At 46.4% G+C, this 60,948-nt stretch overlaps 5 protein-coding genes and 1 pseudogene across 6 annotated transcripts; 2 read left to right on the top strand and 4 right to left on the bottom strand.

The window, feature by feature from the left end:
* The first annotated feature begins 25,025 nt into the window (after positions 1-25,025).
* LOC125553396 (uncharacterized) lies at positions 25,026-26,184 on the top strand. The gene has a single exon (XM_048717184.2). The coding sequence runs from the start codon at positions 25,561-25,563 to the stop codon at positions 26,014-26,016; it is 456 nt and encodes a 151-aa protein (XP_048573141.1). The 5' UTR covers positions 25,026-25,560; the 3' UTR covers positions 26,017-26,184.
* Positions 26,185-37,296: 11,112 nt separating this feature from the next.
* Positions 37,297-38,865, bottom strand: LOC125553395 (uncharacterized). Its single transcript, XM_048717183.2, has 2 exons — positions 38,031-38,865; positions 37,297-37,917 (listed from the first exon to the last, which is right to left on the bottom strand). Exons 1-2 carry the CDS (start codon positions 38,530-38,532, stop codon positions 37,502-37,504), a joined length of 918 nt encoding a protein of 305 aa, XP_048573140.1. The 5' UTR covers positions 38,533-38,865; the 3' UTR covers positions 37,297-37,501.
* Positions 38,866-42,870: 4,005 nt separating this feature from the next.
* Positions 42,871-43,510, top strand: LOC147974430 (uncharacterized). The gene is made up of 2 exons (XM_087519469.1): positions 42,871-43,125; positions 43,202-43,510. The coding sequence occupies exons 1-2, from the start codon at positions 42,871-42,873 to the stop codon at positions 43,508-43,510; spliced, it is 564 nt and encodes a 187-aa protein (XP_087375595.1).
* A 2,150-nt stretch (positions 43,511-45,660) lies between these two features.
* On the bottom strand, positions 45,661-47,164 carry LOC147974431 (uncharacterized). Its single transcript, XM_087519470.1, has 5 exons — positions 47,132-47,164; positions 46,849-47,054; positions 46,453-46,765; positions 46,266-46,364; positions 45,661-46,182 (listed from the first exon to the last, which is right to left on the bottom strand). Exons 1-5 carry the CDS (start codon positions 47,162-47,164, stop codon positions 45,661-45,663), a joined length of 1,173 nt encoding a protein of 390 aa, XP_087375596.1.
* A 5,074-nt stretch (positions 47,165-52,238) lies between these two features.
* LOC125553394 (uncharacterized) lies at positions 52,239-53,075 on the bottom strand. Its single transcript, XM_048717182.1, has one exon. It carries the CDS (start codon positions 53,036-53,038, stop codon positions 52,544-52,546), a length of 495 nt encoding a protein of 164 aa, XP_048573139.1. The 5' UTR covers positions 53,039-53,075; the 3' UTR covers positions 52,239-52,543.
* A 4,403-nt stretch (positions 53,076-57,478) lies between these two features.
* On the bottom strand, positions 57,479-60,393 carry LOC147974432 (uncharacterized; annotated as a pseudogene). Its single transcript, XR_015602238.1, has 6 exons — positions 59,745-60,393; positions 59,194-59,340; positions 58,747-59,095; positions 58,281-58,670; positions 57,852-58,191; positions 57,479-57,771 (listed from the first exon to the last, which is right to left on the bottom strand). The product of XR_015602238.1 is annotated as an uncharacterized LOC147974432 (transcript).
* Between the last annotated feature and the right edge of the window lie 555 nt (positions 60,394-60,948).

Consider the following 60,948-nt stretch of genomic DNA (forward strand, 5'->3'; position numbering starts at 1 on the left):
TCAAAACGCTTAATGGTACTTTCAGATGAGCACATACATTGACATGATCTTGAAGGTGTTCAAGATGGATCAGTCAAAGAAGGAGTTCTTGCCTGAGTTGTAAGGTATGAAGTTAAGACTTAAAGCTCAACCACGGCAAAAGAAAGAGGAAGGACGAAGGTCGTCCCCTATGCTTTTGTCATAGGCTCCATACGGTATGCCATGCTGAGTACCACACCTGATGTGTGCCTTGCCACATATTTGGCAAGAGGGTACAAAGGTGATCTAGGAGTAGATCACCAGATAACGGTCTGAATTATCCTTAGAGGAATAAGGATATGTTTCTCGGTTATGGAGGTGATAAAGAGTTCGACGTAAAGAGTTACGTCGATGCAAGCTTAACACCTATCCGGATAGCTCTGAGTAGAGATACCGGATACGTATAATGGAGCAACAATTTAGAATAGCTCCAAGTAGAACAGTTATTTGAAATGGCTCCAAATGTAGCGTAGTAGTTGCATCTACAAGATGACATAGAAATTTTCGAAGTACATACGGATATGAATGCTGCAGACCCGTTGACTGAAACCTCTCTCACAAGCATAACATGATCAAACCCAGAACTCTTGGGTGTTAGTCACATGGGGATGTGACCTTGAGTGTTAATCACATATCGATGTGAACTGGATTATTGACTCTAGTGCAAGTGGGAGACTGTTGGAAATATGCCCTAGAGGCAATAATAAATTGGTTATTATTATATTTCCTTGTTCATGATAATCGTTTATTATCCATGCTAGAATTGTATTGATAGGAAACTCAGATACATGTGTGGATACATAGACAACACCATGTCCCTAGTAAGCCTCTAGTTGACTAGCTCGTTGATCAATAGATGGTTATGGTTTCCTGACCATGGACATTGGATGTCGTTGATAACGCGATCACATCATTAGGAGAATGATGTGATGGACAAGACCCAATCCTAAGCCTAGCACAAGATCATGTAGTTCGTATGCTAAAGCTTTTCTAATGTCAAGTATCATTTCCTTAGACCATGAGATTGTGCAACTCCTGGATACCGTAGGAGTGCATTGGGTGTGCCAAATGTCACAACGTAACTGGGTGGCTATAAAGGTACACTACAGGTATCTCCAAAGTGTCTGTTGGGTTGGCACGAATCGAGACTGGGATTTGTCACTCCGTGTAAACGGAGAGGTATCTCTGGGCCCACTCGGTAGGACATCATCATAATGTGCACAATGTGATCAAGGAGTTGATCACGGGATGATGTATTATGGAACGAGTAAAGAGACTTGCCGGTAACGAGATTGAACAAGGTATCGGGATACCGACGATCGAATCTCGGGCAAGTATCATACCGCTAGACAAAGGGAATTGTATATGGGATTGATTAAGTCCTTGACATCGTGGTTCATCCGATGAGATCATCGTGGAGCATGTGGGAGCCAACATGGGTATCCAGATCCCGCTGTTGGTTATTGACCGGAGAGGTGTCTCGGTCATGTCTACATGTTTCCCGAACCCGTAGGGTCTACACACTTAAGGTTCGATGACGCTAGGGTTATATGGAAAGTATGTACGCGGTTACCGAATGTTGTTCGGAGTCCCGGATGAGATCCCGGACGTCACGAGGAGTTCCGGAATGGTCCGGAGGTAAAGATTGATATATAGGAAGTATGGTTTTGGCCACTGGAAGTGTTCCGGGCATCACCGGTAGTGTACCGGGACCACCGGAGGGGTACAGGGGTCCACCAGATGGGGCCACTGTTGGGTTTCGTAGTAATTTCAAAAAATTTCCTACGCTCACGCAAGATCATGTGATGCATAGCAACGAGGGGGAGAGTGTTGTCTACGTACCCAACGCAGACCGACTGCGGAAGCGATGACACGACGTAGAGGAAGTAGTCGTACGTCTTCACGATCCAACCGATCAAGCACCGAAAGTACGGCACCTCCGAGTTCGAGCACACGTTCAGCTCGATGACGATCCCCGGACTCCGATCCAGCAAAGTGTCGGGGAAGAGTTCCGTCAGCACGACGGCGTGGTGACGATCTTGATGTACTACAGCAGCAGGGCTTCGCCTAAACTCCGCTACAGTATTATTGAGGTATATGGTGGCAGGGGGCACCGCACACGGCTAAGGAATAGATCACGTGGATCAACTTGTGTGTATTTGGGGTGTCTCTACCTCAGTATATAAAGGAGCCAAGGGGGGAGGGGGCGCCGGCCAAGAGAGAGAGGCGCAGGAGGAGTCCTACTCCTTCCGGGAGTAGGACTCCCCTCCAATCCTATTCCAACTAGGATTCCCCAAGTGGGAAAGAGGGGGAAGGGTGGCCGGCCACCTCTCCTAGTCCTAATAGGACTAGGGGAAGGGGGGAGGCGCGCAGCCCTTGTGGGCAGCCCTTTCACCTTTCCACTAGGGCCCATGAAGGCCCATATGGCTCCCGGGGGGTTCCGGTAACCCTCCCGGTACTCCGGTAAAATCCCGATTTCACCCGGAACACTTCCGATGTCCAAACATAGGCTTCCAATATATAAATCTTTACGTCTCGACCATTTCGAGACTCCTCGTCATGTCCGTGATCACATCCGGGACTCCGAACAACCTTCGGTACATCAAAATGCATAAACTCATAATATAACTGTCATCGTAACCTTAAGCGTGCGGACCCTACGGGTTCGAGAACAATGTAGACATGACCGAGACATGTCTCCGGTCAATAACGAATAGCGGGACCTGGATGCCCATATTGGCTCCTACATATTCTACGAAGATCTTTATCGGTCAGACCGCATAACAACATACGTTGTTCCCTTTGTCATCGGTATGTTACTTGCCCGAGATTCGATCGTCGGTATCCAATACCTAGTTCAATCTCGTTACCGGCAAGTCTCTTTACTCGTTCCGTAATACATCATCTCGCAACTAACTCATTAGTTGCAATGCTTGCAAGGCTTATGTGATGTGCATTACCGAGAGGGCCCAGAGATACCTCTCCGACAATCGGAGTGACAAATCCTAATCTCGAAATACGCCAACCCAACATCTACCTTTGGAGACACCTGTAATGCTCCTTTATAATCACTCAGTTACGTTGTGACGTTTGGTAGCACCCAAAGTGTTCCTCAGGCAAACGGGAGTTGCATAATCTCATAGTCATAGGAACATGTATAAGTCATGAAGAAAGTAGTAGCAACATACTAAACGATCAGGTGCTAAGCTAATGGAATGGGTCATGTCAATCAGATCATTCAACTAATGATGTGACCTCGTTAATCAAATAACAACTCATTGTTCATGGTTAGGAAACATAACCATCTTTGATTAACGAGCTAGTCAAGTAGAGGCATACTAGTGACACTTTGTTTGTCTATGTATTCACACATGTATTATGTTTCCGGTTAATACAATTCTAGCATGAATAATAAACATTTATCATGATTATAAGGAAATAAATAATAACTTTATTATTGCCTCTAGGGCATATTTCCTTCAGTCTCCCACTTGCACTAGAGTCAATAATCTAGATTACACTGTAATGATTCTAACACCCATGGAGCTTTGGTGCTGATCATGTTTTGCTCGTGGAAGAGGCTTAGTCAACGGGTCTGCAACATTCAGATCCGTATGTATCTTGCAAATCTCTATGTCTCCCACCTGGACTAGATCCCGAATGGAGTTGAAGCGTCTCTTGATGTGTTTGGTCCTTTTGTGAAATCTGGATTCCTTTGCCAAGGCAATTGCACCAGTATTGTCACAAAAGATTTTCATTGGACCCGATGCATTAGGTATGACACCTAGATCGGATATGAACTCCTTCATCCAGACTCCTTCGTTCGCTGCTTCCGAAGCAGCTATGTACTCCGCTTCACATGTAGATCCCGCTACGATGCTTTGTTTAGAACTGCACCAACTGACAGCTCCACCGTTTAATGTAAACACGTATCCGGTTTGCGATTTAGAATCGTCCGGATCAGTGTCAAAGCTTGCATCAACGTAACCTTTTACGGTGAGCTCTTTGTGACCTCCATATACGAGAAACATATCCTTAGTCCTTTTCAGGTATCTAAGGATGTTCTTGACCGCTGTCCAGTGATCCACTCCTGGATTACTTTGGTACCTCCCTGCTAAACTTATAGCAAGGCACACATCAGGTCTAGTACACAGCATCGCATACATGATAGATCCTATGGCTGATGCATAGGGAACATCTTTCATATTCTCTCTATCTTCTGCAGTGGTCGGGCATTGAGTCTTACTCAACTTCACACCTTGTAACACAGGCAAGAACCCTTTCTTTGCTTGATCCATTTTGAACTTCTTCAAAATTTTGTCAAGGTATGTGCTTTGTGAAAGTCCAATTAAGCGTCTTGATCTATCTCTATAGATCTTAATGCCTAATATGTAAGCAGCTTCACCGAGGTCTTTCATTGAAAAACTTTTATTCAAGTATCCCTTTATGCTATCCAGAAATTCTATATCATTTCCAATCAGCAATATGTCATCCACATATAATATTAGAAATGCTATAGAGCTCCCACTCACTTTCTTGTAAATACAGGCTTCTCCGAATGTCTGTATAAAACCAAATGCTTTGATCACACTATCAAAATGTTTATTCCAACTCCGAGAGGCTTGCACCAGTCCATAAATGGATCGCTGGAGCTTGCACACTTTGTTAGCTCCCTTTGGATCGACAAAACCTTCCGGTTGCATCATATACAACTCTTCTTCCAGAAATCCATTCAGGAATGCAGTTTTGACATCCATCTGCCAAATTTCATAATCATAAAATGCGGCAATCGCTAACATGATTCGGACGGACTTAAGCATCGCTACGGGTGAGAAGGTCTCATCGTAGTCAATCCCTTGAACTTGTCGAAAACCTTTCGCAACAAGTCGAGCTTTGTAGACAGTAACATTACCATCAGCGTCAGTCTTCTTCTTAAAGATCCATTTATTTTCAATTGCTTGCCGATCATCGGGCAAGTCAACCAAAGTCCATACTTTGTTCTCATACATGGATCCCATCTCAGATTTCATGGCTTCAAGCCACTTTGCGGAATCTGGGCTCACCATCGCTTCTTCATAGTTCGTAGGTTCATCATGATCTAGTAGCATGACTTCCAGAACAGGATTACCGTACCACTCTGGTGCGGATCTTACTCTGGTTGATCTACGAGGTTCAGTAGTTTCTTGATCTGAAGTTTCATGATCATTATCACTGGCTTCCTCACTGACTGGTGTAGGTGTCACTGAAACAGTTTTCTGTGATGAACTACTTTCCAGTAAGGGAGCAGGTACAGTTACCTTGTCAAGTTCTACTTTCCTCCCACTCACTTCTTTCGAGAGAAACTCCTTCTCTAGAAAGGATCCATTCTTAGCAATGATTGTCTTGCCTTCGGATCTGTGATAGAAGGTGTACCCAACAGTTTCCTTTGGGTATCCTATGAAGACACATTTCTCCGATTTGGGTTCGAGCTTATCAGGTTGAAGCTTTTTCACATAAGCATCGCAGCCCCAAACTTTAAGAAACGACAACTTTGGTTTCTTGCCAAACCACAGTTCATAAGGCGTCGTCTCAACGGATTTTGATGGTGCCCTGTTTAACGTGAATGCGGCCGTCTCTAGAGCGTATCCCCAAAATGATAGCGGTAAATCAGTAAGAGACATCATAGATCGCACCATATCAAGTAAAGTACGATTACGACATTCGGACACACCATTACGCTGTGGTGTTCCGGGTGGCGTGAGTTGCGAAACTATTCCACAATTTTTCAAATGTACACCAAACTCGTAACTCAAATATTCTCCTCCACGATCAGATCGTAGAAACTTTATTTTCTTGTTACGATGATTTTCAACTTCACTCTGAAATTCTTTAAACTTTTCAAATGTTTCAGACTTATGTTTCATTAAGTAGATATACCCATATCTGCTTAAATCATCTGTGAAGGTGAGAAAATAACGATATCCGCCACGAGCCTCAATATTCATCGGACCACATACATCGGTATGTATGATTTCCAACAAATCTGTTGCTCTCTCCATAGTACCGGAGAACGGTGTTTTAGTCATCTTGCCCATGAGGCACGGTTCGCAAGTACCAAGTGATTCATAATCAAGTGGTTCCAAAAGTCCATCAGTATGGAGTTTCTTCATGCGCTTTACACCGATATGACCTAAACGACAGTGCCACAAATAAGTTGCACTTTCATTATCAACTCTGCATCTTTTGGTTTCAACATTATGAATATGTGTATTACTACTATCGAGATCCAATAAGAATAGACCACTCTTCAAGGGTGCATGACCATAAAAGATATTACTCATATAAATAGAACAACCATTATTCTCTGATTTAAATGAATAACCGTCTCGCATTAAACAAGATCCAGATATAATGTTCATGCTCAACGCTGGCACCAAATAACAATTATTTAGGTCTAATATTAATCCCGAAGGTAGATGTAGAGGTAGCGTGCCGACTGCGATCACATCGACTTTGGAACCGTTTCCCACGCGCATCGTCACCTCGTCCTTTGCCAGTGCCCGCTTATTCCGTAGTCCCTGTTTCGAGTTGCAAATATTAGCAACAGAACCAGTATCAAATACCCAGGTGCTACTGCGAGCTCTAGTAAGGTACACATCAATAACATGTATATCACATATACCTTTGTTCACCTTGCCATCCTTCTTATCCGCCAAATACTTGGGGCAGTTCCGCTTCCAGTGACCAGTCTACTTGCAGTAGAAGCACTCAGTTTCAGGCTTAGGTCCAGACTTGGGTTTCTTCTCTTGAGCAACAACTTGCTTGCCGTTCTTCTTGAAGTTCCCCTTCTTATTCCCTTTGCCCTTTTTCTTGAAACTAGTGGTTTTGTTAACCATCAACACTTGATGCTCCTTTTTGATTTCTACCTCCGCAGCTTTCAGCATCGCGAAGAGCTCGGGAATAGTCTTGTTCATCCCTTGCATATTATAGTTCATCACGAAGCTCTTGTAGCTTGGTGGCAGTGATTGGAGAATTCTGTCGATGACGCAATCATCCGGAAGATTAACTCCCAATTGAATCAAGTGATTATTATACCCAGACATTTTGAGTATATGCTCACTGACAGAACTGTTCTCCTCCATCTTGCAGCTATAGAACTTATTGGAGACTTCATATCTCTCAATTCGGGCATTTGCTTGAAATATTAACTTCAACTCCTGGAACATCTCATATGCTCCATGACGTTCAAAACGTCGTTGAAGTCCCGATTCTAAGGCGTAAAGCATGGCACACTGAACTATCGAGTAGTCATCAGCTTTGCTCTGCCAGACGTTCATAACATCTGGCGTTGCTCCAGCAGCAGGCCTGGCACCCAGCGGTGCTTCCAGGACGTAATTCTTCTGTGCAGCAATGAGGATAATCCTCAAGTTATGGACCCAGTCCGTGTAATTGCTACCATCATCTTTCAACTTTGCTTTCTCAAGGAACGCATTAAAATTCAACGGAACAACAGCATGAGCCATCTATCAACATAAACAAGCAAGATACTATCAGGTACTAAGTTCATGATAAATTTAAGTTCAATTAATCATATTACTTAAGAACTCCCACTTAGATAGACATCCCTCTAATCCTCTAAGTGATTACGTGATCCAAATCAACTAAACCATGACCGATCATCATGTGAGATGGAGTAGTTTTCAATGGTGAACATCGTTTATGTTGATCATATCTACTATATGATTCACGCTCGACCTTTCGGTCTCCGTGTTCCGAGGCCATATCTGCATATGCTAGGCTCGTCAAGTTTAACCTGAGTATTCTGCGTGTGCAAAAACTGGCTTGCACCCGTTGTAGATGGACGTAGAGCTTATCACACCCGATCATCACGTGGTGTCTGGGCACGACGAACTTTGGCAACGGTGCATACTCAGGGAGAACACTTCTTGATAATTTAGTGAGAGATCATCTTATAATGCTACCGTCAATCAAAGCAAGATAAGATGCATAAAAAAATAAACATCACATGCAATCAATATAAGTGATATGATATGGCCATCATCATCTTGTGCTTCTGATCTCCATCTCCGAAGCACCGTCATGATCACCATCGTCACCGGCGTGACACCTTGATCTCCATCGTAGCATCGTTGTCGTCTCGCCAATCTTATGCTTCCACGACTATCACTACCGTTTAGTAACAAAGTAAAGCATTACATCGCGATTGCATTGCATACAATAAAGCGACAACCATATGGCTCCTGCCAGTTGCCGATAACTCGGTTACAAAACATGATCATCTCATACAATAAAATTCAGCATCATGCCTTGACCATATCACATCACAACATGCCCTGCAAAAACAAGTTAGACGTCCTCTACTTTGTTGTTGCATGTTTTACGTGGCTGCTACGGGCTTAAGTAAGAACCAATCTCACCTACGCATCAAAACCACAACGATAGTTTGTCAAATAGACTCCGTTTTAACCTTCTCAAGGACCGGGCGTAGCCATACTTGGTTCAACTAAAGTTGGAGAGACAGTCGCCCGCAAGCCATCTATGTGCAAAGCACGTCGAGGGAACCGGTCTCGCGTAAGCGTACGCGTAAGGTTGGTCCGGGTCGTCTAGTCCAACAATACCGCCGAACCAAAGTATGACATGCTGGTAGGCAGTATGACTTGTATCGTCCACAACTCACTTGTGTTCTACTCGTGCATATAACATCAACATAAATAACCTAGGCTCGGATGCCACTGTTGGGTTTCGTAGTAATTTCAAAAAATTTCCTACGCTCACGCAAGATCATGTGATGCATAGCAACGAGGGGGAGAGTGTTGTCTACGTACCCAACGCAGACCGACTGCGGAAGCGATGACACGACGTAGAGGAAGTAGTCGTACGTCTTCACGATCCAACCGATCAAGCACCGAAACTACGGCACCTCCGAGTTCGAGCACACGTTCAGCTCGATGACGATCCCCGGACTCCGATCCAGCAAAGTGTCGGGGAAGAGTTCCGTCAGCACGACGGCGTGGTGACGATCTTGATGTACTACAGCAGCAGGGCTTCGCCTAAACTCCGCTACAGTATTATTGAGGTATATGGTGGCAGGGGGCACCGCACACGGCTAAGGAATAGATCACGTGGATCAACTTGTGTGTATTTGGGGTGTCTCTACCTCAGTATATAAAGGAGCCAAGGGGGGAGGGGGCGCCGGCCAAGAGAGAGAGGCGCAGGAGGAGTCCTACTCCTTCCGGGAGTAGGACTCCCCTCCAATCCTATTCCAACTAGGATTCCCCAAGTGGGAAAGAGGGGGAAGGGTGGCCGGCCACCTCTCCTAGTCCTAATAGGACTAGGGGAAGGGGGGAGGCGCGCAGCCCTTGTGGGCAGCCCTTTCACCTTTCCACTAGGGCCCATGAAGGCCCATATGGCTCCCGGGGGGTTCCGGTAACCCTCCCGGTACTCCGGTAAAATCCCGATTTCACCCGGAACACTTCCGATGTCCAAACATAGGCTTCCAATATATAAATCTTTACGCCTCGACCATTTCGAGACTCCTCGTCATGTCCGTGATCACATCCGGGACTCCAAACAACCTTCGGTACATCAAAATGCATAAACTCATAATATAACTGTCATCGTAACCTTAAGCGTGCGGACCCTACGGGTTCGAGAACAATGTAGACATGACCGAGACATGTCTCCGGTCAATAACCAATAGCGGGACCTGGATGCCCATATTGGCTCCTACATATTCTACGAAGATCTTTATCGGTCAGACCGCATAACAACATACGTTGTTCCCTTTGTCATCGGTATGTTACTTGCCCGAGATTCGATCGTCGGTATCCAATACCTAGTTCAATCTCGTTACCGGCAAGTCTCTTTACTCGTTCCGTAATACATCATCTCGCAACTAACTCATTAGTTGCAATGCTTGCAAGGCTTATGTGATGTGCATTACCGAGAGGGCCCAGAGATACCTCTCCGACAATCGGAGTGACAAATCCTAATCTCGAAATACACCAACCCAACATCTACCTTTGGAGACACCTGTAATGCTCCTTTATAATCACTCAGTTACGTTGTGACGTTTGGTAGCACCCAAAGTGTTCCTCAGGCAAACGGGAGTTGCATAATCTCATAGTCATAGGAACATGTATAAGTCATGAAGAAAGCAGTAGCAACATACTAAACGATCAGGTGCTAAGCTAATGGAATGGGTCATGTCAATCAGATCATTCAACTAATGATGTGACCTCGTTAATCAAATAACAACTCATTGTTCATGGTTAGGAAACATAACCATCTTTGATTAACGAGCTAGTCAAGTAGAGGCATACTAGTGACACTTTGTTTGTCTATGTATTCACACATGTATTATGTTTCCGGTTAATACAATTCTAGCATGAATAATAAACATTTATCATGATTATAAGGAAATAAATAATAACTTTATTATTGCCTCTAGGGCATATTTCCTTCAGCCACCAGCCCTGGAGGCCTACATGGGCCAATAGTGGGAAGGGACCAGCCCCTAGGTGGGCTGGGGCGCCTCCCACCAAGGCCCAAGGCGCCTCCAAGAGGGGAGGGGGGCAAACCCTAGAGCAGATGGGCCCTAAGGCCCACCCCAGGTGCGCCTCCCCCTCTCCCCCTTGTGGCCGCCACCCAGATGGGATCTGGGGGCTGCCGCCACCCCTAGGGAGGGAACCCTAGGTGGGGGCGCAGCCCCTCCCCTTCCCCTATATATACTTGAGGTATTGGAGGCTGCAAGACACACGAGATCCTCTCCCTCTTGGCGCAGCCCTACCTCTCTTCCTCCTCGTCTCTCGTAGTGCTTGGCGAAGCCCTGCTGGAGTCCCGCGCTCCTCCACCACCACCACGCCGTCGTGCTGCTTCTGGATGGAGTCTTCCCCAACCTCTCCTTCTCCCCTTGCTGGATCAAGGCGTAGGAGATGTCATCGGGATGTACGTGTGTTGAACACGGAGGTGCCGTCCGTTCAGCACTAGGATCATCGGTGATTTGGATCACGACGAGTACTGAAAGTGCAACTATCCCTAGGTGGTTTTGGTAATTCATAACAACATATAGCTCATTGAGCTAATGCTATTCCAAGATGATTATTTCAGGAAAGCTCAATGATTGGCATGGCATGGATGTGAAAGTGGAACCCTTAAAATGCTAAGGACAAAGGATTGGCTCAAGCTCAAAAGCTCAAGACTCTTCATTTTATATTTTAGTGATCCAAGATCACATTGAGTCTTTAGGAAAAGCCAATACTATTAAGGAGGGATGAGGTGTTGCTTAATGAGCCTCTTGCTTCATGTGCTTAGTGATATGCTCCAAAACCCTCAACTACTTTCCCATATCCACATATGACCTAAACCCTAAGCCAAACTCGGTCCTACCGATTCTTCCTATCCGGCGCCACCGAGTTTCACTTGTCATTAGCCACTGCCAAACCCTAGCAATTCGGTTCTACCGATAAGGATCTCGGTCTCACCGAGATGGGGTTGCAAACTCTCTGTTTCCCTTTCGTAACTTTTTGGTCCCACCGAAAGAGCAAATCGGTCCCACCGAGATTGCTGTAAACTCAGTGTTTCCCCTTTGTAACTTTTCGGTCTCACCGAGTTCCACTCGGTCTCACCGAAAGAGCAAATCGGTCCCACCGAGTTTGCCTGACCAACTCTCTGGTTAGCTAATTACCAAATTCGGTCTCACCGAGTTTGTGTAATCGGTCTCACCGAGATTACGTTATGCCCAAACCCTAACCGAATCGGTCCTACCGAGTTGCATGTCAGTCCCACCGAAATTCCTAACGGTCACTAGGTTTACTACTTCGGTCAGACCGAGTTTTCTGATTCGGTCCCACCGAGATTGGTAAATTGTGTAACGGTTGGATTTTGTGTGGAGGCTATATATACCCCTCCACCTCCTTCTCATTCGAAGAGAGAGCCATCAGAACACACACACCATTCCAACTCATATGTTCTGAGAGAGAACCACCTACTCATGTGTTGAGATCAAGACATTCCATTCCTACCATATGAATCTTGATCTCTAGCCTTCCCAAGTTGCTTTCCACTCAAATCTTCTTTCCACCAAATCCAAATCCTATGAGAGAGAGTTGAGTGTTGGGGAGACTATCATTTGAAGCACAAGAGTAAGGAGTTCATTACCTACACACCATTTGTTACTTCTTGGAGAGTGGTGTCTCCTAGATTGGCTAGGTGTCACTTGGGAGCCTCCGACAAGATTATGGAGTTGAACCAAGGAGTTTGTAAGGGCAAGGATATCGCCTACTTCGTGAAGATCTACCGCTAGTGAGGCAAGTCCTTCGTGGGCGATGGCCATGGTGGGATAGACAAGGTTGCTTCTTCGTGGACCCTTTGTGGGTGGTTGCTTCTTCGTGGACCCTTCGTGGGTGGAGCCCTCCGTGGACTCGCGCAACCATTATCCTTCGTGGGTGGAGCCCTCCGTGGACTCGCGCAACCGTTACCCTTCGTGGGTTGAAGTCTCCATCAACGTGGATGTAGGATAGCACCACCTATCCGAACCACGGGAAAAACATCCATGTCTCCAATTGCGTTTGAATTCTCCAAACCCTTCCCTTTACATTCTTGCAAGTTGCATGCTTTACTTTCCGCTGCCAATATACTCTTTGCATGCTTGCTTGAATTGTGTGATGATTGCTTGACTTGTCCTACAATAGCTAAAATCTGCCAAGAACTAAAATTGGGAAAAGGTTAAGTTTTTATTTGGTCAAGTAGTCTAATCACCCCCCTCTAGACATACTTTCGATCCTAGAAGTGGTATCAGAGCTTTGGTCTCCATTTGCTTGATCTCCATAGCTTTTGGTGGTCATAGCCTTGGTTTCACAACCTAGGAGAGTATGGCGTCTAGCGAGGGAAATTATCACCATAGAGGTCCTTACTTTGATGGTACTAATTTTGCTAGTTGGAAGCATAAAATGAAAATGCATATTCTTGGACATAACCCCGCTGTTTGGGCTATTGTGTGTGTTGGTTTGCAAGGTGACTTCTTTGACGGGAAAGAACCAAACCGTGAAGCTACCGCGGATGAGTTGAAGATGTTGCAATACAATGCTCAAGCTTGTGATATTCTCTTCAACGGACTGTGCCCCGAAGAATTCAACAAAATCAGCCGCCTTGAGAATGCAAAGGAAATTTGGGACACTTTGATTGATATGCACGAAGGTACCGACTCCGTCAAGGAATCCAAGTTGGATGTGCTTCAAAGCCAACTTGACAAGTTCAAGATGAAGGATGGTGAAGGTGTCGCTGAAACGTACTCTAGGCTTGCTCTCATCACAAATGAGATTGCCGGCTTAGGAAGTGAAGAGATGACCGATAGATTCATCATCAAGAAGATCCTAAGAGCCCTGGATGGAAAATATGATACTGTGTGCACATTGATCCAAATGATGCCCAATTACAAAGATCTCAAGCCAACGGAGGTGATTGGAAGAATTGTTGCTCATGAGATGTCACTTAAGGATAAAGAGGAACTTCACAACAAATCAAGTGGTGCCTATAAAGCCTCATGTGAAGCCCCTACATCATCAAGTGAGAGACAAGACTTCAATGAAGAATTGAGCTTAATGGTGAAGAACTTCAACAAGTTCTACAAGAGTAGAAGCAAAGATAGAAGCTCCAAGTCAAGGTCCTACAATGACAAAAGATCTTCTAGTAGAGAGCGAAACTGTTACAATTGTGGAAGACCCGGACACTATTCCAATGAGTGTACGGCTCCCTACAAGAGAAGAGAAGATTCTCCAAATAGAAGAAGCAAAGGATCACCACCAAAAGAGAGAAGGAGTAAAGATGATCGTTATGAACGAAGATACTCACGGAGAAGCAAGGATTCGGAAAGGAAGGAAAAATCATCAAGGAGCTACACAAGACGAAGACATCAAGCTCATTTTGGTGAATGGGTATCCGGCTCCGACTCCGACAGCCACTCCGAGAGAAGTTATCACTCCAACTCCGAAGATACTCAAGATGAAGGTGTTGCCGGTCTAGCACTTGTGTCAACCAACTCCTACGACATATTTGACTCACCAAATGAAGGAATTGGAAGATGCTTCATGGCCAAAGGTCCTAAGGTAACACACCCCGAGTATGTTGACTTCAATAGTGATGAAGATGATTTGTTAGGTGATGATTTGCTTGGTGACAACTCTAGTGATGAATACTATGATAAGACCAATTAATCATGCTAATCAAGATAAAACGAATGACAATGATAAGGAGAATATTGAGGCTCTAACTAAAGAACTAAAAACTCGAAAAGTTAGCTCATGACACTATCTTCGAAGATCATCGAGAACTTTTAAGAGCTCATGAGAAACTACACTTTGAAAAGCTCAATCTTGAGCAAGAGCATGAGTTCTTAAAGGCAATCAATGATGATCTCCGCAAGAAAAGTTCTTCTTACATTGCCAAGCGTTTACTCTTATCCACTTACATGCCTCAAGTCAAGTCTAACAAGAAAGATTCTTCCTCTAGTAGTAACAATGATCATGCTAAATCCAATATTGTTGCTTCTAGTAGTTCTCTTGATTCCACTAATGATTCTCTTAGCCAAGTTACACTTGAGCAAGAAAATAGCTTATTGAAGGGAATTATAGAGAAAGGAGTGTACAAAAGCCTTGCCAGGAGTAAGCAATTCGAGGAAATTGTGCGCAAGCAAGGAATGCACCGGAAGAATCAAGGTGTTGGTTTTGAACGAAAGTTCAATGCCAATGGAGTTGAGTGGGAAGAAGATCAATACCCCAAGACAAAGTTTGTCCCTCAATAAGAGAAGTATACTTCTTTCAAAGGGACACAAGCTCAAGATGATCTTCCACCACAAGACTACGAGCAAAAAGGCAAGGACAAGCTTCAAGAGGAAATTGATGCATTTGAAGAAGCTCCTAAGACCTTAGTCAAGTGGATTCCCAAGACTACTTCAAGTTCCACTTCATCAAGTACAACTACAACTCCAAGGATTCCCATCAAGATGATGTGGATCCAAAAGAAGAAGAACTAGAGAGTTCTTGAGGGTGACTCCGCCAACATACTTCACTCTTATCATTTTGGCAAGAACAAATGCAATCAACTTCCACATCTTGCACTAGTTCAAGGAGTCACAAATCCTCTTGTTGGTAAGACAAGGGACAAGGTAACCTAAAAGTTTTCATGGACATCATCTTTCGTGTGCATCACTCTATGTCTATGGATATCCTTGTTTGTTCCTTGTGGGACTAACCCATGTAGGTATTGAAAGTGCAATTCACTCAAATGGATAGCTCCAAGAGATCTACATCAACATTGAGCATCCACATCTTCAATATCTACATGAAGTCATCATCGACAAAACCCAAGGTTAGTTCATCCCTCTTAGGGGGGATATCACATCTAGGGGGAGCTTTACTCTAAGACTTGAGCTAAAGCAACTCTAAAGATGTGAACACAACAATGCTTTATGTAAAAGTGGTAACCCCACTTGAGCTTAAACGATGAGTATGACCTATGATCAAGTGTTCTCACTTGACTCCTAAGTCAATATACTCATATATAGATGACCGAGTCATCGCAAATTGCTTGATAAATGCTAGAATTGATTGTGCATGCCTTGCCACATATTTCATTTGCCATCTTATTGTGTGAGCATGCTGATTGCATATTTTACTCATTCGAGGACATCCACTTGTTGTTTTTGATTGTTCGACTTTATTTATTTTTGCCAAGTGGATGGACAAGAATGCCTAAGAACCTCCTCTAGATATCTATGCTTTTCTCGTCTCAAACTCTATTCATGCTGCATCACAAAATTTGATCAAGTCAGATTCGAACCACTCTATGTGAGGAGCGCTCGGAGGCCCCGATTCGTCATAGACTTAAACTTCCAAAACCTCTTTATGATTCTCGGTCTGACCGATACTCCACTTTCGGTCCTACCGAGATCATTAAGTTGATCTAGGTTTTCGATCTCGGTGCAACCGATTTGAACCTTTTGGTCACACCGAGTTTCAGTAACTGCACGCAGTTATGAATCTCGGTGCCACCGAGTTGTTCCACTCGGTCACACCGACAGGGTCGGGCTATATATAGTCACGGGCAAAATTTGGAAATTTCTCCGAACCCCTTCGCCCGCGCGATAGCCTGCTCTGCCCTTGAGGTCTCCGGATCATCTTCTCACCGCCAGCAGCCTCCAGTCGCTGGTCTCCATCGCCGTCAACGGGAATTCTGCCCCGCCGTTGCCGCCGTAGCAAGTCCCCGCCGAACTAGGGTATGGACTTGATCTTTGTGCTATTCCTCAATCTGATTCCTAGCACATTGTGATCATATTGTTTCTAGCCACGTTTGATAAACTTCTATCCAGTCAAAACGCTCATAGATTAGGTTTGATTCGAAAATTCTAGGTTTAGGTTTCCACCGAAACCATCTCGGACCCACCGAGTTGAAAAACTCGGTCCCACCGATTTGGCTTATGCCATTGCACAAGTGAGACTCGGTCTGACTGAGAATTACTTATCGGTGTGACCGATTTTTGAACTCAGTGAAACCCTAGCAGTCTCGGTGCCACCGAACTGTGACTCGGTCCTACCGAGTTCACTAGTTTAGGTTCCAAAACTGCTTCGGTATCACCGAGTTTGAAAATCGGTAGATCCGAGATGATTTCAGTGGGAAACTAAAACCAAGTTTTTGGATCATTCTTTTTGCAAAAATCTCTGCATTTTGTGATGCTCATCCACTCTATCTCCTCTATAATCTATTCACAGGGTCAGCAGTCAGTTTGCAGCATGTCAGACCAGAGTGATAGCCAGAATCTGTCAGAGCAGCAAGTGGTGATGAGTGAGGGCACTAGTCCCTCCAGTTCATCTGATGAAGGCAGCAGGAGCACTCCTAGCAATTTGCCAAAGGCTGCCACGAGACAAAGGAAGAAGAAAACTTCAGACTCTGAAGATGAGGACTATGTGGCAGAGGAAGAGGCCACTTCCAAGAGAATTGAACCAGCTCAAGGCACTAAGCCAGGTCTGAAAATCAAAAGGCCAGCAGGCAGGCAGCCCATGTCAAAGGCTAGAGCCTCAACTGAGAAGCCCACTTCCCAAGAGCCAGCTGCAGCTGAGGGCAAGAAAAGGAAGGAGAGGGTGAAGAAGACTGTGGCTAGGGTGCTTGGAAAAGCTTCCATCATGGAAGAGGAAGAGGAAGAAGAGGCAGCTGCACCAGCGCCCAAGGCACCCAAGCTAATGGGTGATGCCATAAGGTCAGGGGCTACTGCATCCAAGCCCAAGGAAGCACCTAAGGCTGCATCTAAGCCTAAGAGTGCACCAAAGAGAAATACAAGAAGCATCCCAGCCACTGAGAAGAACAAGGCCCCAGTGCCTGAGACTGTTGCAGAGGAAGAGGAAGAAAATGTCCTTCGGAAGCTCAAGCCCAAGATCCCAGACCACAACGATGCTCATCCTGTGGCTGAGGATATGAAACTCAGGAGAGACTCAAGGCTCGGGAAGTGGAGAGAAGCAGATCCATATGCTTCTAGGAGAAGGATTGCAGTGGATTACAAGTTTCATACCAAGGAGCAGCAGGATTTCTATGAGACAGTGCTACTTGACAAGAAGCCAATTGTATGTGACATGAGATGGGTCGACTGGACCTATATCAAGGACAATGAGGAGTACTACCCTGGAGTATTTGACAGCTTTAGTGCGTGTGGAGTTGCAGACTTTGTTGGGCAGAAGCTCACAAAGTGGAACGAGGAGCTAATCATGCAATTCTACTCCACGGCACACTTTTATCCGGATGGCAGGATCACATGGATGTCAGAGGGTACAAGGTACCACTCTACTGTTGAGGAATGGGCGAAGCTGGTCAATGCCCCAGAGGAGCAAGCAGATGACTTGGACATTTATGCCAAGAAAAAGATGGACCACAACTCCATGTGCAACATGTACAAGGAGATTCCGAATGAAGCACTTGACACGTTCAAGTTTGGCTCAGTGCATTATCTGCTATCAGGATTGCCTATGATCAACTGGATCCATAGGCACACCCTTCTGCCCAAGTCTGGAGATCACAAGATGATCAGAGGTCACGCGATCAATTTGCTTCATGTCTTTGACGTGCCTCAAAAATTCAAAGTCATGAGCCTCATAGTGGAAACAATCAAAAGGACTGCGGCAGATCAGAAGAAGAGCTGCGGATATGCCCCTCAGATTCAGGAGCTCATCAACTCCAAGATGGGCACGGGCGTATATTTGTTGGATAAGGAACACATGCCCATCCGTCCAGATTTCGAGGACAATGAAGTTGTCATGACTGAGAACGAGCCATCATCTGCTCAAGCATTTGCAAAGAAGGAGAAGGCGAGGAAGGAGAAAGCTGCCAAGATGTCTACTCAAGAGGAGGCATCTGAGTACTTCTTGAAGACCAAACAAGAGCAGCTTGGTTACTTGATTGCATCCACGCTGAGGATTGAGCAAAGTCTGGCCACCCTCACTAAGAATCAGCAGAGCCTAGAGAGGATCATAGAACAGAAGTTCTATGACTTGGATGTCAAAGTAACGGAAGTTCAGTCTGCCGTGGAGCAGCTCCAGGAGGACATGAATGAGAGGAGAGGTAGGACCATGACTCATGCCTTTTCTAGAGTGCCACGAGGTCCGAGGTCGTCTGCACTGCCAGTTGCTGACTCAAGAGCCACCACTTCAACACCAGCTACAGCCTCAGCTCCAGCACCTACTTCAGCTCCAACTCCAGCGACTACTTCAACATCTACAGAAGCCTTCGTCCTTGGAGTGATCCGGACTCCACCACCACCTGAAGATCAAGCCTGAGCGTCGATCTAGTGCTATGCATTTTCTAGGAACTTTTTGGTAACTTGTTGCCAAAGGGGGAGAAGATGTATAGATCATAGGCTTCGAGAGAGAGAGTGTTGCTTTTCTCTCTTGCTTTATTTGGTGGTTTTTTGAACTTGTCTGCTTTTGAGTGCTTGATACTACGTCATTATTTGTGAGACATTGATGATCATGTGTTTGATCATAAGCTACACTTAATGCTTGCTTAATGCCATTATCCTATCTATCTTGTGTGATCATTCATTATTCTTGGTGATGAGTGCATGTATTTCATTCTTATCATTTTGAGAGCTCCACCAAGATGTATGTGACATGGAAGAGTAACCCATGACTCTAACTCTTTGTGCATTTGCAGTCCAAAGCAAATTTTAAATATGCACAAATTTAGGGGGAGCTCTTACTTATCACATACTTCTCAAAGCGGCGATATATTTCATGCTTATTATCATTTGTCGAAGCTTTGATCTATATGTTGTCATCAATTACCAAAAAGGGGGAGATTGAAAGTGCAACTATCCCTAGGTGGTTTTGGTAATTCATAACAACATATAGCTCATTGAGCTAATGCTATTCCAAGATGATTATTTCAGGAAAGCTCAATGATTGGCATGGCATGGATGTGAAAGTGGAACCCTTAAAATGCTAAGGACAAAGGATTGGCTCAAGCTCAAAAGCTCAAGACTCTTCATTTTATATTTTAGTGATCCAAGATCACATTGAGTCTTTAGGAAAAGCCAATACTATTAAGGAGGGATGAGGTGTTGCTTAATGAGCCTCTTGCTTCATGTGCTTAGTGATATGCTCCAAAACCCTCAACTACTTTCCCATATCCACATATGACCTAAACCCTAAGCCAAACTCGGTCCTACCGATTCTTCCTATCCGGCGCCACCGAGTTTCACTTGTCATTAGCCACTGCCAAACCCTAGCAATTCGGTTCTACCGATAAGGATCTCGGTCTCACCGAGATGGGGTTGCAAACTCTCTGTTTCCCTTTCGTAACTTTTCGGTCCCACCGAAAGAGCGAATCGGTCCCACCGAGATTGCAATGTAAACTCAGTGTTTCCCCTTTGTAACTTTTCGGTCTCACCGAGTTCCACTCGGTCTCACCGAAAGAGCAAATCGGTCCCACCGAGTTTGCCTGACCAACTCTCTGGTTAGCTAATTACCAAATTCGGTCTCACCGAGTTTGTGTAATCGGTCTCACCGAGATTACGTTATGCCCAAACCCTAACCGAATCGGTCCTACCGAGTTGCATGTCAGTCCCACCGAAATTCCTAACGGTCACTAGGTTTACTACTTTGGTCAGACCGAGTTTTCTGATTCGGTCCCACCGAGATTGGTAAATTGTGTAACGGTTGGATTTTGTGTGGAGGCTATATATACCCCTCCACCTCCTTCTCATTCGAAGAGAGAGCCATCAGAACACACACACCATTCCAACTCATATGTTCTGAGAGAGAACCACCTACTCATGTGTTGAGATCAAGACATTCCATTCCTACCATATGAATCTTGATCTCTAGCCTTCCCAAGTTGCTTTCCACTCAAATCTTCTTTCCACCAAATCCAAATCCTATGAGAGAGAGTTGAGTGTTGGGGAGACTATCATTTGAAGCACAAGAGTAAGGAGTTCATTACCTACACACCATTTGTTACTTCTTGGAGAGTGGTGTCTCCTAGATTGGCTAGGTGTCACTTGGGAGCCTCCGACAAGATTGTGGAGTTGAACTAAGGAGTTTGTAAGGGCAAGGAGATCGCCTACTTCGTGAAGATCTACCGCTAGTGAGGCAAGTCCTTCGTGGGCGATGGCCATGGTGGGATAGACAAGGTTGCTTCTTCGTGGACCCTTTGTGGGTGGTTGCTTCTTCGTGGACCCTTCGTGGGTGGAGCCCTCCGTGGACTCGCGCAACCATTACCCTTCGTGGGTGGAGCCCTCCGTGGACTCGCGCAACCGTTACCCTTCGTGGGTTGAAGTCTCCATCAACGTGGATGTAGGATAGCACCACCTATCCGAACCACGGGAAAAACATCCGTGTCTCCAATTGCGTTTGAATTCTCCAAACCCTTCCCTTTACATTCTTGCAAGTTGCATGCTTTACTTTCCGCTGCCAATATACTCTTTGCATGCTTGCTTGAATTGTGTGATGATTGCTTGACTTGTCCTACAATAGCTAAAATCTGCCAAGAACTAAAATTGGGAAAAGGTTAAGTTTTTATTTGGTCAAGTAGTCTAATCACCCCCCTCTAGACATACTTTCGATCCTACAAGTACGACTCCATCAACCCCGTTCACTTGAACGCTTCCGCTTAGCGATCTACAAGGGTATGTAGATGCACTCTCCTTCCCCTCGTTGCTAGATTACTCCATAGATTGATCTTGGTGATGCGTAGAAAATTTTGAATTTCTGCTACGTTCCCCAACAGCTTGTCCTCGTCATGGGACTGCGTGATGGCCTCGTCCTCCAAGCCCGAGCCACCCGACAGAGGCATTTTGCCTCGCTTAGGAGCCTTTTCCTCCCAACCTTCGGAGGCGGCCCTTTTCTTTCCATGGGAGGAAGAGATGTTGACTTCCCCTTCACTTTTGTATTTGGACGATGGAATCTTGATTCCCCCAGACACAATCCTCCCACTCTCCGCCTTGCCCTCCTTCACAGGCATCTGGTATGGTGCCGGGGCCAGCATCCTTGTTAATACGGGATCCATTGAGTCTTCGGGAAGGGGGGCCGAGCACCTAATTTGTTCCGCTTTCTTTATCCAGCCCTGGAAGAAGATAGTTTGCTCAGTAACGTATACTTAACTACAAGGTGTTCGGAAGTCAAGTGCTTACCGGAGTATCCGGATGGTTGCAGTCGAAGCCGGCATCCTCCGTGGTGTCCGACCAATGTTTTCGTTTCCCGAAGAACAACTTCCACATCCCTTTGTGCGTAGTGCCGAAGAAGTGTTGGAGGGTTCGTGGTCCTTCCGAATTAAACTCCCACATGCGGCGAGGCCTACGCTGGCATGGTAGGGTTCGGCGGACTAGCATTACTTGAATCACGTCAACAAGATCGATGTCCTTCTCAAGGAGGGTTCGGATGCGGCTCTGTAGAGTCTGCACTTCATCGATTGATCCCCAATCCAGCCCCTTATTAATCCATGATGCAAGCTGTAACGGAGGGCCAGAACGGAAGGCAGGTATAGCTGCCCACTTGGTACCACGGGGTTCTGTGACATAAAACCACTCTCGCTGCCATTGGTTGGAAGTTTCAGTGAAAGAGCCTTTTGGCCAGAGAGTGTTGGTAAGCTTGGTTACTACAGCCCCGCCGCACTCCGCCTGTTCCCCGTTGACTACCTTCGGCTTCACACTAAAGTTCTTGAGCCATAAGCCGAAGTGTGGGGGGATTCCGAGGAAGGCCTCGCACGTGATGATAAACGCCGAGACGTGGAGGAAAGAATCTGGAGCTAGATCATGAAAATCTAGTCCGTAATAAAATATTAGCCCCCGGACGAAGGGGTGAAGAGCGAACCCTAGCCCTCGGAGGAAGTGAGAGACGAATACGGCCCTCTCACCGGATCTGGGGGTCGGAATAACCTGTCCTTGAGCAGGAAGCCTATGGGGGATCTCCGCGGTCAGGTATTTGGCCGCCCGAAGCTTTGCAATATCCTCCTCTGTAACAGAGGAAGCCACCCATCGGCCTTGAGGGCTGGGTCCGGACATGATGGGGAAGCCTGAAGCAATGAAGTCGAACCTTGGGTGCTAGAACTCGAGGTTGGAAAGGCAGAGGAGACGTTTGGCGTAACAATAGACGGCCCTTGGTTCCTTTATAAAGGCAGCGGGTGTCGAACGCCTCCTCCCGAGCCTAAAAACCTGCCTATTCCTAAGGAATGTTTCCAACAGAATGGTTGGGTTACCCCCGCTCGTATTGATGAGAATCCCGCAATAAGGGGACACGATCTCTGCTTCGACAGAACGTGCCAATAAAAACCACACCTCGAAACGTGGAACAGCGGGACCGGAAACGGTTTGAAATAATGACCGGCAAGCGTGATGTCACTTTACAGAAGTTGTCAGCAGATTGGACTCGTGAAATACTATACTTTCTACGGCTGTGGTACGTGTTGCAGGTCCGGACACGGTTGTTTCGTCCGAAGACTATCTTGGAGTATTCGGAAAAGGGAACCCGCCTTGCAATGCCGAAGAAAATCTGCATGCCACACACGTCGTCATTGAAGCCTGGTTCAGGGGCTACTGAGGGAGTCCTGGACTAAGGGGTCCTCAGGCGTCCCGCCTGTTGGACATAGGCCGGACTAATGGGCTGTGAAGATACAAGACCGAAGACTCTCTCCCGTGTCCGAATGGGATTCTCCTTGGCGTGGAAGGCAAGATTGGCGACCAAATATGAAGATTCCTTTCTCTGTAACCGACCTTGTACAACCCTAGTCCCCTCCGGTGTCTATATAAACCAGAGGGTTTAGTCCAGATGGATATATTCAATCATAACCATAGTCATACAGGCTAGACTTCTAGGGTTTAGCCATTACGATCTCATGGTAGATCAACTATTGTAATACTCATATTCATCAAGATCAATCAAGCAGGAAGTAGGGTATTACCTCCATAGAGAGGGCCCGAACCTGGGTAAACATTGTGTCCCCTGTCTCCTGTTACCATCGACCTTAGACGCATAGTTCGGGACTCCCTACCCGAGATCCGCCGGTTTTGACACCTACACCCGCCCCTTTCACTCGTCCTTACTCCACTGAGAGCTTGGGAGAGGTGAAGTCCTGCACAGGTGCCCGCCGGATGCGAATGACAGTGGGTTGGATTAGCGTAGTGTAGTCGATGAAATGATGAGCGAGTGGGCAACATCCCAAATCTCATTGATGAAGATAGTGTCATATTCCCCGATCTCAAGCGCCTTGTGTAAGGAGATATGGTGATGGACATGACTCGGGTCCACCTTGGCGAGAGCGAAAATACAAGCAAAGTCATGAGCTAGGTTTATGGAACCCTCGGGACGTGCCTCTTTGTGTTAGTCTTTGGCTTGGGCTCTTTGTGGAGAGAGGAAACCCGAACAAAGGATTAAGAACCTATTTGGATTTTAGGAATATGAAAACACACAAATGGGGAAGACGCATGATTTAAATGTCACGTATCGTGGAATCCCGCAAGAATTCTGCAGCAACCTCCTTTGGATGGTGCACTAAAAAATAAGACGAGATATAAACTCATGTTAAGATTCCTATAGCATAAGGGGCATAGGAATGAATTTCATAGCAATTTGATAACTCCAAACCCATGATCCAAAGGGTTTTCATAGAAAGGATTTCTTAGAGTTCTAATCATTCAGAGTTCCTATGAAAGTCGTATACAATTCAAAGAGACCTCCTAAGTGGGTATTAAAAATCTCTTATTAGGTTTCTCTTAACTATGCAATCATGAGGTAATCTACACTGACCCAACACACTTCACAAGTCATTGGACCTTATTGCATCGTTTGGAGTAGTACTAGTATTCAACCCAAACACGAGCCAAAATCGCACCATGTATCTGGTTTCGCATAGGCATGGCGTTAAGTGATTGATAGATGTTGAGAAGGACTAGAACCAAAAAGATATTGACATTAGCGTCAAGAACTTGAGACGCCCCTCCTAACAACAATACAACATTGACGTGTAGCACGGCTCGTCACTTTCACAAAAAGCCAGTTGGCCTGCCTCCGAGACTTCCCAACAGTATGCTACTTATTCTTGAAAAAATGCCACTACATTACAAAAGAAATGTCATTATCTTTCGTTCTTCCATGTATCCAAAACCCGGCTTGGACCCTACAAAACGCCGGGTCACATGCGCCGGGAGTCGCGATTAGAATAGCCATTGCTGGCGCTCTCCGAGCTAAAGGTCGGCCCGCCCGTGAGCCCATGACACGCATCACAACCCTTGATTTGTCTCGGCTCTCTCTCTGGCGGCTCCCAAGCCAACATTTTCTACATTTTCTACAGGTACGCATGCATGGCAGTCGTGGTCTGCGTCCTGACCCCTGCGCTGTAACCTAGCGCCGAGGTCGTGATGACCGGTAGCATTGTCATGCTAAGTGCGACGAGATCCGCGTGCTCGCTGACGAGCAAGCAGAGTAGAGTGCTGCGGTACGTCGCCGCCCAGATCAAGATCAGATAGCCAACCTCGCTGCAGGCAGAGTGCGAGGTCGATCAAATCTGCAACCGTATTGCCGGTACACGGTTAGCCGCCGGCGGATTTGCGTGCGTGCGCATGCAGTTCTGCTTTGGGCTCCATGCATGATCCTATCGTCGTCCCTCCCACATGCCGCAAAGGCGAAACCGAACGCAGAAAAGGACACGCCGGCCAACGGGCTGAGCTGCTGATCGGTACCCCGGCCGTCACATCGGCCGAGCAATCAAACCTTGCCGAACTAACCCTGTTTGCGCCGCTATATAACCTCCAGGGAACCCGTCACGTTCCTCGCCGGCCTATGTATGTAGTATAGCTACAGCTAGCACCACGTCGTACCCGCGTACCACCGAACCAAGAACCAGACCTCTCGACCCCACCGCGAGCATGCGCTTCGCGTGCACGGCGGCACCACTCTGCTACCACCTCGGCTCTTCTTCTTCCTCCTCAGACCACGCCGTCTCTTCGTCTTCTTCGTCTCAGGCAGATTCCACCGGGAGCTAGAGTGATTCACTGACCTCTGGCTGGAGATGGGTATAGGCATGGAGCCCAGAGGAGTCGCGGCGTGCGGGACGGTGGCCTTCTCCTGGGAGCAGGAGCCGGGGGTGTCCAAGGAGAGCCCGGCGGTCGAGGCGAGGAAGCCCTCCGGCGGAAGGAGTACTACGCATGACAGCGCCAAGGAGGCGGAGGCGCGGACGCACCAGCTGCGCGTGCCGCCTCCGCCGGGAGGTCCCGGAGCGCCGTCCCTGTCGCCGCCGGCGAGGAGCAGGTCCAGCAAACGCGGCGTCCGGCCGGAGGAGGACCCGTTCCTCGCGGCCTACGTCGCCTGCACGGCCAGCGGCAGGAAGACCGGCCGGGGCCACAACGAGGCCCAGAAGATGCTCGGGTGGGCCGGGCTTAGGTTTGCTCTTGGGCTCGGCCTCTCTTGCAAGACCTCTTGTGGTGTTGCAGAGGAGAGCGTCGTCAGACTGGCTAAAAAACCCTGAAATAGATGATCATTAGATTGACTCTCTCTGGTGTTTTTTGTACTATACGATTTTTTTGCCATTTTGTACTACTGCTGATGTCCTGTGGTGCAGATCATGTTTGTTAGTGGATGAGAAGTAAGTGGTACCAAACAAATCAGAATCCTGGGCTCTGGAGTTTTAAATTCACTCACATGTTTTTTAGAGTGGTATTAGGACCTTAATTCTAAGCTAAAAAGGCGAGGACCCATGAACATGTGACCAACTTTCTGGACTTTGGTGGCAAAACTTGTCTACGGATGCCACACACACACACACACGCACACACACACACAGTTGTGTAAATATGGACATCAGAATTCAGTCTTAACAACCCACCAAGAGGTGGCTTCTTGGCGGTACAACATACGTTAAATTTTGAAGAAATGAAGTTTGGTTGTATGAGCAATGAAAGTATTATTTGTAGCAACAATTTTAATTTTTGGAAATTAAATGAGCATTTCATTTGACGCACTTGAATGAATGCCTTATCTAACTCATACGGACGTTTTCTGTATATGACGGGGCACATATTTATTAAACTAGAATTTACATAATTTTTTTTAAACATAGAAGTCTTTATCCATTTGTGGTTTTACTAAATAAAACGACTTTTTTCATCAGTTTCAAGAAATATGCAATAGAATTTGAGACCGGCGTCCTAAAAATATCATACTAAAGCTACAAAAATAACTAGAACGGAAATATATTTATGAAGTTAGAACTTGCGTAAATATTTTGAACCATAGATGAAAATATTTTTCCATTCATGATTTTGAAAGGCAAATTCTAATAAAAATATTTTTTATTTAGCTCACCTACATCCATACCTTACCACATCTACAAAAAGAATTACTTCCTCCTTTCACAAATATAAGATGTTCTATCTTTTTTCTGATTCGGTTGTGTGTTTGTTCACTTATTTCAGCCTATATGTAGTTCATGTTAAAATATTTAGAAAATCTTATATTTTATGAACGGAGGGAGTGTAATGCAGTAGTTGGGTCGTTAAGTTGTATACGTTGAAGCATGTAAAGATCAGAAAACACACTGAACTACACAAACTAAAAGATTTAAGGGTCGGGCCTATACACAAGAGGGTGCGTGGTCCTTCGTTTAGTTTGCACCAAAAAAATGATTCAAGAGCTATATACCCGCGACAACTATATCTCGCTTAACGCAAGAATAGCTCTCGTCTCGCCAGAAACACTTATGTGGGCATACATTACTGGGGCCACACATGATTAGTGTTTTTTTTGCTCCACGCTAGTTCAGTCGGGGTTCGTTGTGGGGGCGCCTATACCTCGCCTGACGCGACTTCGATGGTAGGCTCGCCTGGAGTGAGTGCCATACTAAGTAAACTTAGGTGTGCGGGAGTCCACTTACTCATTTTCCCTCTTTTTTTGTATCTTTTTTGCTTTTTATCCTTTCTTACATTTGTTTATACTTCCAAATATTCTAAAAATATACAATATTATAAAAATAAACTTTACCTACATTTTTTAGAAATGTGAATCATGCATTTGAAAAATGTTAAATGTGTATAGAAAAAATGTTCCTGATGTTTACAAAAAATGAGTAATGTGTATGGAAAACAATAGACATCAAAATATATATATTTTAACTAAAAAAGTCAATAATCTGCTTCAAAAAATGAGTAATGTGTATGGAAAATAATGTTCCTGATATGTTTATTGAAAAAGTTAACATAAAAATATCTAAAAATGTTGATCGTGTAACGAAAACATGTTAATCATTTTTTTAAATGTTAACCGTCCATTAAAAATGTTCCTCGTGTACACCGAAAATTTAAATTGTCTATGGAAAAATTGTCGTTAAACACAAATATTTTAGAAAAATGTCATTTAAAAATGCCAAATGTGTACAATTTTTTCCCAATGTATAGGAAAAAAACTTTAACATATATTGAAATTTTTTAAGATGAAAATATAATTTTAAAGTTGTTGATTGTATATAAAATCTGTTAACCATCCATTTTTTTGCGGGAAAAAACAATGTTCCTGATGTGAACATAAAATGTGTAAATATGTATGAAAAATGTAGAGATGCATTGAAGAAATGGAGGAAAGAAACAAAAGAAACCAGGGTTAAAAATGTCGACGAAATTTCAGTGGAAAAGATAGGTAAAACATAAGAAAACCGAATAAAACAAGAAACCAGAAAAACCAGAAAAGAGTTAAAAAACAATGAAATACGGAACAATGCAAAAAACTGGAGAAGAAAGCTACATAGGAAAATAACTGGAAGAAAACCAGAAACTAAACCCAGTTGTTGTTGTTGTTGTTTTAAAGGGGGACAAACTAAACTCAGTTAATGAAACTCAGTGAACCCGAATGAAACAGAATGAAACACAGCGAATGAAAAAAAAAACAGATAAATTGTTATAATGCAGGATGAAGCTTCAGGCGAGACGGAAGGATCAATCGCCCTAAGCTAGATATAGCTCCCGTTGTTCATTTGGGTTAACTGTGTTCGTTTCTTTCAGTTTTAATCTTCGCATCTACTACATTACGTTTTTATTTTTCTTTGAGTTTTTCCTATTGCTTTTCACTGGTTTTCTCCCTTTTATTTGTTTCTTATGTTTTTCACTGGTTTACTTTTTATTTGTTTTTCTTTGTTTCTTTCTCGGTTTTTGCTGGGTGTTTTTGCTTTTCTTTCTTTGTTTGTTTCTTGGTTTTCATTGTTTTCTTTCGTTTTTCCTTCTTTCCTTCCATTATTTTGCATTGGTTCTCTTCGGTTTTCATTCATTTACTTGGTTTCTTTGTATTCTTTTTTGGTTTTTATTGGATTTTCCCTTTTTCCTTTGTTGATTTTTTATCGTTTTTATTCAACACATGTTAACTCTTTTCAGTACATATTTAATATTTCTCGTATACAATAGGAATAAATCTTATAGACATGTTTAGCATTTTTCAAAAAAGTTGAACATGTTTCGAATACCGAACATTTTTCAATACATGCAATATATCTTAAACATTTATTTAATGTATGATGTACAATTTTTTGTATACTATAGGAACATTTATTTATACACGATCAACATTTAATTTTTCATACGCACTCTATATTTTTAAGTATTGTTCGTATATATTATAAACATTTTCCAGTACACATTTAAGATTTTTTTAAATGTTTTTTCAAACATGTAATTCACTTTTTTTTAGTTATTGATTAACATACCGCAAGATCACGGCCCCCCAAAAAAAAACCCACCGTCATTGTTCACGTACCGCACGATCACCACCCATTCCTGCTCGCTGAAGCTTCCTTCCTCTCCTCTCAAGAAGAAGGCAGGAGAGCAGTGGCGGAGCGACACAAGATTGGTTGGGGGGGGGGGGGGGGGGGGGGCAAGAGAGAAAATGTCCAATTCTAAGGGGACAAAAGCTGTATTTTTTTCCAATCTGCACCTCCGTATAAAAAATTTCTTCACAAAATTTACCAAACCTGAGGGGCCATGGCACCTGCAGGGTTGCATGTAGCTCCGCCAGTGCAGGAGAGTAGTAATTCCAGAGGTTAACACTTAACAGACGCGACAAAGAAGACAGGATCGATCTAGCCATGGTCGCCAGACATGCTTAGGAAGTTAGACTAGCCAGAATGGGAGTAATTTCAGTTGTAACATCGAGTCCAATTCAGCAAATTTGTTTATGTGGCAATGAGTTAATGAGGAGAGAGATAGTTGTAGTAACTTAGCTAGTTACTGTAACATCACATGTCCCAATGCAATATGAGTCTATAACCTGATAAATGAAGCTTTGCATGTTACCACACTTATGTTACTACCCACTATGAAGATAGTAACATAGTCTAGGGATACGTGTATGTTACTAGTATATGTTACTCCCCATTGTGGCTAGTCTTATGGGAGTACTACTACGCGGCAGCTGCAGCACGTAGGGGGCATTAATCAACCGCAGATTTGTTTTTTGTTTATAGCGCGTGCAGCGCTCGGTGCTTTGTCGCTCCGGTGAGTGTCCGTCTGCATGCACGTGTAGGAAGAATGGTGGTGGACTAGTGGCCGGCCGGCCGGCCGGAGCGCACGGCACGACCACGACAGAGCGGGCGCTGCGACAGGGCATCCGAGGCAGAGTGCCGCCTGCCGGAAGGGAAAGGACTCTACCACTCCACAGTCTACGCTGCCTGCGGTCCAGCTATGTATTCGTTCGCATCTGCGGTCGATCGATCGTTGGATATCTCGCCGCAGACGGCAGCCAGTGGTTCTAATCTAATCAAATCTTAATCTTTGGAGCGGTTTCGGTTTCCAGCAGCACGTACCATCGGGCCCGGGAGCACTTAAACTTAGAGAAAGAACAAATGGCAAGCAAAGAACTAGGCTTTGCACTGCGAAATACAGTACTACTTGTGCACGCCATGAACAGCGCGAGGCAGCTAGGCTCGATTATGACCACGTCATGAACAGTGTTCTTCGTCGACCTCCGTCCACTGTCACCACAGTGCCACTCTAGCTAGCTAGTGCAGCAGTAGTAGCTTGCTGCGGCTGATCCGTGCTGTGTGCATAATTGCCAAGAATGGCGGAGTCGCCGCCGCAAACCACACTGGCAAGCTAGCACGGCGCGCACGACCTATGCCAATGCCGCCCAGCAGGGCAGGCCTGACCCGAGAGAGACGGACTGGAGTACCAGCTTGGACCGGAAACGGAATACCCGCGTGTGTGTCGCACGCTTCGTGCGACCCCAAAAGCGTTCCCGGCAGACGTGGACAGCGGCGGCACCAGTCTGTCGACGGCCCAATTAAGCAAGCTCCGCAACAACTCCCGGTGCAGGTGGCGACTGCCGGAGCACACGACGACGCTGTTGCGGCATGCATATGTACGCCTGCAGCCGCCACAGAGTCATTGCCACACGCCCGCAGCCAGCACCGACGTGTCGGCTCGCCTCTACGACGGCGCTGCCCACCCTGAAGCCGTTTGTAACCAGATACACTCCGGCCCTCTGTCAACCTCCTCCATGGCGGACAGCACGCTTCACAGGTGTTCCGTCATGTCATTAAGCTTATTTTCATACGGTATGTCATTTTTTTAGACTACGAAAAATGGCGAGCTACTCACTCTGCAGGATGAGTTGTTGTGCTGCGTGGTTGGGCATATCTGCGGATTTCGTAGGCACGACCAAAGGGGAGGCCTTCTGACAACAAGTAGATGAATTATTTCATGCACGAAAGCACATTACACCCCGCGACATGTACATCATTCAACAACGCGATGACATGTCGATATCGTATCGCCGGTACGCTATCTAGACCAGCGTCATCAAGTTTTGTAACATGGTTTGTCAGCTGGAGGCAAGGTGGCCGTTGCACGCGGCAAAGGACGAGGTTGTAATTTTTGCTTCCTTTTGCTTAATTTATTGATTGATTCGTTAACTCAATGTTGGCCTACACATTATGTAACCCGTAACGCTGCCGTGATCTACCACATGACAAAGGGGCAGTCATTTACATGCACACACTGTTGGATAAAGTTGAAAAGGGAGTATGTGTGGGAGGGCATAATCCGTAGATGAAAAATTAGTTGGACATCCGATTATTTTAGTCGAATTTGAGACATTGTTGTACTGGACATATTTTCTTATTCACACAAAAAAACTATGCTATTTTTTATCCAAATTTTGGGTTTACTTGAATTTTGTCTGGTTAATTCAAATGTTGTGCCAAACATATTTTTTAGAATTTGAGATATTGTTAAAAACTATGCGAACATTATTTTACTTGAATTTGAGACATTGTTGTACTGGACATTGTTTGTAACATTTTTTAACAATGTTACAAACATATTTTTTGACATGTGTGGACATTTTTAAATATCACAAAGATTTTTTAGTTGCTATGAACATTTTTTTAAAGTTGCGTGATCATATTTTTACCCTCCATGGACATTTTTTTAGGTGTGCGATTACCCTTTTTTGAAATTTAAGGATTTTTCGGAATATATGTATTTAGAACTGAGTGATCTTGTTTGGGTCGTTTAACTGTGGGAGAACACATTTGGGTGAGCGAGGACCATTGTCATCGGGTAGGCTCCATGTTAGTGTTAGATTTGAGAAATGTCTTGATCGAGTGCTTACCTCTCGCACTTAACGTATGGCAACCTGTGTTTGGCAGATAAGCATCTCAGATCTTGTGGGTAACATGAATAATCTCTGCAAAATGTAAGACTATTCGTGTAGGCGTGTCCATAGTTATGAGCACACCGGTAAGCCCACACTTTTTTAGATGTTTTTGGTTTTGCAAAATTGTTTTCGAACAAAATGGACACAATGTTCTGGAACGACACCATGCAGACAGTGCCGCATACACGATCACTTGTTACTTGGAACGGATTATGAATATCTTGGATTTGGAGTCTCACACACGTGGCTTTGATGTGTAAGACTTGACCGTAATGGTCCGCTTCGTGTAACATTATAGTATCATTTTATGTATGGATGTAATTTGTGATATCAGTTCGTTGCGTTTATTCAACATTGTCCTTGGATCACCATGGCCGCATAAATCGGTGGTTTCGGTCAGTCACACCGAGGTCGCCATAGACGATCACACACTTTCTCACATGACAACCAGGGGGGGTTTGTTTATTCCCTGGTTTTGTCAAGGGAAGTTATTTATGATAATAACTTGTTGCAGCCGTCCCTGCTCGCTGAAGCTTCATCCTCCTTCTTTCAAGAAGAGACACCACACGGGAGTCAAGGGGTTAACAGACAGATACTATAAATGAGACAGGATCGATCGATCGATCGAGCCATTTGAAGAGGAGGAGAAGGTGTCAGAATAAGCATAAGACACGCAATGGTCGTCGGATATTAGTAAGTCTTGAACTTATTGGACGCGGAAGCTGCAGCACGTAGGGGTCATTAATCAACCGCAGTTTATAGCGCGGCGCTCGGTGCTTTGTCGCTCCGGTGAGTGTCCGTCTGCATGCACGTGTAGTAGAAAGAAGGGGCACGACCACGACAAAGGGCATCCAAGGATGATATCGTCAAAGGGAGCAAACAAACTGCTGCCATGCACTGCCGGAAGGGAAAGGACTCTAGTACTACTACTAGTGTACGCTGCCTGCAGTCCAGCTGCGCATTCGTTCGCATCTGTGGACGATCGATCGTTGGATGTCTCGCCGCAGTTTTTTTTTGCGAAGACACTTAGAGCGTCTTCAATAGAAAATGAAAATTTAGAGATTGTAAAACAGAAAATGTAAAAATTTACATCTTTAAAAAGTGTCTTTTGCATCTTTAAAAATGACCAACTTTAACAGATGATGCAAAACGGAAAGCAACTTAAAAATTCACATATCCAGCATATTAAATTATCACATAATTCATCAAATCGGCCGGCTGCGGGTTGTGCAGTCGTTCGGTGACGGCGGCGGCGGCTCGACATAGAAGAAAGCGGGAGCTCGGCGTTGCTGGCGGCCGGCTTCGTGCTGCCGAAAGAAGGGTCGAGGCGGGGCGGCGTGGCGTGCCTCCTCTACCTCCGGCGGGGGGTCTTGGCTAGGAAGAAGCCTAGGACATCCACGACCTCGTTGTGGAAGGCATTACGGCAACCAGACCGCCAGAGAAGCTTTGATTCGAAGCGGCGGCCGAAAGGGAATCGACGGTTGCGGGCAGCGGCCCGACGAGGAAGGCGGCGAGGGGGACAGGGGGGGCGAAGTTGTGATGGGGCCGGCCGGCGGCGGCGACATTGATTTTTGGCAAAATCGGCCGGCGGCGGGGGAGGCGGGTAGGGCGAAGTCGCGGCGGGGCTGGCAAGCGGTGGCGACGTTGATTTTAGGCGAAATCGGCCTGCAGCGAAGTTGGGCGGCCAGCAGGCGGCCGCGTTGAAGGAAACAGAAGGCAATTGGGCGGCTGGCGCACGCCTGGCCTTTTTACATCTCGAGTCGGCGGAGATGTAAATTTGCAATGTGAGGTGTTGTATTCTACATCTCCAAAGGGCGAAGGTGTATTTCTTTTTCATCTACATCGACTGTTGGAGAGAAGCTTTGGAGGTTTGAAAACGTATAAGTTAGGTATTTTTACTTCTACATCTTTTATTGAAAATGCTATTAAACTCAAAGAAAGAACAAACGGCAAGCGAAGAACTTGGCTTTGCACCGCGAAATAGTAGTACTGCACGCCATGAACAGCGCGATGCATGTAAGCCAAAATTATGACAACGTCGTGAACAGTGCTCCTCGGCGACCTCCATCGAGTACCACCACGGTGCCTACTCTTGCTACTAGCTAGGACAGTACCGCACCCACAGCGGTTGCAGCTTGGGTCGGGTGGGTCAGCTCCCCATCAGCGTCGGGGCAACCGTGCAGCAACCTGCCATCACCGCCGCGCCACCACTGGCGCTGGCGCTGGAGCCCCGACCGTGACCCTGCTCGCTCACTCTCACGCTCGGGCGGCGGAGGCCGAAGTCGCCGCCCCGCCCGAGAAGCAACCGCTTCTTCGGCTGGCTCCTCGCCGGGACCGTACGGGGCGCAGCAACCACCGCCATGAATGCCGCCCGCTGCGTAAAGCTTTACCGGTCCATGCGTGCGTCCTCGCAAACACCACCGTGCTGAAAGCCTGAAACCCGATCGTCCGTTCGTGTCAACAGCTGAATTTAGTACTATCAACTGTGAACTGTACATCGCGGCTCGCGCCGTGTTTCAACCAAGCAGATCAGCTATACTTTGTTTCTTTCCTCAACCTGTACGTGCCGACTCAGTGATTCCTCGAACCGTACGCCGCCCGATCGACTTGAGCGAGCATGCTATTGCTATCAAGAGAGAGATGCCAGGGAGTAGTATTTCATGGAGCTCCAGAGAGAAGACAAGTTGACGAGGCGAAGGAGGATAGTAGTATCGCATCAGGCTAATAAATATTTCCGCGGCGCGCCCACGCTCGCTCGCCCGCATGTGTGCGTGTTGATGATGGCGAGACGTTCAATAAATGGGCTTTGTCCCCTTCTAACCGCCGTTTTGATTTGCTGCGATTTCAGGTAAGTACTACCGGTACAGCCGCCGGACCCTCCACACGATCAATCCAACCAGGACAGGATCATCATCCAACTTCTACACGCCAGTTCTGCTAAAACACATAGTTTTCCGTATGTAAAAAGCTTGCGTATCTTTTTCGTTTCATTGATAGGAATAAATGAGTACAAGCAAATATACAACACACACGCATGAATGCAAGATGGCGTGAACGCGATGCCGTGGCAACGGGTGCTTGGCCCGAACAAGCAAACGGCACACAACTAAACCAACGTGAAGTCTAACAACCACAAGTCCAGCACCGGGGACGTCGCAGGCACACAAGACGATGCCCTCAGAAAGGGAGACGGCGTCGTGGCGCCATTGTCGTTTGATCCAAAGAATCAGACCTAGGGTTTCCCCTGGTGCTCGAAGAGGGGCGCGGAGAGAATTGGATATACCTCCAAGGAGAGGGCGACACTCGCGAGTGTCACGCTACCAGCACCAGCAAGCCAAGTAGGGGTTTCTCCATGTGCTATGTATGAGAAATCCCAAAGCCACCGGACCAGAAACCTGGAGTTAGAAGTCAAACGTAGGTCAACCACCACCACCACCAGAAGGGGAGCCGCACCGGACGTGGCGAGGGGCGCGGCAACGAACTGGCTGGGGCTGCGAAGCCAGGAACTAGTGGAGACGCAGGTCCGGGCCGCTAGGGCCGAGTCTGTCATGATACTGGCAAGCCATATAGGTTGAAGGAGACACAACCTCCAGAGCGCCGGGGTCGGCGTCATGCTGGAAGAGACAACGACAACCCAAAGACATTGAAAAGCGCAAGTCGAGTGCCGTCGGGTCCGGAGTTACACCGGGAAGGGGTCCACTGCAAGGGCACAAGCGCTGTGGAATGCCAACTGGCACACCGTAAGGGGAAACCTCCGATAGGGATGCACCACCGGAGGCACACCAAGAAACCATCGTCTTGAAGTCATGGCCGCGTATTGGAGGAAATGAGCGTCGTCGCGATGCCACATGGTGTCCATGGACGAGCAAAGGAGCACACCACCCTCAACCCGGGGGTCGGGTGGGCCGGCAAGGAGTTGTAGCCAGACGAGACGCCCCACCGCCACCATACAGGGAGCTGACGCGAGCTTCACCATCCGCTCCTCTGATGGTGGCTGCGGTGGTGGTGGGCTTCGGTTCCCCCGCCGCCACCACAGAGGGGGTGCAGGGTAGCGAAAGCCAAGCTAAAATTATATATGAATTTCAGCTCTACTCCGTCCGTCCCATAATCTTACATTATGGGACGGAGGGAGTAGTATTTGTTTGTAGTAGTGTTGCATTTTATTTTATTTTTGCTCTGCCGTTGCCGTGACCTGATGCTGAGAGCCAAGGCTTTTAGCCTTTCTTGATTTCCTTTCCCCAAAGGAGAACCATCTCGCTAACAACATGTTCAAACTTTCATTGAGTGGTAGCAGTACTACTACCACTGCCACTTCTTTTCGATGATGATAAAAGTATAACGGTACTAGCCAGTCTACTGTCCCTATTACTCTGTTAGCAGCACTACCGTCCTTAACCTAGCAATTAACTAATCAACTGCTACTACAACCACAACATAGCATGGTATGATTCAAAGAAGGTGTCACTCTACTGCCTCTTTGACCCCCCTAACCAAAGCAATATGCAAGCACATGATCAGAAAGTGCACCCTAAACTAATCAGCCTTGTCCTTTTACCAGCTGCACAGAGCCTCCTTGCTTTGCCTTTGCTCTCCATCTGGAACTCCTCAATGCGCATGCTGCTCAGATTCCAAATGTGGATTGTGGTGCCGATTGATTAATTTTTGTGCACCACGGACGAATTGAATTGAATCCCACAACAGAGAGACAATGATGCCCATTTCTTCATTTGGCCACGCAGCTTTGATCTTCTGGCCTCCGGGCCACAGATTTGTCCACTCGATTTTAATGGTTTTGTCTGCTGGCCAATTTAGAACGGGAGCCAAGTGCCCCACTCTGGCAATGTGGCCATGCTCCAACCAAAACTACATATAGGTTGCAGCTTGGAAGCAAGCACAAAGTGTTTTGCATGAATACTGACAATCCTACGCATTGATTTGCTAGTCTTGTTAGATGCTGCCGGTGAGGTTGTTATTAACAAAGAAGAGAGCTTGCCTTTTTGCCACTCACTGTATGTGTACGGCTCAGCAGATCGTGACGGTTTTCGGTCGTTTTTTCGTTAATTAACTGGACAATTCTCTTATGTTTGATTGCTCCGTCTACCAAAACCATTGCACTACTTGAAGTAGCTTCTCTTTTAGCAGAATAAACAACATGGAACCCCAAGGAGCAGAGCAGACCAAGACTTTGGAGCTGGGGAACAAAGCAAAATGATCTTCACATCAAGCCTCACATTACACAGATCCTCTCTCCGGTAGCACTACCTCCCTAGTAGTAAAATTTTAACCACCCCACAAACCCTCTCAATTTGACTGTCTGGTCAACGAGATGTTGGTGAAAATGTAGAGTGTGAGGCGAGCATGTCACAGACGGTCTCCCTCCTGATCTCCTCGAAGATGAGGGTCTCAATCCTGGCGCCGATCTCCCTGACCTCCGGCAGGAGCCCCCTCCATTGCTGCCCGGACTCTGACAGGTCCAGCTCCACCATCCCGGGGATCTTGTAGATGTCCCCGGCGATCCTCTCCCACGACGAGATCTGCTCCTCGACGCACTTGCCGCCGCCGCCGCCGCCGCGGTTGCCGGCCGTCTCCTCGTCCTCTTCCTCCGTCGTTTCCATTGCAAGAGCCTTGCCGTCGTGGACGTTGTAGGTGAAGCACGGCGAGGTGGGGCCGTGGAAGTCTGAGGATGGAGCTGAGGGTGAGCTCCCGGAGGTTGATGGCTTCTCGTCCTCCTCCCCTGTTGTCCAAAGAACAGAGCAAAACAAACAAGAAAGACAAAATCAGCCTACTGGGATTTTAACACGAGACTGAGTCCATGGCGCGACGATTAATTGAGGCCGGAGAGCTTACAACGAGGATGCACCGGAGAGTCGTCGTCGGAGTGCAGCTCCAGGACGGAGACCGGGCTGAGCTGCCGCGACGAGTCGATCTCCATGTCCGTCTTCCACCTCGCTCCTCCCTGCCGCTCATACCCGTCGTCGTCGTCAAACTCCATGGCACAGGCATCGCATTCGCCGCTGTAGGCGGCGGACCGCCGCAGCCGGCGGAACTCGCGGTCGCCGACGCCGGTGAAGCACCCGCCGCCAAGATTTTCCCAGCGCAACACACTCCTCACGGCCTTGCCGCACAGCACCTTGCTTAGCGCGGACCTCGGGCCGCTAATGCCGCCGCTCCTCTTCTTGAAGCCGTGGTTGCAGAGCCTGAGCAGCCGCTGGCACGCGGCCACGGGGCAGCAAGACCCTCCTCCTCCCCCGCCACGGCCGCGCCGCGGCCTCCGAATCTTGGCGGCCTCGACGAGGAACGGCTCCTGCTGCTCCTGGAGCAGCTCCGACAGCCTCCTCCCGGCGGCCATTGCCGCTCCGGTCAGCTCCCGCCCCTTCTTGGACCCGCACACAACCACCGAAACAAAGAACCCGTGGCTCACTGACGGTCTGCTCAGTGCATTGCGAGGGGGTGGCTCTGTCCGTCCATTGAAGCGGAGGCGGAGGCGGTGATTGGGGGTTGGGGAGGGTCAGTGCGTGGGTTCTCTTGTACGCATGTGTGGGAGGTGAAGCCAAGATGGAGTGGAAGGAAGGGAAGGGATCATAGTATTCTCATATGCTGGGCCGGCTGGGGGATGGAGAAGGAGGCGCTGTGTCGTGCAGTGTGTCTGCTCTGCTCGATCGGGGTCCCCGGGAGGGACACGGTTGTTGGGTAGTGCAAAGGAGTGAGGGTGTGGGCGGTGGTCATGCGGCGGTGGACAAAATTACTGTTCTCATCTATAGAGCTAACTAAATCCTGATTTGACCTCGTTTCAAAATAAATTTCGTTTCTGACCTTTTTCGGTGACGCCAAGATCCCTGGCGTCTGGCCCCTGGCCCGCACTGCCCGCGTGCCCGTTGACCTGCTGACGTGGCAAAGGGGCCAGACGCCAGGGACCCTGGCGTCTGGCCCTGGTAACAGAATAACCCTTGGGGAAAGTGTGTGGGACCCACCCCACCCACTTTCCCCAATCCACAACCCGAGCTTGAAGAACACTTGGAGCTCTCACCCTCTCTCCTACCCCTCAAGCTCCCCCTCAAATCCTCTCCAAAAGGTACATCCCTTAGGTGGATCTTTCCATCACTTTGTTGCTCTTGTTAATCTCCCCCAAATCATCCAATTATTTTTTGTCAAATCTTGTTATTTTGGTTGCATTTTATACATGTTGGTGGAACCCTAGTTCATGTTTTCTCCCTTATGTTAGTGTGAATGGCTTGGTTAACTTTGATAATATAGTGCTATGCATGGTGTGTAGTAGGAATATATGCTTGTTGAGTAGAAAGATTGGGGGTTAGGGTTAGTTAGTGATTAGGGTTAACTTTGCTTAGTGTGTGTTAATTAGTGATACTTTTGTGGACATCGCCAATAATTTAGTCTTGATATGATTTGGATAGAATTAGATGTATTTGGATAAACACACCAATTCTCATTGAAGTCTTAAATCCATTCATGTTATTTTTAGATGGAGAGACTTGTTAATGTTCATTACATGGACAAGGAGGCATTCTTGAGTAACAATGCCGACACGGGTGAGGAACCATTGGTTTTTGATACAAGCCCTAGCTATGAGGATGTTGTTGCAAAAGTGAGACAAGTCTTAGAGTGGATGGACACCAATGTTGATGTTAAGTTAATAGGAAGGTATGATGTTGGAGTTGGAGCCAAATCTCGCTTGAAAAGTATGCCTATCACCTCGGATTTGCATTGGGATGTATACAAGGAAAAGGTATCCCAATCGGAAGACAAGTCACTTGAATTGTTTGCCACCAAGGTTGAATCTCCTCGGTTTACCATTGATTTGAACTGGCATGTCTCTTCCCCAATGGATGACATGAGCGAGAGGACAATGGTGCCACTTGTTGAGCATAGGGTTGTGGTTGATGCCCCCAATGTTTATCCCCCACCACGTCCCCGTGTACCATCTATCAAAGCAAATGAGGTTGAGTTGTATGCCCCCAATGCTTCTAGCCAACCACCAACTAGCCAAGCAAATGAAGTTGAGGTGATTGCTAGTGATGAAGTAATTCAAGAGGATGAAGATGTTTATGATGACGACGAAGAGCAAGAGGAAGGGTTTCATTGTAATGATGTTGGTGACCTGAATGCGTACATAGCGCAAAAGGACATGGATCGTGACTTGCCTTTTAGGCGTCAATATGCGTATGACTCGGATGACGAGGGTCCAGTTGAACAGTTGGACGAGGATGGATTCACAAAGGAGGAGAACCAAATCCACTTTGAGCTGACGGGCTTACAAAAAAGAACTCACTTGTTTAAAGATCTCAGCCTTGCCCATAAAGCTGTTGTTGACGGTGGAATGAGAATGACGGCGATTGAGCCAACACCATGCCCGGATCCAGGAGAACCAAGGGTGGAGAATGAGGACGAGAATGCTTATTTGAAGAAAGGATTGAAGTTTTTGAGCTTGCCTATGCTGAAGTTTTGGTTGGCTGACTATGCCATTCGAAACCATAGGCCAATTTATGTTGAGCACTCGGACATGAAGTTGCGTTACACCGTGGTGTGTGAGCAAAAGGAATGCACATGGAAGGTTCGTGCAAGAAAGCTTAAAGAAACCGAAGAATGGGTGTTGAAAAGTTGTGATACCACTCATAGATGCAAACCGCCATCGAAACGACTTAGAAAGACACACCGTCAACTCACATCTGAGTATCTCGGATACAAATGGATGAAAGACATAGCCTTTGATCCCACTGTGAAAGTGAGGTTTCTCATGCGGACGGTGAAAAAACAATTTGGTTATGAAGTCAAGTATGGGAAGGCATGGAAGGCAAAGGCAAATGCTATTAGGATGTTGTATGGTGGTTATGAAGAAGCATACAACCAGCTCCCAAGGTTGTTGGCCGCGATTGCACATAGGAACCCGGGCATGTTTCATGTGGTCGAGGATCACGAGGGAGTGTTCCACCGTGCCTTCTGGAGTTATGGACAATGTGTGGAGGCGTTTCAGCATTGTCGTCCGGTCTTGTCTATAGATGCCACGTTCTTGACCGGTAGATATAAGGGCACACTAATGGTAGCAATGGCGCACTCATCAAACGACAACGTGTTGTCGTGTGCATTTGCTTTGGTGCCTTCCGAGCACCAAGACAACTGGGAGTGGTTCATGGGTCATGTTAGTCACAACGTGATTGGGGCTAGGGAGGTATGCATCATATCGGACCGGCATCATGGCATACTCAAGGCAATGGACATTGTTATTCCAGGATTTCCAAAGCTTCACCACAGATGGTGCATGAGGCATTTCGTGGCCAACTTTTACCGGGCATGTAAGAGCAAGGAGCTCAGCAAAGACCTTACCCATGTATGTGTGGCCTTCACCACGCAAGGTTTCGATGCTCGGTACAACAAACTCTTTGCAGCGGTGAACGAAGGGGGAAAAGAGTTCTTAACTAGGAATTTAAGCGAGAAGCACAAGTGGGCACGTGCTCATGACGATGGTGGTTGGCGATATGGCGACATGACGAGCAATCTCGTAGAATGTTTCAACAATGTGTTGAAGGGTGCTCGTGCATTGCCGGTGACTGCAATAGTGGAGTACACCTTCTTCAAGCTTAATGAGTACTTTCAGAGGCATTCTGAAGAGACTGCAAAATGGATAGGTGAAAAAAAGGATTATCCGGAAAAGGTTGATGAATGGTTGCAGTTACAAGCAAGCAAGTCTTCACGGCAACAAGTTATCATATTCGATAGACTTGAAATGATCTATCAAATTGATGAGCCAGGTGGCACAACACGAGACGGTAGACAATATGGTGGTGCTGCATTTGAGGTGAAACTGAAGACTCAGTGGTGCCAGTGTGAGAGGCCTAGTAAGTATCATTGGCCATGCTCGCATTTGATAACGGCGGCGAAGGCGAGAAACATACATGTTAATGATGGAAAAACCGTGAGGATGCAAGAGTTCCATGTGGAAGCTACTAGGTTGACATGGGTGCCAAGATTTTACCCTTTCTTGGACCAATCACAGTGGCCTGAGTATTATGGCCCTCATATTAGGCCAGACCCTCTTCTAAAGGTGGAGACGAAGGGTAGAAGGAGAACTAAGAGGTTCAGGGGTGATATGGATGACCTGGCTGGATACACTGGCATGAAACAATTTGGTAGCGGTCATTTCATGGAGGCTCCTGACATTATCAACTGTGGGGTGTGCGGTGAAGGGGGACACAATGAGCGGACATGCAAGAATAAGAAAACCAAAAAAAGAAAAACAAGTCGTGGAGGCGGCACCGATGGTGAACAAGGTGGAAGAGGTGACGGTGGTGGTGGTCGAGGAAGCACAAGTGTCAGAGGTGGTAGTGGTGGTCGTAGAGGGAGCACAAGTGCTAGAGGTGCTAGTGTTCGTAGAGGGAGTACAAGTGCTAGAGGTGGTGGTCGAGCTAGCACAAGTGCTAGAGGTGGTGGTCGAGCAGGCACAAGTGCTAGAGGTGGTGGTGGTCGGAGAGGAAGCACAAGTGCTAGAGGTGGTGGTGGTCGTAGAGGAATGGTTGATAATGGATCGGCCTTCGGTTATTTGCTTAATCCAGATGGTTGATCTAATAATAATGGTATATTATTTGTTCATACAATTTCTAGCATTTATTCATTTACTGTATTTACGCATTTACTCTCTTTATGTCTTGTGCTAACAATTGTTCTTTTTGTAGGCATGGCTTCATCCGGTTCCAGGACGAGGCCGGCGTGCGCGGACCAAGAGGACATGCCAAAGACGTGGATGGAGGCCAGTTTGGACAAGGAGAAGGAGAAGGATGTGCCCACACCACCATGTTGGTGTGGTGATGTTTGCAAGCTGAAGGTGTCCACTGACCGCAACAAGTCATGGACAGAAGGTAGAAGGTTTTTCGTGTGTCCCAACTATGCATATGATCGTCGAAGGCCAACTAACGCATATGACATACCACCGGTATGTTAGGTGTACATAAAAAAAACATCAACAAGTTGTCACTCATATGTCTAACAAAATCATGGTTTATATGTAGTCCCCTCCTCCACTTTGCAAGTACTTCACTTGGATAGATCACGAGGTACCAAAAGATGTCCAAGAGGACCAACGTCGAGATTGGTTACGGAGGCAGCGCCTATTCGAGGAGTCCTATGCACGAGGATTGGAGCGGGAGCGTCGTGAGAAGGAGGCTCGTGAGCGCAAGAAGCGTGAACAAGAGAGGGCACGCAAAGAGAAGGAGGCTCGTCAAGAAGAGAGGGCAAGAAAACTTGCAAGGGCTCGCGATGCACGAGAGGAGGACGAGGCACGTGACAAGAAGGAAAAGTGGCCCCGTACTACTCAGTAGACAAATGAAAAGGCACCGGCGTCGATGATGAACTGTCGAGACTTTGTTTAATGTATGAACTTGTTATTCGAGACCTTGTGTGGTCATGAACTACTTATGTCATTCGAGACATTGTGTGTGAACTTGTTATTCGAGACCTTGTGTGGTCATGAACTACTTATGTGCAAACTATGCTTTGTTCATATTTTTGTTTGATTTCCAATGTTTAAAAATGTGTGCAACAAGTTTAAAAGAGAGCACTTTCCCTAGTTTGCAAATGTGCGCACCCAGACGCCAGGGTTCCTGGCGTCTGGGTCCCTATCCAGAGAGCATTTTCCCAGTTTGCAAATGTGCACAACCAGACGCCAGGGTCCCTGGCGTCTGGCTGTGCACTTATGCAAACAGGAAAAAAGCTTTCTGGATAGGGACCCAGACGCCAGGGACCCTGGCGTCTGGGTGTGCACACTTGCAAAATGCTCACTGGATCGGGCATCAGATAGATCAGACAGGTGTCTGTTTACCTGCGCGAGCAAAACGATCCAGATGCCAGGGACCCTGGCGTCTGGGTCCCTATCCAGAGAGCTTTTTTCCTGTTTGCATAAGTGCACACCCAGAGAGCTTTTTTCCTGTTTTGCTCACGCAGGTGAACAGACACCTGTCTGATCTGTCTGATGCCCGATCCAGAGAGCATTTTGCAAGTGTGCATAGCCAGACGCCAAAGACCCTGGCGTCTGGGTCCTTATCCTATCCAAAGAGCAAATATCGCGTGGATAAGATTCTTTGGGCCCACCTCTACCCCTCTCATCCATTCATCTCCACCCCACCTCTACCCCTGTCATTCCTTTCATCTCCACTCACTCTCACTCTCACCTCTAGCCCTCTCGTCCACTCACTCTCATCCAGTACCATAACCCCCCTCAAATCTCTCACAAATCGGTCCGGTTTCACCGTTGGATCTTCAGGATTTCGAAACTAGAAGGTAAATCGACTACACCCCCACTTATTGGTTGGTTTTAGGATCTCCAGTATCATAGTTTTGTGTAAACCCTAGTTTGTTTGTTTTCCTCGTGGTTTAATGTATCATAGGTTAGGTACTAAGAGATTTGTGTGTTGTAGATGGCTAATGGTACTCAGTGGGTGCTTAGCCCTGTTGTTCATGTCCAAGGCTTTTCTCCCTGTGTTGTGCAAGTTAGTGAAGTGGACCTCACTTTTGATTGGTTGAAGACTAAATTCATGTTGAAGCAAGGGTTGAAGGAAGAGGATTTTGTGTACTACGTCAGCAGGAAGCAGTCAGATGGCCCCGGAGAAAGAAAATTGGTTGACATAACTGATGATGACAAGATTCAAGAAATGCTGCAAGAATGGAAATGGAAAAGGGTTATTGACTTGCATTGCTACAGGAAACCGAGTTATATGTGATGTTCATGTCGTTTCAACTATCGTGGACCATCGTGGTCATGAACTACTTATGTCATTCGCGACTATTTGTGTAATTTGAGATTATGTGATGAACTTCTCATTCGAGACTATTTGTGTAATTTGAGATTATGTGATAACTATGCTTGTCATTTGCTATTATGTGAACACTAATGTTTGTCATTCGATACTATAGGTGTTTGCTAGAACAAAATATCTATGTCATTCCATACTATAGGTGTTTGGGTGCTAGAACAAAATATGAAAAAAATGAAAAAAGTACTACACCAGGTCCAGACGCCAAGGACCCTGGCGTCTGGGTGCCCTGTTTCTGCTGTCCAGGACTCTGCTTTTGCTTCCAGTCGACCCCCAGACGCCAGAGACTGTGGCGTCTGGTCCCCTGACTTGAAACCAGACGCCAAGGACCCTGGCGTCTGGGACCCTGTAGATTATTTTGAACTTGCTGTTTGACACAAGAAGATAGCACATATATATTCATATAATAGGTTCATACAACACAGAAGATAGCACATTTCACACAACTTTCACCATGACAAAATGTAAGCATACAAATGACAAGTTCATAGATTTTTCATCACAACAAATTCAAGCATACATAAGACACCAAGTGCATACATATGGTACCAAGTGCATACATAAGACACCAAATTCAAGACAACCTAAGAAGTTTTTAGCACGACACCAAGTTCATGCATACAAACGCCACCTAGTTCATGCACTTCCAAACAAGAAGCTCACTTCCTCCTTCCTCTCTTCACAATGGTTGCAAGTGTAGGCTCCTCCTCTTCGCTAGCCTCCTCCTCCTCCTTGTTGTATGCCTCCTCCTCCGCCTCAATGTTGGCCTTATATCTTTGCATTCCTGTTGGGATAAGCTGATGAGGATACTCCGGACTATGGAATTGTGTATTCCATGTCTTCTTTCTACCTTTCTTGCCTGGTGTCTTAGCTATGCCTTTGCCTTTCCTAGAGCAAGCATTGCCTTGTGTCGGTTGTGTAACCTGTGATGGTTGTGGAGCATCAACATCATACTCATGATCCTCTTGATGTGTTGCATCATACTCATGCTCCTCATCTTGTGTTGGCTCCTCTTGATGTGATGGCTCCTCTTCATGGACCTCCTCCTCCATGTCCTCATCGTTCTGGATATAACGCCGTCTATTAGCTCTGGCGCGGGTACCAGGTGCATACACGTCACTGGACTGAGCACCATGGCAAGAAAGCATTGCTGCCATCTTATGGAAGCGCTTCTTGAACTTCTGCAACAACACAAAATATGCTAGGATATGAGATACAAATAAATAATCCGCGAAAAGAAACTTTTATAATATATTGATCACACCTCCATCGTGCTCCTAAGAGTCCTCTCAGATAATACACCACCAGGTGGATGACTCAGTGCAACATTGGCATCGTTGACGCACAGAAGCAACGATCTGCCCTGCAATTCATGAACAAACCAAACTTATGTATTTGAAAAAAGACAACATGATGCATGCAAGTTTGTTAGAATAGGTCAAACAGACTACCATTTCATCATGCATCGGTGCATAGTCAACATGAGCCCCTCTGGTGTCTCTCACAGCCGTGTTGAAGGTATGATAACCTTCTGCAGTCTCCGGGTCTTCAGACACCAACTCCGACCACTCCTCGTGAGTCCATCCAGGCTTTAGCTTTAACCGATAACGATCCGCATACCACACTTGATACTTCTGATATGCTGACTGATTGTGAGGTCTATTCTCTGATTGCACTAGTGTGTCTCTTTGATTCCAAAATTCTATCCATGCACGGTGTTTGTTTGCCCAATCCGATATATCATGATTGTTCCTTCGATCGAACCTACAAATGATGCACGGAACAAAGCATTAGCAAACATTGACTTATTCAATACTCTACTACATACTCAAGGCATGCTTGCTCACCGATGCAGAGATAGCATTTCCTCCTTGCTCTCCTCAATTGGAATATCTTGTCTTCTTCCAAATTGTCTTGCCACACGGTCTACAAAGTGCCACTCGACTGCGAAGAAGCATATCATTGGGCACCTCTCCCGCCAAAGATGGCTATCACGCGTGCACATCTCATTAAGATCAAAGTCACGATCTTCCACATAAGGCAACCAATATACCTGCAAAACAAAGAGATACATTGTTAGCTACAAGTTTCATTCTTGACTAAATTTTATCTCATCGAACTTCTCAAAACCCGCTCAGCAGTCAAGGTGTCCAGCTCGTTCATATAGCACTTGTATCGCACATGCGAGCTTCCTGTGTAGACTGTCACTTGTTCCCAATAGTAAGCAAGCGTAGGGCGCCGATATGGATCATCATCATGCAACCCGTCATGATTACCCTATGGGTTTGCCATGAGGGGGTTCTTGAATTCGGGTCGTCCAACCGTGATCCGCTCCCACATCCACACGGATAGGCTCCAAACAAACCCAGACAATGAGGATGTATCTCCCTTCCTCCGACACGCCAAGTCAAGCTGCAATCAAACAAACATGTTAGATATGGAGGCGCATGACAAATGCAAGATAAATGGTTGCAAATATCTCTTACCTAACGATACAAATATGCTAGTGCGGCCGAACCCCAGCTATACTGGGTATCCCAGTTATTGAGTAGCTCCAAGAACATCCAGAGGGCTGAGTTCCCGGTTGCATCTGAGAAGACTACCTTGGTTAGTACATACCAAAGATAGGCCCGCGCGTACTGCTGCACAACCACGTCATTGGCATCCTGAGGGCACGGATTGGTGTTTCCTCTGACCATTTTTAGCCAAGAATGCCTCACTTTCGCGGTATCGGCCTTGCCTTCCTGAGGGCCCTCGGGCTGAACGGCAATTAAATCGGCAGTCCGTTCTCGCCAATTACCCACGCTGACACGACTAGTAACAGCTTGTCCGTTGATAGGAAGGCCACTTATCATAGCCATGTCCTGTAGGGTCATCGTCATCTCCCCACATGGAAGGTGGAACGAGTGAGTCTCCGGCCTCCAACGATCCACAAGTGCGGTCAGCGCCGCGTGGTTCACCGGCGGAGCGCGTCGCTTAAACTGCAACACGAATGGGAGAAGACCCAATCTCCGAATGTAAGCCTCATACCGCGGGTCGTAATCAAAGTCATCAGCGGAATGACCCCTCATGCGCATAGCAACTACTTGCTGCAAATAAAGTAATGTTTTAATAATCAATACAAGAACACAAATGAGAAACAACAAAAATTGACCTAGTCTTGCTTCTTACCTGTCCATTCTCAATGGCACGAGCACGATGCTCCTTATCCCACTCATCGATTAATCCGTCATACCAAGGACCATCATCATCCGCCATCCTACAAAACAAATCACAAACATCTATGAATACATGAACAATATCAAACAATTTCCTTCTCCAAGTTTATGCCATATGAAAACACCATTCTTCTCAAACATAACCACATCATTTCTTTCTTCTACACATGCACACATATCATCTAGAGTACCAAATTTCACCATCAAATAAATTTCATAATCATCATCCGCCATTCTATTGAACAAATCATGTCACACACAATAATCAAATTTCATCATCTCTTTTGCATAAAAAAATTTGCCATCTATATATTCAACTATATTGTCATACCACTTCACATTTTTATCTTCTTCATATGCACACATAATTATTCTCAAACATACCAACATCATCTCAATCAAATAAATTTGTCAAATAATATGGTGTCACATATGCAAATACATATCATCTAGAGTACCAAATTTCACCATATCTTTTGCAAATATAGTATGCCAACAATAGGATTATCTACACATACACACATCATCTATCAAACCAAATATAGTATGCCAAAGTCTATTTTACATACACAAATCATATATTCATCACCCCTCTTAATTCAAAAAAAATTCCTATGGACAATATATACACAAAACGGAATTGATTTTACCTACATGTTCAACTACACATCATCTACTGCCTACCTAATCATCTATCAACTACAAAAAATTTCCTAAAAAAAAGAAACCATCTACTCATCTAACATCACCTAGTGTTGAATAATGCATCCAACCAAAGAGGGGAAAACAAAAACAAATTGGAGGGAATGGGGGAGAATACCTCAAAGAAGCTTGGGGGGGGGGGTGTCAGATCTGTGAGTTTGAGGGGTTGATGGAGTAGATCAAGGGGGGTGGTGGTGGGAGGGAGAGAAGGGGCGACGAACTGCCCCCTGTTCGTCGAACCAGACGCCAGAGAAGATGAGATTGGGATGGGTGGGCTGGCCCCGCGGCGTTATCCACTTACCGGGGCCAGACGCCACGGTCCCTGGCGTCTGGCCCCTTTGCCACGACAGCAGGTCAACGTGGCGTCTGCTTCGTAACCCAGACGCCATGGACCTTGGCGTCACCGAAAAAGATCAAAAACGAAATCATTTTTGGAACGAGGTTAAATAAAAATTTTCTTTGCACAATGGGTTAGAACAGTAATTTTGTCCTGCGGCAGTCCGAGGCGGCCATGGAGGGACAAGGCGGCAGCGCACATCACAGGCGTGCGTGTTTTGCCCTCATGCTCCCCAAGGAGAAGATTCAAAGCCGAGCCAGCGCGTGCACTGCTTCCCAGTTTACACTCTTTCACCCAGCCTTCCCTCAAGTTTACACTCTTGATCTGAGGTTTACACCCCCAAACCTCTCGTCAGTGAACAGGAACCGGCGCAAGGGCTGCTCCCACCACTACCACGGTACCGCCTTCTCTCCCGCCCAGCTGGTTGCACAGCACAGGGCTCCATCTCCATGGCCGCTCCACCAATAGCTCGCGAATGATGGCACTGCTGGGCGCCGGCCCTACGACCCTCTGGTTAACTTTTGTGGTACACAGACCGAAGCCATGGCCATGAAGCCTGTGAGTCCTCCTCCTCATTGGGGAGCCGGGGGCCCTTTCTGTTGCGGCCACTACAAATTTATTACCAGTAGGCAGGGCAGGGCAGGCAGCTGAAAGTTCCAAGGAGTGATGGACGCACAGCTCAACGCGACAGGATCAAACACGGCAGCGGCTGATGCTTGCACCAGTCGCCCTTGTGCTAGTCCTAGTATCATTTTTCAAAGAGGTAATAGCACCCGAGATACCCTAACTTGCACAGAACGTGATGATTTAGTTTCAAACTTGGAAGACCGGTCAAGCCACCTGGCTGCCACTTGCCAAGCTGTGATAGGCCGGGGACTAAATCATCACATCTAGTGCAAGTTGGGGTATGATGGAGTCAAGTTTTACAAGTTTGGGACTAAATCATCACATTTCATGCAAGTTAAGGTATTTGGGTGCTATTACCTCTTTTTTAAAAACCTGCAACTCTTCAACAGTGACCGCCTGACATTCCATTTATGTGGAAATTTTGAAAATCCGAGCATGTCTGAGCAGGTTGCCGCAGCGTTGTCGCCGGCGGTCAATCGTTGACCAGCATCAGTTGCCGGTTAACCTAATTATCTGATGATGACTGGTGCAGGTAGAGTCACGGTTCAATCTGAAGCGTAGGCCTACTATGCAAGCGTGAGGGCCGTAGTACGTGCTGGGTGAGGGGGGATGCTACTGTACATCTCTCCCAAGATGGTAGTGATCTGATGGTTGACAACGCGAACAGCCTCTGAGTTGACCGGAGCGGGGCCGATCGGCTGCTCGCCGCCGTACCGACCCCGGCGCGTGGCCGGCCGGAGAAGACCTAGCTAGCTACCAGCTACACTAGCTGGGGCAGTTTCTTTTCTCCCATTGCCGCCCCCATCATTTCGACCTCGCCATGCCCGCCCGTGCGCGGCACATCTCGGCGCTGAAACCGAGAGAGATCAGACCCGACGACCATGTTGCGTGCCTGCTTGCAGTTGCACCAGCTTGTGAAACGTGATTGTCTGCGCTGCGCACCAGGCGGAGCTGCATTTTGCTCCCGCTGCCGCGCTTGGCACACGAGGCGCGGCGCAGGGCGTGGTGCCAAACTGCCAGGGTGACACAGAGCAACTTACCACACACAGACGCACAGTACGCACCACACCAGAGGAGGGAAGATTGAATTCTTGGACAAGGTGTTGTTGGAGCAGTGAATTTTTTGCAGGCAGGCTCGCAGTGAGTTCTTGAGAGCCTGTGCCTCTCTCCGTTTTCTTCCGAGGGAAATGAGAAGCTGTGGCTGAAAGGATCCAAAGTTTTTTGGGGGTTGAAAGGATCCCCAACGCGGTGTGCAGGTTGGGCCAATAGCCCAGAAAGATAGTCTGAACTGGACAGTTGGGCCAATAGCCCGGAATATATTATACTGAGCTGGTCAGTTGGGCCAATCCCACCGATAGTAAGCATAAGTTTTTCGAACGCGGTATATATCTCTTCCCTAATAATAAAGCACGGGTTAAGTCTCTCTGGTTCACCGTCATCTTTTTTTTTTCACGTCCTCTCTCTTTGGCCCGTTCCTCCTATGAGGTGGTACTATTCCCCGAGAGCTCCTAACGGTCGAGCTTTTCGCTGGAAGCTCGCGTACGTAATCGGGCGGACATATCATCTCCGGATTGACAAAGTCGCTACAGACGACTTCGTAGTCGACAGGAACATCTACTCCACTAAACGCACATCGCCAAATGACCGAAATAAATTCAGTAAAATGCCGTCACCAATACAAAGTCTAGTACTTGAACTCTGTTGGGTTAGTTCCATCATCACAAAGAAGATAACTAGTGTAAGTTGGACGTGGCTGCCAGCTAAAAACGACGCACCGGGCCGAGATTACGTTTTCCTTTCCTTGCGACGAGTTGAGATTAAGGTATGTAACGCAAAGCATAATCAGATGCGATCACCCGAAAAGGATCGTTACCGAATCTAAACCACGAATTCGGAGACGTGAAGCGCCCCGCTCTCCGCTTTTGACGTGGCGAGCGCGACCGGATACCCGCACAAAATACAAATCTAATCCCACCCGAAAACGATATTAACGCCCAAAGCAGACAGCTTTTGCTTAGCCAGGGGCCGCGCATTACATTACACTACTCTCTGCTGAACTAACCTGGAAAGCAAAGCAGAGAGCATCTGGCCTGCCTGCCCACCACTAATTAAACAAGGACGTAGTACTACGTACGCTGCCAATCATGGGACTCGATCGACAGATTGTCGATCGCCTCCACTAATAGAGATTAATGGCCAAGATTCATCTCACCATAATCAATTTAGACCACTATTTATGCGTTGTTGTTGAGGGCGAGATATACCAGTGCTCATGTCAGAACCACTGAATGGTGCTACGTGAACCACTGAAGAGAAAATATGGAGCCAGCAGGACAGAGGGAACCAGTCGACGGACACAAGGTTTAGACTTTGGTTTAGTAATAACATTACATTCCAACGTTTTTTTTATGCCTTCATTGGTCACGAATTAGTCGTGCCATTGTGTCCCGTTCTTTTACTTGGTGACTGATATATCTACCCAATCACAAGACTTCAGGACCGAAAGCTTTTTTCTTTGACACTCACTTCAGGACTGATAAAAGCTAGCTACCTATCCCACGGTCGTGCCTTCTCCTTACCATTGGCCAACCACAACCAGCTGAGAACGTACGTAGACCCTACCCGTGCACCAGCACGTACGTGCATGATGCATGCACGTCAGCTCCACGCGATCAGCGAGGCAGCGGCCTGCTCGAACGTCCCGACCCCGAGACCGGCGGCCGCGGCGTACAGCTGGTTGAGGGCGAGCGCGCGATGAGCCGCCACCTCAAGACGTCGGCTCAGGGCGGCCGCCTCGGCGCGGAGCTCGTCGTTGGCGTGGAGGACGATGGCGACGCGGCTACGCGCGGCGTGCACGCGCGCCGCGAGCTCCCGGCGGCCGCCCCGCAGGCTTGCGGCGAGGGCACGGAGGTCGTCGAGGTGGCGCTGCTTGCGTGCGCGCGACCGGCGCGCCGACTCCCGGTTGGAGATCTTCCGCCTGAGCCTCCGGTCGTCCATGTCGTCCGCCGTGTCGACGCCGACCGCAGCGGCGTCCGTCATCGGCGGCGAGGCCGCTGCCGCCGCATCTTCGATCGGAATTTGCTCCGTGTTCGTTCCGAACCCGTCATTCTGTGGCGCGAAGGTTTGGAGGGAGGCCGAACCTGAGAACGGCATGATAAGGTTATAATGGTAATTGAGTGATTTAGGAAGGAGGAGGAGGAAAAGGGAGGGAAGAAATGAAGAGCCGTGGTATTTATAGAGGGTTTAAGAGGGGCATTTCTGGAATTTTTTGAATCATTTGTGGGACCATTTTGTAGTAGTGGTTGCTGAGCTGTCTACTTTAGGTATTGTGTATTTTAATTAAGCATAATTCAATATTGCTCAGGCATATGCTAAAAGCCTATAGACCGTCCAAGTTCATTAGTGTACATCGTATGCAAAAAGTTGCAGATAATCTTTTGAATTGTCAGCTACAATTTTTTACGGGTAAAGAGGGTTTCGTTCATCAAATAGCATCGTTACAATCTTTGGCAATAATCTGTCATAGTTCCTCTTTGCCGCTAGATCCTGGCCAACACATAGTTCAGCCCTAGGTATGTCCAAAGTGAGCTCGCCCTTCACAAGGTAGCTCGGTTCTCCTACTTCCGTTGCGAGTTTGCGACCTTCGGACAACATTTATCTCTTTTAAAAATATTGTTGCATTATTCCATAGTTATTATTTAGACAATTGTGCCCTAATTTTATTATTACATTGTCTCCAAATGATAAGGTGGATCATATGGTTGTGCGGTAACTTTGTACTGGACTTGGCGGACAACTCATGCCGTAAGAGGAATCGAGGAATCGTTGTAGTGCAACTAGACACATCTGTTCCGCAAACCTAAGTAAATTTGATGCAGTCCGGCATAATTTGGTACATCTTGAATACAACAAGGTACTTTTGCAAGCAATATCTGATAACTTCTTAATATTATTTTTAGAAACATCTCTTATTGCATTTTATGAGTTTATGAGCTTATTATTGTAGTAAATGCAATAAGAGATGTTTCTGAAGAAAAAGAATGATAGTTGGCTATAAGCTAAGGTCTAAGAGCATGCTCGGTTTGATTTGTTTTTTGCGCCGGGTTGATTTGAAAATTGGCATGCCAATATTTGGAATCTTTTCAAATATTGAATAGTGATTGGTTGATTATTTTTCTTACCGACCTCATATATTCACCAACTTTTGGCCAATCTTGGCATCACCAATTTTTGGCTTGCAACACGTTAGCTAGCAAAGCAAGCATACACTAAAACCAAATGTGTTTTCCGAATGCCAAGGCAATACATGCATAGTCGGCTGAGGTCAATAAAATTATGTGTTAGAGGCTTCTTATCTCGAGAACTTATAAGGGCTTGTATGATGGTTATAAGAGGGTTTTTGTTATGCATCCAAGTCACCTAGAAAAATGAAAAACATGTTATACAATAAATTATACTATATGACAATTAAGAAATTAATGTATGAATGCTCCTAACATAATGAGATGATTAAAGAAGGCATCTGGAGAAACTAACATGACTATTTCACTACAAGACATACCATCTCTCAGTTAAGAGAACTCTCTTCCAACTGAACACACTATCTAGATAATACCATTGTACGTGCTCTAGTCGTGCATAGTCCACACTGTAACGCTGGTCGACAAGGCTCATATGAGACAAAGAAGGGGTTCATGGGGCTGGCACCACGTTGTTGAAGTTTCTGCGTGATTTTGATTGAACGCGACCCAAAGCCGCAAAGACTGAGCTTAATCACGAAGGAATGACAGAGATATTTACGCCCTGCCTAGATCTAATGATTTCGGTCGACCTATATGCTAAAGCAGATCCGGCCAGGGGGATCCTGTTAAATTAAACGACCAATACTTTGTCTGAGTCCATGGGTGTAGGGCACGGCTAGTAACTGTCTGTCCGTTCGGGTGCACTCATGGTACGCTTGATCAAACGATGTGACCGGTAGTCGGCCGGGCCGGACGCCGTGCTGCTGCCGACCTGCATTGCCATCCATGGCTCCATGCTACGTACTACGGAGGAAGAAGAAGAAAAGAGCACGAGGGCGGCGACATGGGCCATGCAACCCTAGCTTGGACGTCGGACGTCGGCGTCGGGCCGGTAGAGTGACCAATAGAATTGCAATTGCAAAATATACGTCAGGCCATTAGTGACCAAGTTGTTGTTGCAGATAATACATGTTTATTTTTTGTGTGAAAGTGGCGTACGAACTAACCAGGCCTCCAGTAGCACCCAGGAAATAGGAAAGGGACTGTCTATATTCAAACCCGTTTCAAGTGCAAGTAGCATCTCATTGGGTCTGTTGCTACCTAGAATCGACGGCTTTAGTGCAAACAAATGATGTTCCAGTGAAGGTCTTAAGGATGCAAATGGTGTGCACCACTGTCCAACAGACAGCATGACCCCTCGCACTCCACACTGTCTCAAAGCCTCACAGCCACAAGAGAAGCCACAAGATGAAAATTACGGATCGACCCAGTGGTAGTCGCCGCAGTGTCACCAATCATTCGGGATTTAGAGCCAGCCAGGGACGGAGTAGGGCAAGAAGAGGAAGAATAACTTTTTTTGCTTTGGGCCGGCATCGATAGCATCCACATGTTGGTCGATCGATCTGCAGGGCAGGCAGCCGCAGCAAGTACCTATCAACCTCTGGTCTCAGTCTCACTAAAGCTTCCTATGTAGCTCCTTTTGGGTAAAGCAGTATACCAATATGCATGCCCATTCCATTCCAACGATGACTGCAGCTTAGCTAGTGGGCAGCACGAGAGATCAGGCACCGATCTAAAAATCAAAAGAGATCAGATGAGTGTCAAAACCTGCGATGAGTGTCGCTGGCCAGCACAGGTTGGTGAAATGTATATCTTCCTCTTTTCTTTCTTTATTTATCAAGTCTCCAAATACTAGTGGTGGGTAGCAAAGGAGATGTGCCTCGCCTCTTCCAATGTGAAGGTGCTTACTAGATGAGGTGCTAAGTGTATTAAATAGCTTAGCAACTCAACTTCCCAATGTATACTAGGTGTTTTTTAGCTGGTTGTTGCTAAGGCTAGTCATAGTGGGAATAATTTAGCTAGTAACATAGCGTATTTTGAGAAAATTCTGCTTATGTGGCAAGTAATTAATGAGAGGTGGTAACATAATACTTCCTCCGTTTGTTTTTATAAGACGTTTCAGACAGCTTGCTTTGTATTGTTTTGAACAGTGTCTGAATGTCTAAAACGTCTTATAAAAATGAACAGAGGTAACATAACGCTTTCCGAGACAAGATGAGTCTACGAGCTAATAAATGAAGCCATCTATGATACTACTAGTACTCCCTCCGTCCCAGTTCGCAAGGCAAAATCCCAAAAACTATTTGTCCCAAAATCTTCCACCCTCTAGGCACATTTGTATTCAATTTGGCACTAGTAGTCCATCAATGTTTGCATGCAAAAGCTGATCCACTCCTCTTTCACCGTGGGAAACCACTCCACTAAATCTGCATGCACCACAACACTTACTCCTGTTCCCACGCTGCATGCACCACAATTCTAATGCGTGTTGGAGTACTTCCTCTCATCTTCCTCTTCCACAATGCAGTGTGAAACGGTTACTGTTTTGCATGCCGAAACTTGTATAAAATGGCAACGCATGTTCCTCCTCTTCCCACACATTCAGTTCATTGCCTCATCTCCCCTCAACTATCATGGACGTGGAGGGCATGGAGGAGATCTGTGCCGAGGTGGGGGAGGTAGATGGCGAGGTGGAGGAGGCAGATGGCGAGGTGGAAGTCACACAAGGCGAGGTGGAAGAACTTGAGGATGAATTTGAGAGGATTTACACAACCATTCAAGATCTTTTTCAGAAAGTAGATCGTGGAACGAATGTCGGAGCTGGTGATTCAAGGTTCTCGGCTAGGGCAAGGTACATTGGCAACACCAATCTTGCGATTGGACGGAGGACTACGTTGGAATCTTCATGTGATGGATGCTTGTTCCCGGCAATGTGCCGTAACTGTGGTGTTCGAGGTGATTCTTCGATATTCCGTTGTCTAGCTTGCTCCTTGCCGGTGCCAATGGACGTGGTACCTTGTGATGTGTGTGGAAATCCACTTCTCTGTGACGACTACTGGTGCAAGGACTGCGCGACGATTGTCGGAGTAGGTGAAGATGGTGTGTGTTCCCGTTGCGGTCGCAACACAACTGCAGTTGCCGAAGATGAGAATGCATTTGTGGCTGACACCGAGATGAATTAGGGTTTATGTTGAGGAAGAAATAGCCATGTCTCTTGATGTGTGAAGATGGTGTGTGTTTTATGAATCATGATCTTGTTGCAGTGGAATTTATTTTCGAATTATGAATCCTGATGTGAATCATGGAATGAATATTGCAGTTGTTATTTGTGATCTATATATTGTGAGGATATTGCAATGGTTATTTCCGTTTATATTGTGAGTATGGAGTACTGAAAATACTTGTCTCACGTACTCATCTAAAATGACCACAACATTTGTACACCATGCTTTGAGAATGTGCAGTCATGGGCGGGCATTGTATAGTGAGCACGACCAATTCTTGTGATCACATGAGTTTTGTTGCTGCGATTAAACAACAAAGTGCAATTGTTCCAGTGATAAACTAAAACACTCGTTCCTCCTAAGGTGAGTTCAAATACTCAATGGCAGCGTCAACATAATCTTTATCAACCGTCAGACGGACTGACAGTAGACCTAGCCTCTCTAATGTTTTTTTCTTCATGTGAGGTGTATCATAGTGCATCGACCCCTTGTGCTTAATAATTTCCCTCATACAAGCTTGATGGCTTAACCAGATTCTATTAAGCTTATGATGTGGGTACTGAGCAAGGCTTTCATTAACCTATGGAACAATTGAAAAAAATGAAGTTAGGTCGCTGTGCACAAACATTAAGAAGTTGCATAGCTAAAATGGAGTGCTACCTTCTGAACAATCTCTGCAAGGGTTTTGGGCATTTTCCTATGGAACATAGATTGAATGGAGGCAAACCACCCAAGATCAAGTATGTTACAGTCAGGTGAATTTGGTGGTTGATTTACAATTCTGATATCCCAACCTCCCTTTGCCGCTTCCATTGCAAAAATGGGATCATTTACTAAAACATGAGTTCTTGCATTGTCTTGCTGAATGTACACGGTGTTCCATCTATCACTCTCAGGCCATTTTTTCTTTATAGCAGGCAGTACATACTGCACAATGTACTCCCTACTTTTGTTCCTGTCCACCGAAGATGAAGGCTTGAGCTCCCATTCTCCTCTCCCTCTACATTGAAAGAAAAAAATATGTTACTTTAGCAAACGAATTTCACACTTGATGTAGATCATGCTTAAAAAAACATCATGGTAGTTTACCTGTTAGCACTCTTCTTTTGAGCTTGCACCCAATCAACAAAAGCCCACACACCTATTTTTCCATCAAACACACAATTTCCTTGAGAATCATACCTTGGCCTTGCCATAGCCGACAAGAACATGATCTGCTCGATGTGGTTTTTATGTTTGCATTCTCTTTTTGGTGCTTCCTCTCTATGACTCAAGTACATTTTCTGTGTCTTCCTTGTGCGGTAGAAGATCTTCTCATCCAAATGAACCTTGTAAAAACTAGCTTTAAAAGTGGGATTGTCCTCCAATGAACTTGGCTCCAAATTCTCAAGGCAATACGCCACACGTGCCTTCTTGTTGGCTTCAGTTAATGAAGGTTTCAGTTCATTTGAAACTCGTCTCATTACCTTCTCCTTCAACCTAGACAGAAACAAGAAAAGTTGATCATGATTTCGGTCATCATCGAAATGTAAGAACTAATGCTTTTTTTTCATACCTACGGTGAACTGTGCTTTTGGACATGTTAAGTCCAGCAGCAACTTGTCGAATTGTGGTCCTCTCACCAGGTGGAATGGCTTCTAATGCCTCAATATCCAAACTCATTTTCTTCCTTCCCGTTTTTAACTTCAAATTGTTCTTGATAGAGTTAACGCCACCTCCTGTCTTCGTTTCATTCCAAATCCTACTCACGCACCTCCGTGAACAATTTGCATCACGTACAATAGAATCCAAAATCCCATTCTTTAACCTTCCACGCTCTCCATTTCGAGCAAGCAGCATAGCGTAAATATTACGCTTGTCTTCGACAGTGTACTGTTCTCTATTATTCTTGTTAGCCAAAGCATCTGCACACATGAAAACAAATCATAAGCACAAACCAAATATGCTGCTACTAAACAAAACTGAAAACAAATCATGGTTGAGTTGTAGATGAAAAACCTACTCAAATCAATCTCTTTTGCAGAAGGTGCTTCTACATGTTCTGGCCGTGGAGGATACTCATCAGCGTTCTCAAAATTTGGATTATATCCAGCGCCACGCCAGCCGCCTTCTCTGCCGTTAGTAGATGCAGCAAACTCAATGGTACGGTCTACATAGCAAAAACAAGAAATTCAGAATCCATATAGCTGATCTTATGTACGGCCAAACAAGAAGAAAAAAAATACGGTCACGGAACAAATTATTCCTAACGAAACATAGCGTCTCTCATGCTGTGGCTGACGAAGGCCTTTTATTCTTCACTTCACACAATCGATGGAGAGCTAAGATCTACGTACGTACATTACACGGCTCACAGATCCTGACTCCCCAAACTGAAAGATAGTTCAGAACGAAACAACATAGAAAGAACTAAAACAACAGCAAAACAGTAAACAGCTACAAGGAAGGAGATCAGCGGAGGCAAACATCCTACAGCAGCGACTCGCAGGCAGTTTCCTGATGCAATCGTCGAACGAGACAGCATATCCTGATCAGGCAAGAAGGACTACGTACCTCTCGTGCAGAATACGGACGAATTTGGTCCGACGCAGATGGAGCCGTTCATGATGTTCAAGCCGACGTAGGAGGACGTCCTTCCGGCGGCGCTTGCACTGCCGCTCCCGCCCGGCAAGGTGGCCCAGTTCGACGAGCCTGCCTGATTTGGAGAAGGAGATCGAGGTGGGAGCGACAGACCGACGCGGCGTCTCCCTCCGACGCTGGGGCTGGACACCGGTGTAGAGGCAGCCGTTCCAATGGAGAACGACGGCAGTGGTCCTCGACCTGCAAGACCGAGTGGAGGAAGGCCGCCACCATGACGAGTACGAAGTGGAGGAAGGCCGCCGCCATCGCTGGAACGAGGAAGGAAGGCAGCGCGAGTCAGGCCTTGGAGGCCAAGAAGCGGCGGACGACGATGTCCCTCGTCTCCCCCGTCCGACGCCATGAAATCGAGGAGGAGAGGAGATGAGATTGGCGCTAGACTGGGCTGTTCGTCTACGTAAGTCCATGGCTATATAAAGAAATCTGGGCGCTGCTTTCGTTTGAGTTTGGAACGAAATCCTTGCGTGCGGAATCAAATCTCTGGTTTAGGAAAGAAATCTGGGCGCGCTAGCAAAATTTAAGGGGAAAATATCGCGCCGAAGGAGGAAGGAGCGCGCGAGGCGGAAACAGCATGCGGGGCAGAGGAAAATATCGCGCCAAATCAATTAAAGACTAGAAAATAAAGTTATTTTCACTTTCCAAATTAATTGCAGCACCGATGGTTAACGTTTTTACGTGGAAAATCAGAGTCAATGAAAATTCACCTTGGGCCAAGATATTTGAAAACTTTGCCTTGCGAACTGGGACGGAGGGAGTATGTTACTTTGCATTATGAAGGTAGTAATTTAGACTAGTGCCATATGCATGACACTAGTCTAAGTTACTCCCCACTATGACCAGCCTAAGCACACTTTATTTAATGATTTAGCACCTAAACTCTTTCATGCATTGGCCAATTTCTCTTATTTATGTGGTTTGCCTAGGTTCACGTGCTTGGCATTGATGGTTCTTTCTGAGGTCACTAAAGTGCTCTCTCTCTTTTTTAATTATTGTACCATGTCATGTTTTTACTTATGTGGCATGCTTAATACCTGTCCACGGTGAAGCACTGAGAAGGGCTTAACAGACAGCCCTAGCTAGGTAGCACATGAAAGCCTCGCACAAAACTAATGTTCCCAGC

The sequence above is a fragment of the Triticum urartu genome, chromosome 4A (genome assembly GCF_056163025.1).
Source record: "Triticum urartu cultivar PI428250 chromosome 4A, HENAU_Tu73, whole genome shotgun sequence".
In the NCBI taxonomy this organism is placed as follows: domain Eukaryota; kingdom Viridiplantae; phylum Streptophyta; class Magnoliopsida; order Poales; family Poaceae; genus Triticum; species Triticum urartu.

Coding starts and splice junctions, on each gene's coding strand:
- LOC125553394 (XM_048717182.1), bottom strand. CDS start 53,038: ATGCCGTTCTCAGGTTCGGCCTCCCTCCAAACCTTCGCGCCACAGAAT.
- LOC147974430 (XM_087519469.1), top strand. CDS start 42,871: ATGGCTTCATCCGGTTCCAGGACGAGGCCGGCGTGCGCGGACCAAGAG. Junction 43,126..43,201: donor ACGCATATGACATACCACCG/GTATGTTAGGTG, acceptor GTTTATATGTAG/TCCCCTCCTCCACTTTGCAA.
- LOC147974431 (XM_087519470.1), bottom strand. CDS start 47,164: ATGAACGAGCTGGACACCTTGACTGCTGAGCGG. Junction 46,766..46,848: donor GAAATGCTATCTCTGCATCG/GTGAGCAAGCAT, acceptor CATCATTTGTAG/GTTCGATCGAAGGAACAATC. Junction 46,365..46,452: donor CACCGATGCATGATGAAATG/GTAGTCTGTTTG, acceptor CATGAATTGCAG/GGCAGATCGTTGCTTCTGTG.
- LOC125553395 (XM_048717183.2), bottom strand. CDS start 38,532: ATGGCCGCCGGGAGGAGGCTGTCGGAGCTGCTCCAGGAGCAGCAGGAG. Junction 37,918..38,030: donor CTCTCCGGTGCATCCTCGTT/GTAAGCTCTCCG, acceptor TTTGGACAACAG/GGGAGGAGGACGAGAAGCCA.
- LOC125553396 (XM_048717184.2), top strand. CDS start 25,561: ATGGGTATAGGCATGGAGCCCAGAGGAGTCGCGGCGTGCGGGACGGTG.